This window comes from Diachasma alloeum, unplaced genomic scaffold (assembly GCF_001412515.2).
Source record: "Diachasma alloeum isolate Michigan unplaced genomic scaffold, Dall2.0 Dall_scaffold_00271, whole genome shotgun sequence".
NCBI lineage: Eukaryota > Metazoa > Arthropoda > Insecta > Hymenoptera > Braconidae > Diachasma > Diachasma alloeum.
This window is the reverse complement of record NW_021680410.1, coordinates 1,576,899-1,635,763: the sequence shown is the minus strand read 5'-3', so window position 1 is coordinate 1,635,763 and position 58,865 is coordinate 1,576,899. Positions and strand designations below refer to the sequence as shown.

The window sequence follows — 58,865 nt, the reverse complement described above, 5'->3', positions numbered from 1 at the left end:
CCTGCAAACGGGGAGATGAGGGTGGCTAAAATATATTCTGCAACCCTGTCTCCTCGTTGGCTACAAATTTCAACCCTCCGCATACATGCCTTCCCCTTCACCCGCTCGTAAAATCACGCGTTCTCGGTAGCATCGAGGAGGACTTCTCAGGACCGAAAAGAACTGAGGATTCGAATGGTCTCTGGAAAAGTACGTCGCAGAACTGATTAGGACTTACCAGGTCCATCTAGGTCTGGAGAGATCTTGAAAGACCTGTGTACGTCCAATCAGAACCAAATCCTCGACTCGGGCGGTCATCATGACGATCAACGAATATTTTATCACACGCGTGTTATTGTAAAATCATAATTTCACCTGTCACGATTTCATCATCCCGCCGAGAAACGAAATTTCAAACCCATTATTCGACAAATATCACTGGTATGTTGTGTACCCAGAGTGACTTAATACCCAAGAATACGAAGAATAATATCCTCCACCGGTGGTATTGGAATAAGGCCAGGGTAGGGCATGTGTGTGACACCGATGATAACACGACCAACAATTTATACCGCCAGCACCAGTCATGCGTCTTTGCGCAATTAGGTAAATACCTTTCTATCGGTCTAGCGAAGGAGCCTCCTGCACACGAGGCAGTGAGTTATTGATACAACCTGTGAATAAATCCTCGTTTGTACCATCGTAAAGTCAATTTTTACGCGTATAAAAATTCATCCGCAAATACCCAAGAGAGCGCCTTATCCAATGATTTATTACTGAGAATCGTCAATGCAAAAAACAATTTACACAGGTGTTTTTCATTTTTATTGCTCGTGTGATCCCTTTTTCATTAATTCTGGGTCCGAGGAGAGTCGAGAGTGCGAATGCATGAGAAAACTTTCTATAAGAAATGGGTTCACTGAGGAGGAAAAAAGTTTTTTGAGAAGTGAGTCTTGGCGTGTGTGGAGAAAATGGCCCGAAAGTTGACGAGAAAAAGTATCTTACATTGAGAGAAAACAGCAGAGCTCTCAAACAAGTCTTACTTGTGACGAAAAAATTGTTTGTGAAAAATGATCAAAAAAGGATTTTTTTTGTGCCAAACATGCGAAGTGTGCGTCAGTTTTCAATGAATATCTCGGAATCCACGGGAGATACCAAAATTTTTGTTATAACCTTTTTTGTAGAGCCGATTTAGAGCTACAACAAATGTAATCACGATAATTTCGCTATTTCCCTTAGATTCGGAAGTATTCCTCAAAAACTCAACTGGGAGATGAATCGACTTAAACCGTTTTACCACTTCGCAAAAAATGTAATTTCTAGCACTACTTCTTCGTTATTCGGTGCTCCCATTCGCATTTTGCTGCCGGTGAATGCTCGTTTTACATGAAACGAGGGACAGTAGTTTGTCGTTTCAGTTATTCAATAATCACAGACAAAAAATGAATTCTTAAATGAAAGAATAGTAATGATTTGACAGAAATCTTGTAACTTAGGGATATATTTCTTGATAAACTTCTTTCTGTAAAAGATATTTTTATCCTGAAAAGGCACCGTCTTGTATGGATGATTCGCCTTTTGAGCCACATATTTCATTGTTATTGAAAGCAGAGCAATTCAGTAGTAAAGCGGTAAATCGGGTCAAGTCGGTTTTTACTTGTGGCCAGTTTTTGATTAATATCTCGGAATCTAAGAGAGATAGCGGAATTTTTCTCACAAACTTTTTTATAATCCTCAATTGGCTCTACAAAAAAGGTCATGGCAAAAATTTTGCTATCTCTTTTAAATTCCGAGTTATTCGTCAAAAACTGGCCAATACTCAAAATCGACCCGGTTTACCGCTTCACTACTGAATTATTCATGTTTGAGGCGTTCATATTCGAACCAAACAATTATTTTCTTGATAATTTTCAACTAACAATTTTGTTGGCCTATACAAGACTTGTTTAAGAACTTGTTTATTTTTCTCTCAGTCTATCGAAATATACCATTGCCGTTTCGCTACTGAATTTTGCCCTCAGGGGTTCGAATACGCTATTTTTAGACTTGTCCGAATGCATGAATCTATGTAAGTGTGTATGTGACTGATCGTTTTTCGATAACTGGAAAAATAATAATTTTAATGAATCCAATTGTGATCTGAAGTATTCCTCCCAATCAGGGATGGGCAATAATACTAGATTTTGACAATATTAAAAAGGAATTATCTCCTTATATTGTTCAAAGTTTAACGATATTTAACAAATTCAAAATATTATAAAATTCATCAACTACATTATTCTTATTGATGGTGAATAAAATATTTGATAATATTGAAATGTAATTTTTTAGTTAACAAGCTAATTCTAAATTGAGGTATTTGATTTTCAATTATCCAAATAATCGTCAATCTTCCTACCTAAATTATTGGTTGATAGAATATTTCGAAATTTAAATGTACAAATTGATGGTGAATTTAATATTAAAAATTTTAAGATTTATGTTAAAAATTGACAACACAATTTAACGGTAATTATGATTGATATCCTATTACTGCTCCCAATGCCATCTTCACCGAGTTCGATCATCAGATTGATTGCATCACCTGCTGTTGACAAAAAATTTACTTTGAAAAACCAATATTTAGAGAAAGGCCAAAAATTGTAACGTTGGGGCAAAGTTGAATTCAATGAATCATGACTTCAATTAAAGTAGCTCTACCCTTCGGCCGGGCTACGCTGCAGTTTTGGACATTTTCAGTTTTCGGATTTCTCAACCAAAGTGCATGGGAAATTTTTTTAAAAAATCATACCCAGTCAGTTTTATCTAATTTAAATTTCCCAAAATATTAATATTGTTTCAAAAATTTTCTCCTTGTAAATAAATAGTAGAACTTGTATGCAAAACGGTGCATCATTTTTTACAAGGTGTCAAAGAAATTCTTGATTTTTTCACATCTAATGGAAAAACAAATTCAGATTTTAATCTCTGATTACAATGGAAATGTTGATTTTCGCATAAGACACCGGGTTAAATCCTGATTTTTAAACATTTCTTTTTGAAAAACCAAAACGATAATTAAATTGAGAAAAAAAAATGATTCCGAATCTAATCAAGTTTTCAGGAAGTTTTTTACAGTTTTCAATCATCTTTGAATTTATCGTAAGGGTAGAGCTACTTTAACAACCCATCGTCATAAAAATGCCATTTGTTAGCAAATTGCTAATCTGTTACCAAAAATATATTGACTAAGTTGTGACGAAAGCAATTTCCTCCTTATTCTTCCTTGCTGTACATCATTGCTGACTCGCTGGCGATGTACCGTAATACCAATGATATGATCAGATCCACTATCAGTACAATTCTGCGATTATTTCCGGCACATACACGTGGAAAGGTGAGCTGAGGGAATATATCTGTTGATACAGACAGCATGGCGGCAGGTATCTCACTGAATATATCTCACAACAAGGTTAATTATATCATCATCCCAATTACCTGCACCGCTTCATTGGGTATGCTCTTGCGCTTGCATCATAAATTCGCTTTACCATGTGCACACATTCCTAGATAATTAAAATGGTTTTTTTCCAGATGCTGGACGAGATAGAGGCAGGGAATCATAATCCAGAACATAACCTTGAGCGTGTTATACCGCCCATATGGCTTTCTCATGAATGATTTATCACTTTTTTTTTTCATATACTGGCTGATGTCGGTTTTAGAAATGGCGGAGAACTTCATCAATCAATTTTACTAGGGGAATGAGGGGAGATTAAGTGATGCTATTATTGATGATATATTAGGAGTTCTTGATTTATGTTTGCACAAAAAACTCTAGAAAATTAAACATCATCGGTGGAAATAAATATTTTGTTTGAGAAAGAAATTAAAATTTAGTCGCGCTGGGGTGGGGAGTAAGTTATTCATTTTATTTCGACATTTCAGTTGCCACCAAGCATTTTAGGCCATCCTAAAACTGTTACCGAGGTTTATTATCAATTATTAATTACTAATTCAGTAGCGAAGCGGTAAAACGTTTTATTTGTAAGTCTATTTAGCCCTTAGCTGAGTTTTCCAGGAATATCTCGAAATCTAAGGGAGATAACGAAATTTTCGTAATAACCTTTTTTGTAGCTCTTGATTTGTTCTACAAAAAAGGTATTAACAAAAATTTTGCTACTGGCCTTAGTTTCCGAGATATTCGGTGAGAACTGGCCAATAGGCGAAATCAACGTGAAGCGTTTTACGGCTTCGCTACTGAATTTGTTGAGATTTATCCATTTCCTTTGAAAATACGTGCGGTAAATGTCAGAAGGAAGTGAAGATTGATGTCGTGGTGATTTTCTAAACGTTCTAACACGTGTATCTCATTAGAATAATCGTCAAATCACCTTGTTCTTGTTTTACACGGGGAAAAATTACCGGATAAGTCAAGTAATCGTGGAGCTAACTCGATTTTCACTACTTTTTCACCTTAGACTATTAGAAATTTCCATCACAGCGTCACCTGAATTTTCGATGTTGTGAGTTTGAATTCAATTTAAAATGAAAAAGTTCATAAAATTTCTCATTCATCTTAAAAATTCAAGAAAATTGGGTTTTTATGTTAAACAATCATTGATTTTTCAATGAAATGTTGAATTTCCAAACTCAGTGTGAAAATTGATCACCACATATTATTCATTTTTCAAGGGATTAAGAATTCATAAAAGTTGTTCTCTGAATTTTCAAAATTTTCAATGTTTTTCAGTACCGTGCGGACCTAGAAATCAAAAGGTACTTGAATATTCAAGAAATTAACAGTGAATTTTTCTCCGCTCGTTCGGGAAAACTTACTGAACATGAGAGTAATTTGTGCCAAAACTAAAATGCACCCTGCATACTATTAAAAATTATCCCAATGAACGTGAATGATTGCTCAATATGATATTGCGTACAATTCTTCTGGAACGGAGAATGATTTTTTTAAATATCCTACCGGTGTGGGAAATTTCATTGTACAGGAGGATAATTTTTACATTTATAGATGTTTTTATTATTGTTTAATTGAATCACGTTTCGCTCCACAACTGCTTTTCCTACAGTAAAATTTGCCACAATTTTCCAGGTAATCTTTACCCAACATTTCTCTCCATGCATTGACAATCATTTCGAACAATTCCCTGAAATTTCATCCAAAAAATCACGATAATATATTGCATTTCTCGCGGAACCTCAATTATAATCAGCATCATCGGCTGTACCTACGGTCATTGAAACCCCCTAACTCGTGATAATGCAAGTATAATATTACCAACGACTTGTAGATGTTGGCGCTCGGTATCTAATTGTTGACTATCTAACGGAGCATAAGGTCTCGCCGGGTTAACGTTCGCCCGGTGACTTCCTCGATTCCATTCTGTCCTGAATAATTCTCCACGTGACCCATTCAACTTTCGTTCATACCCTCAAATTCAGCAATTCCTCAGCAATTCTCTCCTTAGCACTGTTACTCTGATACGATATTTCGGAAAACTATGCTCTTTGTTTTGAATTAAAACCCCACCCTCCCAGAGATTGTACGCATTCTACTTGATGATGGCTGTGCTGCATATCCCATTCGATATGGCGACGTGAAAGCGGCTCACAACACTGGCTGTGTATACATTCTAAGTTCTCTCCTTTCCCGCGCGAGTCATAAAAATTAGGCATTGTGTTTGGGTTGCCAGCGGAAAGATGCGCTCCTACCATTCGGCACTTACATATCCCATTGTTCCTAGAAAACTTATCCAGTTTTCGCAGATCGAGCCGTTATACTGACTCTTCGCTGAGAGAAAAACAGCAGAGTTCTCAAACAAGTCTTACTCGTCTCGTGCATGATATGGTGGAGAAAATTTTTGGTTCATAAGTTTTTGAAACATGATTTGTCTGGAATCATTGTACGGCGGGCATTGCCACAGGACGTGATCGATGTTTTCTTCTTCGTAACCACTGTTTGAAAATTACACTTGAAATTTCAAGTGGAAAGGCTTGAAATTTTTAACAACGACAAAGTTACGTGAAATTTCTGTAATCTTCATTGACGAATCAGTTAATTTTTAAAATATTCAAGTAATTCTCGATTTTCAGATCCATATGGCACTGAAAAACCTTGAGAATTTTGAAAATTCAGACGATAACTTCTCTGAATTTTCAATCTATTGAAAATTGAATTGTATGTGATGTTCAGTTTTCAGGATGAATTTGAAGATTCAAACTTTCATTGAAACATCAATGATCGTTTAACATGAAAAACCTAATTTTCTTGAATTTTCAAGATGAATGAGAAATTTAGTAAACGTTTTCAATTGAAATTGAATTCAAAATCACAACATTGAAAATTCAGATGACATTGTGACTGACATTTCAAGAAATTTCTAACAGTGAACCGCATTTGCATAGCGACGATGTGATTATACCTAATTAGACTAGATAAAAACTGTCTTGTTATAATTAACGAGTTTCTTGTCAAATGTTCTATCAAAATTTGTAGAAAAATTTGTATTGTTAATAGTTCTAAGCTACCACATCATCTGTAAACAGTTCACATGGAATCAGAAATGCTTAATAAAAAAAAATCTTACTTGTCCCAAAAAAATCGTTTGTTAAAATTTTTTTTAAAACAGGATTTTTTTTTGTGCCGAACATGCGAAGTGTCCGCCGATTTCAAAAAATTTTCGGTGGACTTGTTGGATTTTTCTATCACATCATTATAGTTCCACTGCAATTTCAAGAAACTTCGTTTTTGGAAACTCCAAATTTACGGAAAATTCAGTGGAAAATGTTAATTTCAGTTCAATTATTCCATGGAAATTAATAGGATTAGGCAAATTCAGGCAGATATACTCTTGAATTGTCAATGAATCGTTAAAGCAATGTTTTATCTTTGAATTGTTTAGCATTAATTTCGGTGGGATAGTACTTTCTGATGCATTTCCTTATCTCCGAAATATTATTAATTTGATTGGAATAGGAATGCCATCAATACATTTAGCTCCAGTTTATCCAAAGAAATGAACTTTTACCGGAATGTATCGATTCCGTCAGCTTAAACTGGTTAAAATTTCCGGTGGAAATAATAGAAAAATTGCAAATGAGAATAACCGGAATGTTAGTAACGCGGAAATTTGAAAAATGACCGAGTAATATCTGAAATAAGGGACAACTGAAAAGAAATAGAAAAATTGCCACTTCAAAAATGTGGGAATATAAAAAAATGATAATCAAAAACATATAATGAAAAAATTGTAAGTGAAATCATTCAAAAAGCGTGAAATAAAAAAAATAATGGAAACTAAAAAAGTTGTAAATTGACTCATTTAAAAAGGAGAAACAAAAAATGGCAATTCAAACTCAAAGAAATATAGAGAAACTGAGAGTCAGGATAACATGGGCCATATTTAAATAATTACAAATAGCCAACGGGAGGAACGAAAGAGCAAAATCGGGAGAGCACGCATAAAATCACCTCGTGTCCCTCCAACTTTTCATTTTCATTCCTCCCCTTAGACACTTGTAATTGTTGGAATATGGTCCATGTTATACTGATTCCCTCCGTTCCCCTACACCTCGTTGAATTTCAATTTCCATCACGAAAAAAAAAACCTGAATTGAGTATAAAATATACTTGAATCAAGTATATTTTATACTCAATTGGGGGATGTGTATTTCAATTCGAAGACGATTGTTTTGTATCAGGCCGGGTTGTAGCAAACCCTCTTAAGTGTAATATAAGGGTCAGGCACTAAGTGTCAGAATATAAGGGTCAAAAAGTGGAGGTTAAAAAATGTCAGAATATTAGGGTCAGAATATAAAAGTAAAAAAAGTGGGTGTCAGGCAATGAGGGTCTAAATAGAAGTTATATATTATGCTTGATCACCGTTTTAACCCTTATATGACCCTCATTGCCTGACGCCCACTCTTTTTACTTTTATATTCTGACCCTAATTTTTCGATCCTAATATTCTGACCCTCTTTGTTTAACCTTAATATTCTGACCCTCATTCCTTCACATTTTCATTCAGGCCCTCAGTTTTTGACGTCCACTTTTGGACCCTTATATTCTCATACTTATAGTGTCTGACCCTTATATTACACTTGAGAGCACTTGGCACAACGCGGGCTGATACGAAATAATCATCCTCGAATTGAAACACCCATCCCCCATTCGCTACCCTGTGCTTTGCTAGGCTGATAATTTTTGGAAATCTTGCAGTGTGTGTGTGCTATTTACAGTATTACTGAATTTTTCTGTTTATTTACTCTGTCAATCGCTGCACGACAAATGTCATTGTGTACTTTGTACAACATAATGTACAGTAATAAAAGTAATCAATCAATCAATCCAGTATAAAATGTACTTGAATCAGGTTTATGCATCTCCCTTTTTTACAAATCAATTGACAACGCTTTCGTCCATAACTTTTAATATTTATTGTTTACCCATTAGAAAGTGAAAAATGTCGACACCCAGAAAACCCACTGTTCGACCAACATCATCACCTCTGTAAATACTTGAAAACCCAGGCTTTTGTTTCCCACGCACAGCCAACGTTCCCAAGACGCAACAAAATCACCTTTTCGTATTTTCATGATTCTCTCATCTCTCTTTCTCTCGTGTATCAATACGAAACACCTTGCTCACTCGAGAAAGTACAGTATAATGCGAAAGGCGGTGTGGGAAATGTCTCGAAAGGGTTCCACGCGTTAATCATAAACGTTTCGTATAGTATTGATTCGTGGGGGACCGTTATCGCTTGAGTGAAAAGTTTGAGGCTACATTTTACAATAAACACGGCTTCAGCAATATCCTGTAGGTTTCGAATGGCCCCCGCAAGGGGATCGTAAAACTTTGGCTTCTGCCAGAAGAGTTTTCCCCCCCTGGAATAATTCGGCATAACCAATTGACCGGGCAATTGATACAGCTCATTACCATTTGAAAGTTTACGCTTTCCTCGGTTTAGTGCAGTACCATTGATTGCCTTGATACATCAACATACGCAAACCCATTAAATCTCATGAAATTCGATTAGACCATTAGTGTAATCAGCTATAATTCCTACGTTTAACTACGCCAGATCGTGAGAGCCATAAATTTTACGATTTTTACCCACCACTGTTTACAATAATAAACATTTATGAAGATGAAAAAGAAAGAAACGATGTAAATGGATTATATGCATTCCTCGGTTTTTCATGGAAGTTTAATTAGTAGGTTAATCGGTCGTTTAGAGACAGGTCACATTAATTAGCCGTTAATATGCGAATATTATACGACGCAAACTCCTACTCGTCGGCTCGTAAATGGCCAACAGTCGTATGCGTGCGGCTGTGGGTCGTGGCGACTTCAGCAATCGGAGGATTATGGCCAGGGGGTTGTCCCGGGGCAAGAGTAAAAACAAAAGTTATGGGAAAAGGGGAAGCGGGGGGGCATTAAGAGAGTGGACCTAGCCGAGTTCATCGGGTCGTAAACAATATTTTTGTCTGAAATATTTCAATCATTGGATTATACACTTCCGATCATTGAAATTAATATGGTGGGCGAGTATTTTATTCAATTTTCCATTGATTTTTCTGGATCAAATATATGAGAACACTTACACGAAGGAAATATAAAATTATTTTTTACTATGGGAATAGAGTGATCGAGCACCATAACTGCTAGACTCAAAGTTTGCCCTGAACAATGACGAAATTGTGAATCGGTGTTGTAGAAAGTGGTAGAATAAAAATAATTTAATTTGGCAGGAGTGAAAAATCGGTTGAAAATGAATCAAATTTTAAATTTGTTTCGGTACACTATTAGGAAAGTACTCCTGAAACTTCAATTAAAAATTGTTGTAATTTTTAAGAATCACTCATTCCCACGAAATTTTCATGTATTTTGTTAGTGAAAAATCAGTTGAATTCTAGAGTATTCAATGGAATTGCAATTTTCCGGTTCACATAATAATGAAAATTATCAACTAATTTGAAAATTCAAGCAACAATTACCCTGAATTTTCAATCCACTGAAGATTCAGTTGGATGCACTGATAGAATGATTCATTTATTCCAAATGAGATTCGTTAACTATTAACAAATGGTAGAGTTGAATATGACCAAATGAATATTCTTTAATAGCTAACGAATGGTTCACTTGAATGGCGAAAGTCAAGTCATCTATATTATCCCTTGGGCTATTTTACTCGGTCAACCTTGGATGTTTTTAAGGCATAAATTCCCACAGAAGATGTGGGATCATACCCCACTTGTGTTCGAGCCCGTGTACCTCCGAATTTTTTAATTTGTGCATTGATAATTATTCAATTATTTCCCTCATATAGAGGTCCGGAAAGTCGATGGATAGCATATAGCATCCCGCTTTCCAAGTAATTTATGCCTTAAAAACATCTAAGGTTGACCGAGTAAAATAGCCCAAGGGATAATATAGATGTTCAATATACCGGTCGAAAAATGTCTTTGAAAGTCAAGTCAAACAAAGCTCCTCAAATATACATTCGTTAACTATTAACGAATGAACATTTGGTGAGACCGAATAGACCCTAACCTCCAACCAAAATCCATTCGTTAACAATAACTAATCCGTTCTATCAGTGTGTGATGTTCGATTTCTTTGGAAGTAGAGTTCAAAACCAGAGTTGTGACAACATTGTCCAGTGGGGTCTAGGAGTCTCCCAGGTTGGAAAATCATCCTTAGAATCATCTGCACTGTATTTCGACACCCGCTCCTGCACTCGGGCCTTAAATGAATTTCTGCGTGACACGCTCCGTGTGGTAGTGCGAATAGCCACGGCGTTAATTTTTACGGAACAAATCGTAGAATTTACATGGAGATTCGTACAATTTCAGTTCCAACTCACATTTTTTTACTGAATTGTACTTCGCTCGCGGATTTCGTTTCGAAACGTTATTTTTACGTTTTTTCCCGGCAATTTTTATTGAATTATTCTCTCCGTGTAGCTCTTCATCAAGATAAAGAGGGATTGCTCCCTCTCCTAACAAAATATGAATCAACGTATCAAGCCAATCCCAGAATATTCCGCATAAAGAGATAATGACAAAAAAATAAATAAATAAAACTGGGACTATGTCGCACCTCGATCGATTTATCTATGCGTCGAGTACAGTGGAATGCACGTAATCTGGTCGATGGTGGAACTGGCAGTGGTTAGTGTGTATGTATGTACCCGCCTTAACGTTCAGCAAAACGAGAAAACCCTATAACGAGCCTTGCCACGGCCATAACTAAATACCGAACCGGGTGAGAGTATATATAGTGGCTTGAATAGCGTCTTACAGTTGGAACGTTCGAGTTTCGAAATTTATGGTCACGAGGATCGATCGTACATACTGGTCGAATGCCGAGAGGAGGGTGTTGTACCTCTGTAAAAATGGCTTTTCAATTTTACCCCACCACCACTTTGCTTAATTAATTCAGCCAATCAACTGTTGACTGCCTGTGTCCCTTTTACCCTCATCACCCCCCCTCCCCCCCTCCCCCTAGAGCGAATGAAAAACGAACAAATGTCGAGATCAAATGATAAGTGTGATGAGAAGGACGACAAGTGCAAGGCAACATGTGGACATTTCTGCGAAATGCTATGAGTTTCTCAATATGGCACAAAAAGATGCCGAGAAATCGAGAATACCGTATACGTGACGGCACGAGAGAGGTGCGTTACATTTAATCCTTTTAATATCACCGTATCTCACTCAGTCTCAATTCTATTGGGATTTTTCCCTTTCTCGTAATAATGAAAAATGATTAAATCTTGAGTCACCTTATTTTTGCTGCCGAATGGAAGCTTTGTAATTGTTCAATTTTAAGTTTTGGATTTTTTGGGTTATATCGACCTAGTATGAACCAAAAGGTCCGAAAAAGTGTGTGTGCGTGTGTATATGTGAACACTGTTAAAAAAAATTTGGTTGAATTTTCCGAAAAAAAAGGGAGATAAAGTCAGTGGAATTTCAAGTTTCTCTGAAATTTTAAGTAAATTTCCAATTTTTTTTGCGATAGCGAGACGGAAATTCTTTAATTTATAAGAATGAAGTGAAAATGGATACTTACTGTCAAATCCCTTGAAATTTTCCGAGAAATCCTTTAAAATTCTTCTAATTCAAGGAATTTTTGAAGGAATTCCCTGAAAATTTAAAGAAATCTGGAATTCAGGGAGAGATTTCTCTGAATTTTGCTGATTTTTCATCAATTTTTCTGGAATACAGTAGACTCTCGTTATAGTCGCATTCGTTGTAGTCGCATTTCCCCTCATATCGATTTTTTCGAGCTCGAGCGCTTCCCCCACTCCGTACCACCTCCGAGGTGTGGATTTAAATGCCCCTGTTTTCTCGGAATGGGCTTTGTTTTGCATTTCTAAGAAATTCGGGAAATAAAATTTAGGAAAAATGAATTTGCGAGAGAGAAATTCAGTTCACTCTTGACTGTCACGAAGAGAGGGTCTTTGCAGTGGTGCATAATCCTGCTTTTTATTTGAATGAAGTGAATAAATTTTGGAGTGTATTGAACAATGCGATGTTATTAATATTTCTATTCATTTCATTAATTTACTAAAAGTGTTCAACGCAATTCATTTTGTTAATTTAATAAAAGTGTTTAATGAAAATGATTTTTATATTTAATAAAAATGTTCAATGCAAATTGAAGAGAAAAATAATTGGAGTAAATCTTATTTTCTTATCGCTCCCGATTCCCGGAATTTAGGCTTACCGTGAGCGCCTGGTGGGGGAAGAGAAATACAGTCCCATTCTCAGAATCGGCTGCCCCTACAGCCCCGTGAGTGCGACTATAACGAGAGTCTACTGTAATAGAACTAAAATTTAAAGTTCCCATGGATGTTTACATGAAATTATGAATTTTCAGTGACAAAATTCCTTGAAATTTCAGTGGACATGTTACGTGTTAAAAATTTCCAAGACCCACACCGGAAATTCCAGTAGATAATTTTTAACAGTGTACGTATCTAACAAAGTTTTTCTTCAATTGTTCACCAATGAATGGATAGAATTAAATCGTTTCTTTTCAAATGCAAGTATTATTGAGCCCTATCAATCGCCATTAATTAAAATTCAATTCATCGATTAGTTTGTTTAATTTTCGAATTTTTTCAAAAATCGGTTGTCCCACGATAACTAAAAAAATGTTCCAATTGATTGAATGATGGCTTAAAAAATTTGTTTGGATGTTCTTTCGACCGAGTTCGAAGATGAAGGCGATAGCAATAATCGTTATTTTGATGTATTTGAAAATTAGCACAAATATTGTATTTTTTGAAAATCAGAATTCCGGTGATATCTTTGAATATCATGCTTCAAATGAATTCAATCATAGCTTAAAATGTTTGTTTTAATGCCATTAAGTCAAAGTTGAAAGATGATTACGATAGCTATAATGGTTGATTTGATTTTTATGATAATTGTTAAAAATTCCGAATTTTTCATGAATTTCCTGAAAGTGAGCTTTCTAATGGTTTCTTCAAATGTGATGTTTCAAATTCATTCAAGTATGTATAAATAAAATTTGTCTATTAACATTAACAAAAATAACGATGATAACATTCAACTAAGTTGAAAATCTGATAAAATTATTTAAAAAGAAATCTCATTTAATTCAATAAAATGAAATCAACCGTTAATTATACGCGATAGAAGGAAATGATTTGCAAACCAACCACTCGTAAGCATATTAATAATTTATTGGCAAAAATAACTATACTGCAATACAAGAGCAATTTCCCACTTGTTTAATTTCACTGGCGAGTGGAATGCAGTCACGATACGAGATATAATGCTATTCGATTAACATCCATTGGGGTGTACATGTGTGCCCAATTGTGAGGCACTAGAGATCGAGTGTAAATAGGGCGTGCGACCTGGCTTCACGTCTCGGCGAGCACGAGCACGTGTGGGTAAACACGAGGTGAAAAACGAAAATTTAGTTGTGTCCGTCCTCGAATAATGGGGATATCGTAATTCACACGGACGTGGTCAGTTACTAAGTTAACTTGCTGATTCAATGAAATTGATGTGGCGATTAATTCATTGGCAAGTTTCTTCATATATTTGTTGGTCTCGAATTAAAAAGAAATCGGATCAACCTTTCCAAGTGCACTGGAAAAGGCTGGAAAGTGTTCAGTCCTGCAGTTTTTTTGCTGGTGATTTCTAGTTAAAAGAGAAACACTAATCAACGGATCTCGTGCGATTAACGGTTTCTAGAATTTCTCATTGGCCTTCGGTGAGGGATTGTTTGTGAGGGAAGATGTGGCTGAATTGATGAATATTATTTTATCAGGAGGAGGAGTCAACCTGGGGTGAAGATTAATGAAGAAACCTTGATCTTATGCATCTGTTGATGAAAAAACAAGATTTTTATCATCTATTTTTGGAAGGAACAGGGTAATTAGCATTTCGTGTGTCACAATATTGAATAAATTGACTGAAAACAGTAAAACAGTGTCAGGTTCTAGGTTTAATCCCGGAAAGAATCGTGTGAATAATTTGTGAAGATATTGGATAATAGGAACGTGCAAATGGCTATGGGTTTGAGTAATTGTGTTCCATCTGCGATTGAATAGAAAACATTTTCCACTAACCATTTTTGACATAAACTGGGTTAATGACTATTTTCAAGCAAGAAGATCTGATGGAAGTAAATTAAAACCTCTAAAAGAGTGTCGAATATTATTTTTTTCAAAGAGAGGTATCAACCTGGGGTGAAGATTAATGAAGAAACCTTGATCTTATGCATCTGTTGATGAAAAAACAAGATTTTTATCATCTATTTTTGGAAGGAACAGGGTAATTAGCATTTCGTGTGTCACAATATTGAATAAATTGACTGAAAACAGTAAAACAGTGTCAGGTTCTAGGTTTAATCCCGGAAAGAAACGTGTGAATAATTTGTGAAGATATTGGATAATAGGAACGTGCAAATGGCTATGGGTTTGAGTAATTGTGTTCCATCTGCGATTGAATAGAAAACATTTTCCACTAACCATTTTCGACATAAAGTGGGTTAATGACTATTTTCAAGCAAGAAGATCTGATGGAAGTAAATTAAAACCTCTAAAAGAGTGTCGAATATTATTTTTTTCAAAGAGAGGTATCAACCTGGGGTGAAGATTAATGAAGAAACCTTGATCTTATGCATCTGTTGATGAAAAAACAAGATTTTTATCATCTATTTTTGGAAGGAACAGGGTAATCAGCATTTCGTGTGTCACAATATTGAATAAATTGACTGAAAACAGTAAAACAGTGTCAGGTTCTAGGTTTAATCCCGGAAAGAATCGTGTGAATAATTTGTGAAGATATTGGATAATAGGAACGTGCAAATGGCTATGAGCTTTGAGTAATTGTTTTCCATCTGCGACTGAATAGAAAATATTTTTCTCTAATCATTTTCAACATTAAGTGGGTTAATGACTATTTACAAACAGGAAGATCTGATGAAAGTAAATTAAAACCTCTAAAAGAGTGTCAACTTCCTGAAGGTTTCATCCCAGAAAAGACAAATGATTCTATTCAGTTTCAAAAATTAAACCGTGTGAAAAACTTGTAAAAATAACGTACAAAAGACTCTTGAAAATGGGGAAGAGTTTCGAAAGGAGGTTTCCATCCAATATCGAACATTTATTCTGAGGAGAAGCTATCGACGTGAACTGCAGATGAATGAATAAACCCTGATCCTATTCATCTCTCACACAGAAAATGGTTTTCATTGCTCAATTCCTGAGTTGAAGTAGGTTAATCACCGTTTATGTACAAAAATATCTGATGAAAATTCCTAAAAACCTTTGAAAGAGTGCCAACTTCCTCAAGGTTCAATTCCAGAAACGAGAAATGAGCCTACACAGTCTCAAAAATGAAACCGTGTGAATAACTTTCCAGAATAATGTACAATGAAATCTTGAAAATAGGAGAGAGCTTTGAGTGAAAGTTTTCATCGGACAGGCAATACGATCAATAATTATTTTATTCCAAGAAAAAGCTGTCTACCTGAGCTGCAGATGAGTGAAAAACCCTGATCCCATTTATCTCTCAATGCACAGAAAATGTTTTCCATTGCCCATTTTTGAGATGAAGTAGGTTAATCACCATTTATGCACAAAAATTTCTGATAAAAATAACTAAAAATCCTTGAAAGACTGTCGACTTCCTCAAGTTTTAATCGTCGAAAAGACAAATGATCGTATACAGCCGAAAAAAATGAAACAACGTGAATAATTTGTACAAATTATGTAAAAAATAGTGTAAAAATAATAATTTAAAAAATATTGTAAGCAACTAAACCGATAATTATTTCATTCCAAGACAGAATTGTCGACCTGAGCTACAGATGAAGGAAAAAACCCTGATCCCGTTTATCTCTCAATGCACAGAAAATGTTTTCCATTGCCCATTTTCGAGATGAAGCAGGTTAATCGCCATTCATGTGCGAAAAAAATTCTGATAAAAATAACTAAAAACTCTTAAAATAACTATAAAGAGTGTCAACTGCTTCAAAGTTCAATCATAGAGAGAACAAAAGATCCTACATAGCGTGAAAAAATAACACTATGTGAATAACTTGTAAAAATAAAATTTTCAAAATAATGTAAGCAACTAAATCAACAATTATTTCATTTCAAGAAGCTGTTGACCTGAGCTACAGGAGAATGAAAACCCCCCTTATCCTAATCATCTCTCAATGCACAAAAAATATTCTTTATTAATTTGTCACTATCCATTTTTGTGATAAAGTAGGTTAATCACCATTTATATACAAAAATATCAGATAAAAACACCTAAAACTCCCTAAGAGTCAACTTCCCCAAGGTTCAATCCCAGAAAGTACAACCGCTCCCATACAGCCTCAAAGAAAGAGCCGTGTGACTAACTCTAAAAAATACCCCAACAATAAGACCTTTAAATCTGGAAAAAGTTTCCCATGAGTATTCTCTCCCCCGAGATTTCCTACAAATCCGTAAAACCGTGCCCCCCCCCCTAAAAAAAATCCATCAACAGTGAATGCACTTGTACTACAATGAGGAAGCGTCTCTCCACATTGAAGTGTCAATGTAATAATAATAATTATTATTATTATTGCGTCCTTATTGTAGAAGCGTCACGATAATAGTCATTTGATTTCCTTGTTTAGTAATTAATTTATATCAAGAAGAAGCTGCCCAAAAAATATTTTTCATCAAATGTTTTTCACTATCCATTTTTTAGATGAAATCACCACACGGAGAGAAATTTTTGATAAAAATTATCCTACCATTCTATAAAAGTGTATCATGAGTCGTTTCCTCATTTCTATCCCAAAATTTAGTAAAAATTTATATATGATGATGAAATTTTATTCTGCGTTAGAGAAATTTTATCATAATAAAAATAAAAATTACCGTGTCGGTAGAGTAAAAATTACTGTACCGATAGGGTCAAATTTACCAACTGTTCTAGAATTTTCGTTGTTATCTACATAAAAATTACTGGACTGGAAGGATAAAATTTCTCCAACGTAGAGTAAAATTTGATAATCATATATTAATTTTTACTAAATTTCGGGATAGAAATGAGGAAACGATGCCTCATGATACACTTTTATAGAACGGTAGGATAATTTTTGTCAAAAATTTCTCTCCGTGAATTTATGTACCAGAATATCAGATAAAAATACTTAAAACCCCCTAAAAGAGTCAACTTCCCCAAGGTTCAATCGGCCAGAAAGGACAAACTTTCCCACGCAGCCTCAAAAAGCACAACAATAAGACCGTTGAATCTTGAAAAACTCTCGTAAGCATTCTCTCCCCCCGAGATTTCCTAAAAATTCGTAAACCCGTGTTCCCCCCGAATAATCCATCACCAGTGAACCCACCTGTACTAAAATGAGGAAGCACCGCTCCACATTGAAGCGCCAGCATATGTCATTATTTCAAGGGGAATGCGCCTAATTTGAAACCAAGTCAGAGAATCGAGGTTTTAAATCGCCATACACATACCTTGCATTATGTACGCACCGGTACAAACACAGAGAGACCGCGTTAATCATCGTCAAACCTTAACGAGCACCACGTAAAATGGCACTTATATCGCCGCACCCCAAGGTAGACCGCTAGTCGTTAGATCCTCTTTCAGGTAAAGAATCTCAGACAGTTGTGGCTACGAGAGCAGAAGCTGCAGGTGAAATACAGGGGGGGAAATTTTCAACATTTGGAAAAGCCGTCCCTCACTCCTGCTGAGCTCAAAATTATTGCACCAATGCCCTCTGTCACGCGGACACGTGCGAGTGATTTCAAAAGCAACTGACAATAACGACCGGCAATACTCTAGTTATTAGTGAAGGTCAGTGACTCGACAATATCCAGATAACTACCAGGCTTCATTTAACGCGCCAATGGAAATCCTATTCAATAATCCGTCACGATAAGAAATAATACACTTTCATCTGTTGTTTTCCCGAACCGAAGGAACTCCGTGAATCATAAATCTTCGATCACTCCGCCAGGATTTGTTTCTCCATCATCCGATGAATCTGATCCGATGAATGATGAATTAGTTTTTGAATGAGAACAAAAAAATCAATTCTATCAAATCAATTCCCACGCCAAAGGTTATTTCCATAATTATTTTATGTTGAGACAGATAAATAAAAAATTCTGATCCTAATCATCTCTCAATGCACAAAAAATGTTTTTCATCAAATGTTTTTCGTTGTCCATTTTTGATATGAAGTAAATTAATCACCATTTATGCACAAAAATATCTGATAAAAATAACTAAAAATCCTAGAAATCGTATTTAATAATTTGTCTAGTAATGCACTTTCATCTGTTGTTTTCCCGAACTGAAGTAACTCTACGAATCATAAATCTTCAATCACTCCTCCATGATTTGTTTCTCTATCTGATGATGAATGATAAATTAGTTTCCAAATGAAAACAAAAACATCAATTCAATCAAATCAGTTCCCACGCCAAAGGATATTTTCATAATAATTTTATGTCAAGATAAAGCTGTCAGCCCGAGCTACTAGATAAATAAAAAAACCGTGATCCTAATCATCTCTCAATGCACAGAGAATCTTTTTCACTACCCATTTCTAAGATAAAGTAGGTTAATCACCATTTATGCACAAAAATTTCGGATAAAAATAAATAAAAATCCTTAGAAGCGTGTCAACTTCTTCAAGATTCAATCTCAGAAAAGACAAATGATCCTACATAGCCGAAAAAAATAAAACCATGTAAATAAATTGTAAAAATGATGAAAAAACCCAAATCAATAATTATTTCATTTCCAGAAGAAGCTGTTGACCTGAGCTACAGAAGAAATCCCCTGATCCTAACCATCTTTCAATGCACAAAAAATATTTTTCATCAAATCAGTAGCGAAGTGGTAAAACGGTTTAAGTCGACTCATCTCCCAATTGAGTTTTTGAAGAATATTTCCGAATCTAAGAGAAATGGCGGAATTTTCATAATTACATTTGTTGTAGCTCTCAATCGGCCCTACAAAAAAGGTCATAACACAAAATTTGCTATCTCCCTTAGATTCCGAGATATTCATTGAAAACTGACCAATAGTCAAAAATAAATGACTTATACCGTTTTACCACTTCGCTACTGAAATGTTTTTCGTTACCCATTTTTAAGACGAAGCAGGTTAATCACTATTTATACACAAAAATGTCTAATAAAAATAAATAGGGGAGTTTTTTTTAAATGTTAATGAGGGGTTGAAATGTTGATAAGATTTAATAATTATTTTTTCCAATACAAAGAACAATTCTTTCCCTTTGTGACGAGCCTAAACTGTCTAAAGAAAAAAATAAAACCATGTAAATAAATTATAAAAATAATGTAAACACCTAAATCAATAATTCTTTCATTTCCATAAGAAGCTGTTGACCTGAGGTACAGAAGGAAATCCCCTGATCCTAATCATCTCTCAATGCACAAAAATTATTTTTCATCAAATCTTGTCGTTATCCATTTCTGAGATGAACTAGGTTAATTAATAATCGCCATTTCACTAAATCACCATTTATGCGCAAAAATCAGATGAAAATAGCTAAAAATCCCAGAAATCGTGTTCAATAATCCGTCACGATAAAAGGTAATGCACTTTCATCTCTTGTTTTCCCAAACCGAAGCAACCCCACGAACCATAAATCTCCGATCGCTCCTCCCCGATTTGTTTCTCCATCACCCGCTGATGAATGATGAATTCATTCCAAATGAAACAAAAAAAAATCAACACTCACCGATTATCGAGCCCCCAACTCCCTTGTTTCCCACGCCGCCCGATATTTCCAATCCAATAGCACAGATTCACGCCAAACACTCCGTGAGAATCGCCCACAACGGCCCCGTTGTCGTCACCACGTGATAGCTGTCTCCACAATTAATCTCTTCCCCCCAATTGTTGAAATCAACACCACCAAGTCGTTAATTCGCCGCAATCACTCACCTCGAAACTCACACTTCCCGTTTTAAAAAAAATACTAAACTAAATACAAACAATTTACACCGAGCAATCTCCGCCCTTTGTTCTCACAATTTCAATAACAAAAAAAGTGAACGCAATCACTGGTGAATTGCGGGGAAAAACATTGCCTGAATACACGTACAGAATTTTGTTTACATTCTCAACGAGAAACACGCGCGTCAGTGAGGCATCCGCGGTGTCTCAGAGGCAAGTGCGGCCACCGCGCGCCTTCTCTCAAACACGGAATCGCAACTGACTGTCATCTCCCCCCTCTCGCTCCCACCTGAGGCTCAAGCCCATTGGCTCGGCCTCTTTCTCTCTTGTGTCCACCGACGTGAGACTTCAGAGCCTTGCCCCCTCTCCCCCCACAGTGCTGCGCCCGTTGGGGGTACATTGTCCTCATCGGTCACTCCATCCGTTTTTTTTTGCCCTCCAGTTTTTTCCCCTGATTTCTGCACCTGAAGCATCTTCATCGCCGACAAAAGCACGTGAAATTTTAATTTTAATAAAATTTCCGAGGCTCTTTTATTTGTGGGTGATTTGCTGCTGGGGGATATGGAGAGAAGAGGTGAGTACAACCCCCCACATCGATAATCCCCCCATCGCCTCGGACTGACATTGAATGGCATGCCTCTGGGTTGTTTTGATTATAGTTGCAGGGCTGGGGAGAGTTATGGGGGAAAAATTCAGTGAGGCTGCGGCAGATGCTCTTTTAATAGTTTCGTCCTCCGAGTAATAATGCTGTAATAAAGCAAGCACTTTGCGAGGAGAATAGAACGACAGCCGGTGGCTGCGCTCGTTGGGAGCACGACCTACTGGTGTGAAGCGCTCGTGGACCGACAAGTATTTATATTTTTGGATAATTAGGGGATTAAGGCGGTGCATGAATTTTTTTTTGGATTGATTGGCTTGTTTGGTGGTCTGCGGCGCGCTGAGGAAAAAATTAGCTCTGCTGGAGAACTATGGGGTCGACGGGGGATACTTGATGGGGTGGAGCAGATTTACTTGAGGGAAGTCAACAGACTTGATAGGAGGAAATTTAATAGAGCGGAGGTTGGGGTAAAACCGACACTTTTGACTTTTCTTAAAATGTTAATGACGGGTTGGAATGTTGATAAAATTTGATAATTTTTTTTTCAATACAAAGAACAATTCTTTCCCTTTGTGACGAGCCTAAACTGAGAATAGAAAATTCTGCATCGGAAAATTGCAGTTTCCAGACAATTCGCGAATATTCCAGAGGATTCTGTGCCGTTCTAGACCTTTCTTGAATCTTCTAGAACCTTCCATGAATTTCTGGGGAAATGGAAAGAGTAAGACTAGCAGATCGGTGGCCCACCTTCAAGTTAACTTACCCGCGGTCCATTTTTTTTCATGTTGAAATTGCCATTTAGACGGTAAATCCTAATCTTATATAAAAAGGAGATGTTACACGTTTGTTTCTAAATGTCTAAAAGAGAACTCGCGTAAATGATGATGATGATACTGATTTTGGTGATAATGTTGGTGTTGATTTTTAACGGAGTATGTAGTGATTCTCAATTGAAGTTTAAACGGATTTCGATGAATTTTTCGAGGTATTTTAGGGGAGGTTGGGGTTAAACGGACACTGTTGACTTTTTTTAAATGTTAATGAGGGGTTGGAATGTTGATAAAATTTGATAATTTTTTTTTCAATACAAAGAACAATTCTTTCCCTTTGTGACGAGCCTAAACTGAGAATAGAAAATTCTGCATCGGAAAATTGCAGTTTCCAGACAATTCGCGAATATTCCAGAGGATTCTGTGCCGTTCTAGACCTTTCTTGAATCTTCTAGAACCTTCCATGAATTTCTGGGGAAATGGAAAGAGTAAGACTAGCAGATCGGTGGCCCACCTTCAAGTTAACTTACCCGCGGTCCATTTTTTTTCATGTTGAAATTGCCATTTAGACGGTAAATCCTAATCTTATATAAAAAGGAGATGTTACACGTTTGTTTCTAAATGTCTAAAAGAGAACTCGCGTAAATGATGATGATGATACTGATTTTGGTGATAATGTTGGTGTTGATTTTTAACGGAGTATGTATTGATTCTCAATTGAAGTTTTCACGGATTTCGATGAATTTTTCGAGGTATTTTAGGGGAGGTTGGGGTTAAACGGACACTGTTGACTTTTTTTAAATGTTAATGAGGCGTTGGAATGTTGATAAAATTTAATAATTTTTCTTCCAATATAAAGAGCAATTCTTTCCCTTTGAGACGAGCCTAAACTGAGCTCAACTGATCAATTTGTTTCTGAGTTATGAATAATTTTAAAAAAGTCTAAAGTGTCCATTTTACCTCACCCTCCCCTAATAGAAGTTCATATATTTATATAATAAGATGGATTTCTATGGAAAATCATTCGCTTTTAATGCAAGTGTTCACAGCTTTCACCGTGTCTCCTATCGATTCTCGATGGAAATTTCCATCCGTTTGCAATAAAGAAAAATCATGGATTTTCAGTAGAATTTTTCATCGTTTCCCTCGAATTTTTCCTTAGTAATACTAGAGAAATTCGTATACGTGGAAGAATATACTGATTCCAATCAACTTAAACAATAGCGTGATGAATCATATCAAATCTATCAATTTGCCAGGCGCGCGAAGCGCGCCTTCGACCTCGCAAAATAAAAAAGCTAAGAAAATTCTAGAATATTCTGAAATATTATCGAACCACGTAGAGCAGAATGAAACGATATCGTAAGTAAACTCTCAAATCAACTGAGATGTTTTTATAAATTTCCACGCTAATATTCCGATGAAATCACGCAAAATTAATGTCAGTAGCGAAGTGGCAAAAGGAAATAAGTCAATTTTGACTATTGACCAGTTTTCAATCAATATCTCGGAATCTAAGGAAGATAGCGAAATTTTCGTAATTACATTTGTTGTAGCACTCAATCGGCTCCACAAAAAAGGTTATAACAAAAATGTCGCTATCGCCCTTAGATTCCGAGATATTGATTGAAAGCTGGTCAATAGTCAAAATTGACTTATCTTCTTTTTAGCATTTCACTACTATATAAGAATTCCCTCGCAGAAAACTGCTGTATCAGTCTGGAATTTTTCCATAACTAAAACTAACTTTTGGAAAATTCCATAACTAAATAACCAACGGCGGTGGTCGTCTGGGTAGAGTGTAGGATTGGCATGCGGGAGACCCGAGATCCGCTTCCCCGCTGGGGCTCCAAAATTTGTAAAACTAAATCTCACGGTTTCATTGTCGAGCGGGAGTCTCGCAAGAGACGACTGTACCTGCGCAGGTTTTTTCCTCAAAAGAGGTTTTCCCTTGTTCTTCGGCGAATGCCCTACACGGAGTTGGGGGTGGGAAGGGAACAAATCGTAAAGACAAGAAAAGGTATACGAGAAAAAAAAATCCGTTACTAAATAACTTTCTAGAACTTTCCACGATTTTCTGAAGCATTAGCTTCAGAATTAATCGCGAAATTCCTAAAGATCTCCAGAGCATTGCAGAATCTTCTGGAACATTCTTCACCGGAAAATTGCAATTTCCAGGGGATTCTGTACCGTTCTGGCCCTTTCTTCAACTTTCTATCTCAAATTATATAGAGTAAGATCATTAAATTCGAGAATTGAGTGATGAATTTTGGATACTTAATTTAGAGTTTATATTGACGTATCATTATTTTTTTTAATAAAAAAAATTCATCTGATATTTTCCAATCAATTTTTATATTTCAACATTTCGCCCAATCACTCGATTATCTTCAACATGAAATTGAGTTTCTTTGATTCTATTTGCATTAATGTCTAGTTTGGGTCATTCTAGACATCAACATCATGACTCATCATTATTTCGTGTATCAATAAGGAAATGTCTTACTTTCGAATTGAAGGGGGTGCAGATAATTGGAGAATTTACTTGCGTAGAAATATTCAAATCGAAATTGTGACTTATGACAGCCCAGAATTCGAAAGTAAAATGATGACCTTTTTCCTTGATATCTTGTCTTGAATAAAAATAGAAAGGTATTGGGGACTTTTAAAGAGAAATTGATGGAAATTCCTGTAAATTCTTCTCTTTTTAAAAATTGAAGACGTATATGAAAGGGAAAAAATTGATTTGCTCGGGATTTGACTCGCGTGGGTCAATAATTTGTAGATTCTTCTAGAATATATTTCAGGTTCATCTATATATGACAAAATTCATAATCCTACTCCAACTAATTCGAATCGTCCATTCAATTTTATCATTTGGTTATTCATATGAATGAATTAAATCATTTTACAGCCACATTTTTAATTTTCGCAAATGGTTTCAACCGGGTAATATACATTATCAGATAAATTACATTGTTTTTGGTCTACAGTACTGGATATAAATTACTTTGTGGGTGGCCAAGTCCACTGGTGCTCTGGGGCCTCGGCAACCAGGGGCTCCCAGGGCTTCCATACTGACATTTTACGGGCTAGGAGTAATTCGTTCTCTGCCTGGACGATGAGCTCTTCCACTTGACCACAACCTATTTTTTCTTCTACGGTTGCGATATCTTCCGTCTATAATTGAGAAAAAATCAGTTGATATTTCTGCTTCCGAAGAGATTTACTGTTGTATTCTATCGAATTTTGAATTAATTTACAATTGGATAAAACTTAATTCCGATTTAGAAGATACTCTTTGTGAAATGAAAATTAAAGATTTTTTTTTTTTTTGACAGGAGAAGGATTGTGAAGAACAGTTGAGTTATCTTTCGATTTTAATTCTGGGAGAACTAAAGTCTTTCAAAATTTGTCCATCTTTTTAAAATAAAAAAGATAATCGGAGAATTAGTGAGAGTTTGTTTTCATGTTCGCAATGACGGAAGTTACTAATATAATTGGGATGATATTATTACTTTTGAGAGAATTTACTGCGGTATTTCATTAAATTTCGAATTGGATAGAATTTTCAATTCGGGTTTAAATGATACCCTTTTCTAAATGGAAATTAAACACATTTTTAATAAATCTGGTTAAACGGAGGGGTGTGATAAGAAAAATCATAGTGAGAATTTTTTCCAGTTGTCTTTCGATTGTAATTCTACGAGAAATAAATCTTTTTAGAATTGTTTATATTTAAAAAAATATTATTGTGATGTCTTCTATCGAATAACCAAAATCAATCAGTTGATCACATTGCTCCATTAAATTATTCCATTAAATTTCGAATCGGATAGAGTTTTTAGTTCAGGTTCAAATGATACGCTTTTTAAAATAGAAATTAAACACATATTTTTGTCATGACGGCCGTCATGACAAAAAATATTGTTCGTCATACGGCCAAAAAAAAATTTTCTGACGAATATGAGGTTTGCAGCACGAGCCGAAGGCGAAAGTTTTTGTCGGCCTAATGACGAAATATACTATTTTAGTACATTCAATTGAAAGGAAGAGAATGATGAGGAAAAGCCATAGCGATATTTTTTTTCCAATTATCTATCGATTTTAATTCTGGGAGAAATAAATTCTTGAAAAATATTTCTTATAATTGATATAATTACGGGGAGTTTATTTACATGTTCACAATGACACGAATTTCTAATATAATTAGGATGATATTATTACTTTTAAAAAGATCAACTGCGGTATGTTATTAAATTTCGAATTGGATAGAGTAAAAACTCTAAAATTAAAGTTCCAACGGTCCCCTTTTTAAAATGGAAATTCAAAACATATTTTTAGTTCATTCGTTTGGAAAAAAAACAATGATCAAGGAAAATCATAAGAATTCTGAGAGAAATAAATCCTTTCGAACTTGTGTATCTTTCTAAAATAAAAATACAGATGCACAATTACTAAGAATTTATTTTTACATTCATAAAGACATTGAAATATTTACTTGTTGATAAAGTACCCTTGATCACTATTTATTTAGCCTTTATTCAGCCCTTAATTATGTACTCACAGAAATCAAAATAGCTGTTCGATCCTTGATAACTTTTTCCGTGTGCATTCTGTAAGGGTACGTAGGTGGCAATTTCTGCATCACCCGTAGAATCTTAGAGTACAAATGATCGAGTGCACGAAAAGGTGCTTGGGCTACTTTCAAACCCGTCAGCATTGTTGTCTAGAATGAAAGTAAAAAAAATAGATCATGAATCATAAATATTAATTAGCATTCATAATTTTCTCTTTTATATGGAGAGGAAAATCCTCACGAATCAAATCCATTATGTAAACAAAATTATCGGAGTGGAATATCTCAGGGAGGTTATGTCCATTTGAAATTTTCCAGTGACATTATCACGAAGACAACCACTCATTAATTTACTCATAAATTCTTCATTACCCCCCAGACAATTATTTATTTATACTGTACCAATTTCGGTGTAGCTGCCATGGCGAACGAATGAAGGGAAAATATTTCTTCCAGATCAAAACGAAGACGATAACCTGTATTCGTTAGATCACTTTGGATCACTTGTGGCAAAGCGTCAGTTTCCTACATTATCACCTCTATTTTACCCAAAAAATGAATTCAACTTTTTTATTCGAATTTTCAGTTCTTCATCCATAACAACTGTCTGAATATATTACAATATTTTCAAGATATCATCATATTATTGAGGCATTTGATAATTAATTAGATAAAAAAAACACTTTCTTATTCAAATGAAACACGAGAAAGTTCGGATGGATAATTTTCCATAAATATCCCGTTAATTAAATCAAATGTAATTACTCCATCGAATTTTCTCTCCATTTATTTTCGTCAGCATTTATAAAATACTGTGAATAATTAATTATTCATGGATATAAATGACGAGAGAATCCTTGAATTTCAATTTTAATTTTATTGTAATGTATTGGAGTTAAATTCTACTGTAATGAAATGGATTTAATAAGTGGAAGGAAGTATCAGCAATGAAAACACAAATTCGTTTAAAGTAAAATGTTTATTTCGAACGTGGACTGTTTATCGGTTAGACTTGGCGACACGCTCAAGCTCATCCTTCTTTTTGATAGCATAAGAGTTTGACGATCCCTTGGCTGCGTTGATGAGCTCATCAGCCAGACATTCGGCGATTGTCTTAATGTTTCTGAAGGCTGCCTCACGTGCACCTGTGCACAGGAGCCAAATCGCTTGGTTAACACGACGCAGGGGCGATACATCAACAGCTTGACGACGTACTGTACCAGCACGACCGATACGTGTTGAGTCCTCACGAGGGCCGGAGTTGATGATGGCCGTTACCAGGACCTTCAAATAAAAATGAAATCAGTTTTTACCGCAAATAACTGCAAACGTAAATACAAACGATCTTCAATCTTCAATAGCTCGAGAACCGCAGAGTGAAATTGGCCAATTTTTTTTTCATTTTCAAGATATTTTTTTCGTCTTCAAAATGAGCTCTAATTTGTCCAAATCGCATCGTTTAAAATTGATGAATTTAATTAATGAAATGGCAAAATCAATTCAAGTCGATTTAGCACTTAGCTGAGTTTTTGCGGAATATCTCCGAATCTAAGGGAGATAACGAAATTTTTGTGAGAACCTTTTTTGTAGAGCGAATTAAGGGCTACAAAAAAGCTTCTCACAAAAATTCTGCTAACTTTCTTAGTTTTCGAGATATTCATTGACAACTGGCCGACAATCACAATGGACTTGACTTAATTTATTGTTTCATTACTAAAGTCAATTGTCGTCTCATAAAAATCATCAGAAGTGGAGCGATATTCACCTGCAGAGGATTTTCGCCAGTGAGCAGATGAATGATCTCAAAGGCATGCTTGACTATCCTCACAGCCATCAGCTTCTTTCCATTGTTACGGCCGTGCATCATCAAAGAGTTTGTCAAACGTTCGACAATGGGGCACTGGGCCTTGCGAAAACGTTTGGCAGCATAACGACCTGCCGAGTGTGGCAGATACTTGGCGTTCTTCTCCTTGACTGCGATGTAGTCCTGGAGGGACATGTCATTCACCTGAACATCGTCGCAATTCCAACGGCCGAACAATTTAATTTCTGGGAGATCAGCAGACAGGGCCATCGACACCATCTCCGCGCCTGCTGTCGAGAGTACTACATCTTCGTAACTGTCTAGGTCCGCCATGGTTCACCTGAAATACGACAATTATATTGAGAGATTGAGTGAAAAACGAACAAGCTCTCAGACAAGTCTTGTTTGAGCCAACGAAATCGTTAGTTGAAAATTACAAACAAATGGTAAAAATTCAGTAGCGAAATGGTAAAACAGTTTAAGTCGACTTATCTCTTATTTGAATTTTTGAAGGATATCTCCGAATCTAACGCGGATAATGGAATTTTCGTAATAATCTTTTCTCTAGTGCAAATTGAGTGCTGTAAAAAAGGTTTTAATAGAAATTTAGCTATCTTCCTTAGATTCGGAGATATTCATTGAATACTGGGCAATAGTCAAAACTGACTTGTACCGTTTTACCACTTCGCTACTGAATTGATTGCTTTGAATTTTAAAGTCTCGAATATGAATAATCACTCTGCTTTCAACAACAACGAAATATTTGGCTCAGGAGGCGGATCATTCGTACAAAACGGTCACTTTTCAGAATAGAAATATCTTTTATAGAGGGAAGTTTGTCAGGAAATATTCTGTCTCCAAGTTAGAAGATTGCTGTCCTGTGATTATTATTATTTCATTTAAGAATTCATATTTTGTCTGTGATTATTGAAACGAGCATTTGCCGGGAGCATCGAATAACGAAGAAGTAGTGCTAGAAATAACATTTCTTGCTTGCAAAGAGAATTAAATTTTTTTGCAAAAACAATCTATTTTTGCAATAAAAATTTTCAATCTCGTTTTGCATGTTTGGCACATTAAAATCCTTCAATTTTAATTGTTTCATTCAATAATCTCGAGGAATTGAGCACAATTCAAAGATTTAAACAATAATTTAACACAAAGATTAATAAAAATTAATTGATAAAAAAAACAAAATTGGAAACAAAAATGATGGATAATTTTTGCATCATTTGACAATCCACTCTCAACAACAACAAAATATTTAGCTGAAGAAGCGTATCATTCATATAAGACGGTGCTTTTTTCAGGATAAAAATATCTGTTGTAGAGGAAAGTTTATCAAGAAATATTTTGTCTCCAAGTTACAAAATTGCTGTCATAAAAAAATCCTTTTTTCTTATTTTTTAACAAACCATTTTTTTGGTACAAGTGAGACTTTTTTGAGAAATCTGCTGTGTTTTCTCTCAGTGTACAGGATTTGTCTGACAGAACGTGAAGGAAGTTAACCTCAAATTTTTTTCTTTCATTAAAACCCACTAACTTCCTTCAATTTTAATTCTTTCACTCAAGAAATTCAACGAATTGATCACAATCCAAAGATTTAACCGACAATTCAACCCAAATATTCGTAAAAATGAATTGATATTCGTGAAAATTAATTTAAAAAAAAACAAAATTCAAAAAAAAATGATAGATAATTTTTCAACCAAAGGATCAACTGGGGATCCTCATCGTTGTTAAGACTACAGAAGGAAACAATTGTTGATTTTTTGTTGTTAATATTCTTGTGCCTCGGATAATGATAAAGTACTGTGGGACAACAACTAGACCATCATGTGGCCATGCGGTCACATGGACCTCAAGTCTGTGCGTTTCCCATCGAAAAGTAGCCACATACGTGTCACAAATGATTTTAAATAATTATCAGCAAGTCCTGGAGGGTTTATATCACTGCAACTTGACACACTGACGTAAATTATTGACCGCACAATTTAATTTTCTTACCTTATAATGGATGCTCACGTCCTCATCAGAGTAAGCGTGAACAGGAAAAGGCCATGACAGTCATGGCGCTCGTTGCCCTGAGATCGCCGGAATTCAAAAAACCTAGTCAAAAGGGGAACTAAATGTCGTTTGAAACGAAACTTCTGCGATTGTAATGTTCGAATCGATAATTGAAGGGCGATAAAAAGATTTATCTTTCGTTATTACTAAATAACGAAAGATACATATAACTGATAATTAATATTTTGAATAGAAGAGATTTGGTTTTAATGGGAGTTTTTGGGTAATTGCGAACGTAAATGCATTCAGTGAAGCCCCATGAGTGAAACATTAATTGGTTGTTTTAACTCTCAACTGGAAATTGGTTTAAAAAAAATTAATTCACGTTTTATTGTGAGAAAACATGATTTTTTTAATGAAATTGTTCGAAAATGAAAGCCCATTGAACGTTTCATTTACCGACTGCATTATTTGTGCGAGTATTGAGTATTCGGCATCACCCACAGATGGCATTCTTCATCGATATCAATGATTATAAAATAGAGAGCCATGAAAAGTGTTTTCCCCTTTTTTCTGGTTTTTTAAAATTAATAATTGAAAAAATTATCAGTCGTGGTTTTTTCTGCAATTTCCACGTATTTGAAATGATCTCATGAAATTTCATTTAATCGTGAATTTACTCTATCCGAAAAACAATATATCAATAATTAATTTTACTTCCGAATGGAAGCATTGTATTCGTCGAATCCGAAATTTCCAATTTTTCGTGTCAGGATAACTCATTTTGTCCTCACGCGTTCCAATATACTATTTTTAGACCAGAATGACGACAATTGAAAAGATAATTGTTTAAATGAATCCAATTGTGATTTAAAATATTCTTCCCAATGCCATCTTGTCCGCGTTCGATCGTGAGATTGATTGCATTATCTGTTGTTAAAAGAGTTTATTTTAAAATCAATGTTCAGGAAAAGATAAAAAATTTTAACTTTAGGGCAATGTTGTTAAAAAAGTTGTTGTTGTTGAAAAAGTTGGTTTTAAAATCAATATTCAGGGAGAGGTAAACAAATTTAACGTTGAGGCAATGTTAGCTACCAATGTTGGGGTAATATTGGCTGTCAACGTTGGGACAAAGTTGAATTCAATGAATCATTAAATTTAATTAAAAATACATTGAGTCGAAAAAATTTACTGAATATGTTGTAAGCAATTTCTACATGTTTTATTAATAATTGAAAAAATTATCAGCGGCGATTCATTCTTCGATTTTCACATACTCGAAATTATCTCATGAAATTTAGTTTAATTACTAATTTAATAATGCAAGATACAAAACGATTACAAGCGATTGAAAGACAACTCTATCCAAAACCCATGATATCAATAACTTATGTTTTTTTTAAATTAATTTTTCTTTGTTTACAATTCGTCGTTGCTGCCTCCGATTTATAACAGCTCAAGCAGAAATTATTCCTCAAGAATTCCCAACAAATTTATCACAACTTAATTACTCAGAAATTCCACAGGCAATTAAAATCCCAAGACCCAATAGTCAATCACTATAATATTCCCTGCTTAAATGCCGAGAACCGTAATCCTTGTTATTTGAAGAGAGTTTCCGGAGTCGACAGTTTGGAGATACCTCAAAAAGGGGGTTTGTCCGAGAGGATTGAAGTGAGTGAATGGGGTAGTCTGGGCTCGGAGAATCGGGAATAGTGTGGTTGGGTGGGGCGAGGGCAGTGGAAGGGTGAGTACAGGGAATTTACGACCCCTGGCTTGGAATCGTCGAGCCTTCTCGGATTCCACTTTATTACTTTGAGTAAGATTAAGCTCAACCCAACGGGTCTACCGCACAGTCGTTAACACTTTCTCGTATACAAACCCTACCTATTACATTCCCTTTTCAGTCCTGATGTTCCTATTTTCATATCTTTGCTTCCGAACGGAAGCATGGAAGCTTTGTAATTGTTCAAATTTAGGTTTCGAATTTTTTATATTATATGGACCCAGTATGTTCGACTGTTTGCTAATGAATCAATGGAATTGAATCCTTCTTGTTTAAAATGTAAGGATTGTTGAGCCCTACCAATCGCCATTAATTAAAATTTCATTCATCGATTACTTTTTTAATTTTCGATTTTTTTCAAAAATCGGTTGTCCCACGATAACTAAAAAAAATGTTCTCAATTGATTGAATGATGACTTGAAAATTTGTTTGGATGTCCTTTCGACCGAGTTCGAAGATGAAGGCGATAGCAATAATCGTTATTTTGATTGATTTGAAAATTTGCAAAAAATTTGTATTTTTTGAAAATCAGAATTCCGGGGATATCTTTGAATATGATGCTTCAAATGAATTCAATCATAGCTTAAAATGTTTGTTTCAATGCCATTAAGTCGAATTTGAAAGATGATTACGATACACGTAGAGAAATGTTCAGTAAAAATTACGGAATTCACAATTCGCTCAACGATTACGGAATCGACTCAGAAAATTTAAGAGACAATATCGTAATTTTTCATACGAGATTCAGATAAAAATTACGGAACGCTCTGGAAAAATTCCGTGACAGTTCCATAAACTTTCCTACAACCACATTTCGCTCCGGAATTACGGAAAAGATACGTAATTTTTATTGAATATTCCTCTCCGTGTAGCTATATTGATTGATTTGATTTTTATTACGATTGTTGAAAATTTTGAATTTTCCATGAATTTCCCTGAAAATGAGCTTTCGGATGGTTTCTTCAAATGTGATGTTTCAAATTCATTCAAGTATGTGTAAATAAAATTGTTCTATTGACATTTTATCGAAGGGCTGAGGGGAGCGATAGAAGGGTAAAAAAGACAATCGGTTGTATAGAAGAGAGGGATAATAAGAATAATGATGATGATAACATTCAGCTAAGTTGAAAATCTGACGAAATTAGTACAAAAGAAATCTTTCTTAATTTAATAAAACGAAATAAACAATGAATTATGCATGATGGAAGGAATTTATGGGCAAAACAACCATTCGGAAAAATAAGTATCCTGTGTCCAATACAAGAGCAATTTCCCACTTGTTTTTATTGATTTCAGGAATCACTTGTGTCATTCCCCCAAATAGAACAGATTGCGCTGGAATTTCATCATTGAAACGTGAGATCGAGGAAGGATGAAGAAATTTCTTGAGCAGTCTTTCATTCGGGCTACTTGATCCTCAAGGAATTTTTCCCTCCTCTCCATCTTTTTCCCTTCCCTGCGGGTGCGGTTCCCTCTTATTCGCTTTTTTTTTATTCCGTTTTATTCGTTTATACCAAGGTAAACCACCTCGTTCGCTCAGCGTCCTCTTCTTGCTCCTCCGTCACTTCATTCCTCCTTTGCACTGTATTTATTCTCCCTTTTTGCCTCTCGCCCTGTAGCTTGACGGTTGTGTTCCCTAACCGTAGGATGCTAAAGGCAAAAGGTGTTCGTACTCCCTCTCTGCCGCTCTCACCAAGTGTATTCAGCCCACCCAGCTGGCTATCGTGCGTATGTGCCCCCTTGAATCCCGAAGCAAATGAGGCGGAAGAGGCTGAACGACTGTATAATTCCATTGTCGGTCAATAATGCATCACATATGGCATTTAATTGCTATTTTTATCTCGCGTGTACATGCTGATAGGGTTTTCCTGGGAATTTGTTGGAGATTGATGAATTAGTTGATGGGTTGTGATGACAGGAAATACAGGTAATGTAGAGTGTAGCGTTCCCAATTCAAATTGATGGTTTTTGGTCGTACATTTTTAAATTATCGGGGTTTTTGGAACGTCCGCGTCGTCGATTCGGGGTAATGCTAGGAGCTGGGAGGGCTCGAATTTCGATGCCATATCATACTCGAAAATTTATGGGAAAACATGGGTTTTTACAGACTACAAGATAGATTCAACCACTTTCAATCATCAAATTTGGCAATTAAATTGAATACACATTTCTCGAAAAGACAGTTTTGATTTTCAGGGAGTTATCCCCAATTATTGGTTGCTATTCCCAATTCTTTGTTGAAAAATTCTGAAATTCACTGATTTTGTCACCAATTTTTAGTGACACTATCACTAATTTTCAGTGAGATTGCCACTAATTTTTTTTTCATACATAAAGTATATAATTGACGACATGTATATTTTTCCGTGTGGGTAGTGACACTAATTTTCAGGAAAGTGCCACCAACTTTCAGAAAAAACAAATTTCAATTTGAGACTTCAAAGTCTCAATTTCAGACGTGAAAATCTCAATTTAAACTCTCTGAACTTCTGAAATTGGAACTGTTGAATGTCTCAAGTTGAGACTTTCGTTAAAATTAAGATTTTTAAATCTCAAGTTGAGACTTTCAAGCTTGAAATTAAGACTTTCATAAAAATTCATATTTGATCCTTTCGAAAGTCTGAAATTTAGACTTCCTAAAGTCTCAATTTAAGATCTTTAAAATCTTAAAACAAGGATTTCTGGTCTGTGTGAATCTATCACCACAAGGAGGGAAATATTCAGTAAAAATTACGGAACAATTCACGTAATTCGCAATGGGGAATCGTTTTCCGGCAATTTTTATAGGAATGGAAGAGAAGAAATCTGCAACGTGCAGTGAATTTTCAGGTTCATCACCGAACAAAGTATGAAATTGTCGCGTAATTCTTCCCGAAGAAGTCAAATCTTACAGAAACTTGCCGACTTATTATGCCTCCAAAATCCAAAATTCTTGAACGTTCAACAATTTTTATGAAGCTGGTGAGTTATTTCTACGTTCCGTTCCGTAAAATTTCTCAATCGTTGGGGAAAAATTACGGAACGACTTGTTGTCCCCACAGCGGTGAGTCATCAGACGGGTGGTTAATTTTTACGAAACAAATCGTAGAATTTACGTGACGATTCGTACGATTTCAGGTCCGACTCACATTTTTTATTGAATTTTACTTCGCTCGCGGATTACGTTTCAAAACGTAATTTTTACGTTTTTTTCTGGTAATTTCTATTGAATTTTTCTCTCCGTTCACATATAAATCATAAAGATCGGATGATCAAGGTTATTCTCCTCCAGTATCGCCAATAATTGACGATCGATTCCTAAAAATCATTATTGAAAATGAACAAATTTGTGCCTCTGATGGACACAAGCAATCAAGTGATTAACTTAATGGACTTCCCGCGCTATTTCAATGCCAACAACTCAGTTACACGGATTCAACTGTCAGTCTCGCCTAACGGTATCGATTGTACTGAAGTACTAAAGTTTAAGTTTCTTGGAAGTAATCTGGTCAGTTATTTTCATTGTTATGGAGAGAAAATTTCCCGCAAAAACCGCAACTTTTACGAGCACGTAACAACGTGAACATTGAAAATATACTGGAGAAACGGAGCCCTCAACGTCTCTTTAGCCCCACTTCAGGAATATAAAACTGATAAACGCGCTGTGATGGATCGAAATGATGGATTTACAGCCGTTAATGTGCAGATGTAGCTGTATCAATTAGTCGAACATGTCGAAACGATCCGCCAGAAAAGGGATGAAAAATCCTGAGGGGAAGAGAAAACTTCAGAGAGCGGAAAGTGATGAAGAGCGGAAATATACGGAAGATTAGAGACACCGGCATGGGCGCTATATATACATCTATATTCTTCGGTGAAGCCCCACAAGTTTGAGAGTTTGACCGTGGGGTGTATCCTAGCAACCCGAACGAAATGCTCAGAAGGAGGCAGGGGTCCAGTGACGTAACGAGACACTTCATGCTCAGTATCCTGGGATGGAAGAAACCCCGAGTGGAGGCTTTGGTTGGATTTGAAAGGAAATTTATATGTGATGATACTTGACAATTGAACTCGCCGTAACGAGCACACTGAAAAAATCCTGATTTTGAAATTTTAAGGGTCTGGAATTGAGGCTTTCGGAAGTCTCAACTCAAGACTTTTTTGGGTGAGATGACGCACTGTTAGAAATTTACTCTTGAAATTTCAAGTTTCAACAACCGATTTTCGAAAAAATTCGACAATTAAAAAACTAATCGATGAATTAAATTGTAATTGATGACGGTTGATGGGGCTCAACAATATCTACATTTGAAAAACAAAAGGATTCAATTCCCTCCATTAATTAGCAAACATGAAGCAATGTCACCTTTTTTCTGCGCAATTTGATTAAATCATCCACGACTAAGATTTCGAATTGATTTCGTGCTGAATCATTGTTTAAATACCTCCCAGCATGTTTGTGGAAATGTATTCTCGATCATTGAGGTTTATGGAGATTGTTCACTCGTGTGGAACTGACTGGCACGGACTTCCACTCGCTGTTCTCTGCCCAGTTGTTTGATAACAGGTTAATAGAATCCATTATTGAATGGGGAAAACTTTTTGTCAACGCGATTACTTGATTTCAACGCTTAATCGACGTTGAAGTTCTCATGAAAGGCGTGAGGAATGTCTTCGGGATCACCGGGTGAACCTTATGAAATCGCGAATGGCCTTCCAAAACATTAATCATGTAATATTACTGCGATTAGAATGTTCGCCTCGTCCCGTCAATTAATGTGATTGAGTTTATTTGTAAAGAGACAACATTCTCGGAATTTCTGAATGATCAGTGAATGTAGGTAATGGAAAGGGGATGGAAAATTCGCTTCAATCACCTGCGAATGGGTTTAAATACCTTTCAACGTGTTTGAGGAAATTTATCCACAATAATTGAAGTTTATACGGATTGTTCACTAGAGTGGAACTGACTTACGTTCCCTTTTCTCTGTCTAGTTGTCTGATAACAGCTCGATAAATTCCACTATTGAGTCCATAAAAACGACTTGTCAAGATTTGAATTCTAAATCTCTTCAAAATGACACAAACAAAAACATTAAATGCTCAGGTGACCCTCAGTGATGCAATTACTTCTTCCAAAACATTAACAATATTCAGTGAGGTGGATGATGAACTAAATCATGATTTCTAGAGAATTTCCCCAGTATTTTGTTCCAACATTTCGTTGAAATTACCTGGCCAATTAAATTGATTGAGTTTATTCTAAAGACAGCATACACTCAATATCTGACGATTTGAAGAAGTCTTGGTATTTTATCCATTCGCATTCCATAGTTCTTTGGAAAAAAACTGAGTAATAAAGAATTATCTAAATAATGCAAGTCGATAGATTGAATAACCATCGATCAGTCGTCTAGAAGGTTTTTGAAGTCACAGGATTCACTAATGATATTAATTAAAAAACTATTAAATGATATTCTCAGACACTCATCTCTCAATTTTGATACTCTGAAACCGTAGGTTTTGCAGTACTTCCGTGCTTCTCACGTCGATCGTATTCAGTATTCTTACTCTAATCCTTTCGCAACATACACCTTACTAGGAATACTCAATTTTTTTCATCCTGTGACAATGAAATTGTAGATGTTTTATAAAACACTCAGAAAAACAAAAAGAAATAAAAGCAGAAAGCAACGAAGCACGAAGAAGAAAGTCCCTTACCGATTCCACAAAAACTTCTTGTCAACATTTGAAAGTAAAATCTCCTCAAGTCAACACAAACCCGAGCATCAAATGCTCAGGTGACCCTCGATGACGTAATTATCCCTTCCAAAACATTAACAATATCACATTACTCCATTCATTGCGTTCCCTCCACTCCGCCAATTAAATTGATTGAGTTTATTCTAGAGACAGCATACACTGACTATCTGAGTGATTAGAAGAAGTTTTGGTATTTTATCCATTCACACTATTCAACTTTTATAGTTCTTTGGGAAAAACTGAGTAATAAAGAATTATGTAAATAATGCAAGTCGATAGGTTGAATAAACATCGATCAGTCATCCAGAAAGTCTTTGAATTTACAGGATTCACTAATTATATTAATTAAAATACTATTAAATGATATTCTCAGACACTCATCCCTCAATTTTGATACTCTGAAGCCGTAGGTTTTGCAGTACTTCCGTGCTTCTCACGTCGATCGTATTCAGTATTCTTACTCTAATCCTTTCGCAACATACACCTTACTAGGAATACTCAATTTTTTTCATCCTGTGACAATGAAATTGTAGATGTTTTATAAAACACTCAGAAAAACAAAAAGAAATAAAAGCATAAAGCAACGAAGCACGAAGAAGAAATTCCCTTACCGATTCCACAAAAACTTCTTGTCAACATTTAAAAGTAAAATCTCCTCAAGTCAACACAAACCCGAGCATCAAATGCTCAGGTGACCCTCGATGACGTAATTATCCCTTCCAAAACATTAACAATATCACATTACTCCATTCATTGCGTTCCCTCCACTCCGCCAATTAAATTGATTGAGTTTATTCTAGAGACAGCATACACTGACTATCTGAGTGATTAGAAGAAGTTTTGGTATTTTATCCATTCACACTATTCAACTTTTATAGTTCTTTGGGAAAAACTGAGTAATAAAGAATTATGTAAATAATGCAAGTCGATAGGTTGAATAAACATCGATCAGTCATCCAGAAAGTCTTTGAATTTACAGGATTCACTAATTATATTAATTAAAATACTATTAAATGATATTCTCAGACACTCATCCCTCAATTTTGATACTCTGAAGCCGTAGGTTTTGCAGTACTTCCGTGCTTCTCACGTCGATCGTATTCAGTATTCTTACTCTAATCCTTTCGCAACATACACCTTACTAGGAATACTCAATTTTTTTCATCCTTTGACAATGAAATCGTAGATGTTTTATAAAACACTCAGAAAAACAAAAAGAAATAAAAGCAGAAAGCAACGAAGCACGAAGAAGAAATTCCCTTACCGATTCCACAAAAACTTCTTGTCAACATTTGAAAGTAAAATCTCCTCAAGTCAACACAAACCCAAGCATCAAATGCTCAGGTGACCCTCGATGACGTAATTATCCCTTCCAAAACATTAACAATATCACATTACTCCATTCATTGCGTTCCCTCCACTCCGCCAATTAAATTGATTGAGTTTCTTCCAAAGAGACAGCATACACTGAATATCTGAGTGATTAGCGAATGTAGATGATGAAAAAGGGATCATGCAGCGGCCGGAGGGGAAAGGGGGCCGGGCACGTGTTACTGAAAACGTTAAACACATTTCTGTCGTTTGTATAGAGCAATTAGTATTTATAACAAGCGTGGATCTAAGAAGAAGTTGGGGAACGATGGGGGCTTTGTGCGAATGCATCGGGGTTGGACGAACGGGGGGAACATTTTATCCGATACATGGAGGCGAGGGAGATAAAAGTGACATCCCGGGGATCGGAGAGAGATGAACGAAGTGGTGAGGGGAAATGCCGAGTTGGGGATGGTGCGACCACATGTCGTGAACAGGCTGTCTCGCTCCCCACTGTTAGCCATGGCTCGATGCGGCGTTGAAACGTGACGAGACTCTCCAACAGAGTCTTGAACTTTTTTTTCACTCAACTTTTTTCACTCCGTATCCCAGCGTATCTTTTCCTTTTTCACCTAGAGCAATCGAGTGGAGTCAACTGTTGAGTACATATAGGGAAATTCCAGGGTGAGGTCGGGAGGAGAATAAGGCGATGCAGCGTTTGGACGGAGACGGACTAATCGAAACGAATCAGAGGCAGGTGTAAGGGGCGAAGTATTAGGCGAGGCGTTTGAATTCACGCTGCAAGATGGCAAGTAGGCACAAAGGGGGGATTTGTGCATGAATTGCGAGTCATTTTCCGGTCGATCGGCTCAGCCGTGAATGAGACTGCGTTCGTTGCGATGTTTCGGGGTAATTCCGGGCGGAGGGTAGGAGAGGAAAATATGAGAAGTAATGGTTCCGTACACTGGGAGACAAACGAACAAGTTGTTAAAGAAATCTTATTTGGGCTAACAAAATCGTTAGTTGAAAATTACCAAAAATAATTACTTCTTCCCAATGCAGATTCAACCATTTTTAATCGCTAAATTTGTTAATTTAATTGCATAAGAGTTTGAAAAAAATCATGAATATTCAGTGTTATTCCGAGTACATTTTGCCCATGATTATTTTTTTAAATATTCGTTGTTTATAAATAAATAACCTTTTCTTGGCATGAAGTTCATTTTTAGGAAAATTCTAAATATGAATAAATTTGTTACGATTCTCGCAATAAATTTATTCATTTATTCAATTTATTCAAAATGCTCGTAATTTTCAAAAATTGCAAGTTTTTTATTATTTTGTCAATCTTCTTCCAAAAGTAAACTTTCGATTTTTTCCGATTTTTTTAATGTTTTCCAACGGTTCAATATCAAGATTCAAATTCAGACCTGCAAAGTTTAAGAAACAAAATCGTTGTAAAATGTCCGGAAACTTAGGGTCAAATGAGGCTCAAATGAAAGCTCTGATGTTCAACTACAAAAGTAGAGAAAATAAATTAAAATAAATTATTATAAATAAAAAAAGAATAAAAAATAATTCATTTATTTATTATAAATAAATTTTTGTATTTCGCTGGAGAAAAAATAGCGAAAGTACTTGGACATCCTTAAGGTAAAATTTGCGGGGATTTCTGCGCAAATTTCATCTAAGAATGGGAAATATTCAGGTGCTACCCAATAAAATTTCCAGTGCCGGCACTAGAATTTTTCTAGAGAATTTCTTTCCGGGAATGCGTGTGTGTACGTAATACACTGGTAGAAAATTACTCCCAACATTTCAAGTAAAAAATCTTGAAATTTTTAACAATCAGTCAATCACACGAAATATTCACGCATTTTGTTATTGAAAAATCAGTTGAATTGTGGAGGATTCAATGTAATTGCAATTGTCAAGTCCACATGATAATGAAAATTATTAAAGATTAATAATTAATCATGATTAATTATTAATCTCTTTCAAGAGATTATTAGACGAAAAAATTTAACTTTAGGGCAATGTTGAATTCAAAAAATCATTGAATCCAATTTAAAACACATCGGCCATTCGGCAGCAAATTGTTAATTTATTCGCACAAATACATAAACTACGTCGCAATTTCCCTTGTTTTTCCGTGTCTTCTAAAGGGGATATAGGAATGCTCTCCGTCATTACTCGCAATTCATCTCCCCGTATGATTCCGTGAAAACATGATGAACACCTGTGCAATTTGTATTTTCATCATCACTCGAGATAAATATAATAGTACACGTCAATTCATTGTTCATAGTTGGCGTGATTTTAGTGGATTCCAGGGGTGGCGCTGTGGTGCGCACAATTCTCCCCTGGAGGAGCGACGACGCCGGCTACACAGAAGGCGGAGTCAACTGCCGGTCGATATGAAACACCCTTCAATGAAACAACCCCGAGCTCTATCGTGTTCTCTTGCACCCCTTCTCAGTTTCATCTCTCCTTCTCCCTCCCTTGATATGCGCCGTCTCTCTCGCTCTCTCCTTCACGCAGATAGGGCTTCCATCCATACATATTTCCGTGTTCCGCCCTCGTATATACTGCGAACTTATACAACGTAATCTCTCAAAACAGCGTTAGGCCACGGGGGCGTGGATGCTGAGAACATGAACGGTCGCAGTTCCATTTCCACTTTAAATCCCGATAACGATTTCGGAGGTACTTCGCACTTATTCCAAGTATATTCAGTTGTACTCGTCTTTTTGGGGTTCATGGTGATTCGGCGTCTGCGAGGTGGTCCAAATCGAAGGGAAAAAATCATGTTTCATATGTCCAAAAAAATAGAGTCTGAAATTAGAGCACTTTTGTCTCATTTCTTAAGACATTACGACATGCACGGAGATTCAGATAAAATTTTTTTTTTCACAGGAGATTCAGATAAAAATTACGGAACGCTCTGGGAAATTCCGTTACAGTTCCGTAAAATTTCCTACAACCACATTTCGCTTCGGAATTACGGAAAAGATACGTAATTTTTATTGAATATTTCTCCCCGTGTGACTGCCTGGGTGACTCAGTCGAGAATCTTTTTTCTAAATTGAATCTATGATGCCTGAATTTATGTCTCATTTGTGAATCTATGAAAGTCTCAACTTGAGACCTTATTTTCGAGCATTTTGTGAAAGTGTGCAAATACACGGAGCCAACATCGACGAAAACATCTCAGATACAAAGACAATTATTAGTTCCGGCGATGCATTGAAACCTGTCGCTTCATTAAAATCATACCCCCATCCCCTACACTTCCACCGCTAGTTAGCTTCCTGTACCATACCGCGTATCGTTGATTAAGTTCAGCATCATTATCGAGGCTCCACTGTTTATGCGCAAATGTCATTGTGCATGAACTCCCGAGGCTAATTGTCCTCTAGGCAATCGTTATAATTCTAAATAATTGGCGATTACAATGTTTAACGAGTTCTGGGATTCGTCAGTGGAGGGGCGGAGGAGGAGGAGGGAGGGAAAAAGAGAGAAGGGTCATGAGATGAAATTTAGGAAACAAAGGGGATGAATAATACTTTATGACGATGCAACAGCATTCCTGCAGCACAGTAGCCAAGTTTATACAGCGTATGAACATGTGCAGAATGTAAGCTACAGTGTTCGATGGAGGAGAGATAGCATACGCCTACAACACATGTAACAGCAGCAGCCCACGGTTGAATTTGCTCGTTTCACTGACCAACGAGTGGAGTCGTCATAGTGGCTTAAACATCGGTCGCCTAAATATAGGTGAATTCACCGCGAGTGAATACTGTATAGATATACCCGATGAAATCGCCCCTGCGTACAACTATTTCCGCTGGATTGGCTCATTAAGTTTACAGATACACTTGCGGTTGTGTTACATTTTCATTTTCCGAGTGAGTGGTTTTGCCCTGTCATACCGATATTTGCTGTTTGTTTTGTTATAAAACAAAGCGAGGAATAGGGCATGAATTTCAGGTTTTTCGAGATTTAAAAATTCGAATGGGTCGTTGGTCGCTCGCTTCGCTCGCTCCCACTGCGCGGGATGGGTTGGAATTTGATTGGGTTGTTATTGTAAATGAGTATAGTAATTGTTAGTAATAAATTAGCAATTTGCTTCCGAATAGGTTCTCTTTATTGAAATTCTTATTTCACAAGATCTAGGCGCGCGCTGAGCTATTCATTTGTTGAAATGAAGAAATGGAATTCATTAAATTTTATTTTCTCATGAATACCTTATAAATATTGATAATGAATCAAAGAGAATTCGACTAATGATTGAAGTGAATAGCGAAGTAGAGTAAAAGAATCTATCAAGAATTTTTCATTTTCAATTAATTATCTTCAATTTTTTTAAATAATCGGTCTCCATAAAAGGACAGAATTTGTTAATTTCACCGATGATATATATACATGTGAAATATATATATTATATATATGACGTGAAAAAAAAATTTACCACTGAAGAATTTGAAATTAGGTCACTGAAGAATTTGAAAATGCCGCGTGTTTTTTTTTTGTGAATAACTTCGTGTCATATATTGACCAATCAGAATTAAGGATTAGCGGTCAGGCAGTTTCGAGATATTTCGATATAAAACAACTTCACGCTTCTTTCAACTTTAGTAAAATAGGACTATACGTCTGTAACACATCTCACACAATCAAGAATGAGCATGTGTAGCCGTGCACATAGACGCCACTCAGCGCCACCCATTTGGGTTTGAGGGCGAAACCGAGGTGATGAGGTCGTGTATGTACATTACACATTCAAAGCAATAACCTATACATAGAGAGATGCGCCACAGGCCCACTCTTTTCTTCTATTATTTCATGTCGTAGCACTATCATCAATTCTGTAGCGAAGTGGTAAACTAGGATAAGCGCAAAAATGGAACTTTTTCAGGAGGGTTCAAAAATTTGACCACGTTTGAGAGAACTTTCGACTCAAGCAATAGAAAATTTTTCAAAAAAATCGCACTTACCCTAGTTTACTTCATTACAGAATTGAAATGTCATTAAAATTTTGTGTATTATTTCGTTCTGTCAAATAATTCTACATTCAGAGCCTTTCAAGTCTCGAATTCGTTTTCAGTCCGGGTTGAATCTAGGTTCAATCAAGGTTTAATCAGTGTATAGCCGGGATTTAATCAGGGTTTATTCAGGATTTAGCCAGAGTTTAATCCAGGTTCTGTCAGAAGTTAGTCGGGACCATAAATCAATATGAATGAACATAAAATATTCAGTAAAAATTACGGAACTCGCAGTTCGCTCACCGATTACGGAATTGGCAGAAAATTTAAGTGACGGTATCTTAATTTTTTACTGGCGATTCAGGTAAAAATTGCGGAACGCTCTGGAAAAATTCCGTGATTTTAGTTAAAAATTACGAAAGTTCTGTAAAATTTCCTACAACCACATTTCGCTCCGGAATTACGGACAAGATACGTAATTTCTATCGAATATTTCTCTCCGGACAATAATAGTGTTCTCACCATTTTTCAACTTCATTAAGAAGGCATTGAAACATACTTTTCCTCACAAGGGAGAAAAAATTCAAATTGCACCGTTCGTTCAAGAGAAATCGTGTTCCAAAATTTTTCGTCTCAAATACATTCGCACCCAGACAGACTTCTGTTAAAAAACATCATAAAACATTAGAGTAGTCATAAAACGTGGAAATATCATCAAATTTCCACTCTTAATTTTCGGGATCATTACAATAACTTCCACCCTTCGCGTCCACAATTTAAAAATCAATTTTCTTCTAATGAAAAATACGAGACCCCTCGGAGCACTTGATGATTGCTCCACGAAACCTCACCTACACGTGAACGATAGTTCTGATAAAATGCGAATCACGCAGAACTCTCAGGCTGTATTACTATCGCTACCAATCTGCTAAATTCTCTCCTCTGTATCTCTGACTGCCCCAAGCATTTTGCCGTTCGTTTCATTCCCGTGAGCGAACAGCTATTACGTGTCTTCGTCTTACCTGTCAGTACCGCTCGTTCTCCCCTGTACTCGGCCGTCTCACTTCCACTCTTTGTGTCTGTTTCACTCGAAAATCCTCTCCTATAGCAATCGTGAGTGGCTTTCTCTCTCCCTTTATGCCGTCGTCTCTTTTTCTCACATCAACTATTCGCATGGGAGGGTCTCTCGCACTCTCGTGGAGCCATTCGCTCGCTCTCTCTGTCGCACTCACCGTGCCGTACCCTGTTATTCGGTCTACACTGCCACAGTTTCATTCGCATCCAAGGTTTTGCCGAAAGCACCTCCTGGGAGTCTCGAGTGGCTTGTATACAGATACATATCCGTGAATTCCCTACACATTTATGGAGCTCTCTTCATTTTTCTCCGCTTACCTGTTTGGCTTCGTCGTCGGGTGGAAATATACTGGTGCCCGAAATTATGTGGATGTATGGACTTCTCGTTCGATCATTTCCTCGTTGGTGATTGCACGGATAAAATAATGTTGTAATGATTGGATCTTCATCTTCTTCGGCTGCTTTGTTAGAAAAAGTTGATTCAATTTTATAAAAACAGACCTTGAATTCGATTCAAGGGGAAACAGTGAATGAATTTTTTTTTTTTTAAGTTTAAGTAAAGCTCCTTTTTGCGACAAGAATAAGGAAATTCCGTAATTTACGGGCATTTTCAAGCGACAATGAATTTCCAGGGAATGATTGTTTTTATAATTATTATGTAGATTTATTTGACAGAACGAAATGATGAGAGAAATTTTGATGACATCTCACTTGATGATATACAGTTCTATGACATGAATAAAACGAAACAAGTGGCTGAGGCTAAATTAGGTATCCTGGTATAAAAAATTGGGAATTTCGAATTTGACGAATACAATGGTTGCAGTTGCAAACACAAATAATACACACAAAAAATTAAACATGCTCGGCTGAATTTTCCGTGTCAAATTCTGGAAATTTTTATCGTGTTCAAGTTCCACTGAAATTTCAGTAAAATTCCAGAATTTTAAGCGACATAAAGACGAGAATTGCTTAATTTATTTGAATTTTCAATCTAATATGAATATTTAGTGTTAAATTGCATTGAATTTTTAGTGAAATCTGAAATTTCATGATTTTTCCCCCTAAATTGCCTACAGTGTCGCTGTCCTGAAAATTCAAGAATATATTTACCAGAATTTTCTGCTTTTCTATTCATTTTCAGGAAGAAATGGAACGGAAATGTCCAGTTCTGTTTGATTTTTCCACGAAATTCTGAATTTTCAATGACAAGATTTCCTGAAATTTCAGTGGAACTTGAACACGATAGGAAATTGCTGGAATTCGGCACATACACACATGCATCCGGGCATGATCTAAAAATAGCACATTCTAACTTCGGCCAAAATTACTTATCCTGGCAAAAAAAAATCAAAATTTCGGATTTGACAACTAGAATGCTTCCATTCGCAAACAAAAATGATACATCGAATGAGGAGTATTCAGTCCACGGAATTGAATGGAGTCGGTAAATACATCAAATCCATAACTCCTCCAACATTTACACGTCTGCTATAAATATTAGTTTTGACGGAAGACTGGTAAAAAAACAAGGATCCATAAAGCTGTTATTGATATTACGAAGAATATTTTAAGTCACAATTGGACTCATTTAACCAATTATTTTTTCACACTGATAGAGCGGATTAGTTATTGTTAACGAATGGGTTTTGGTTGGAGGTTAAGGTCTATTCGGTCTCACCAAAAGTTCATTCGTTAATAGTTAACGAATGTATATTTGAGGAGCCTTGTTTGACTTGACTTTCGCCATTCAAGTGAACCATTCGTTAACCATTAACGAATATTCATTTGGTCATATTAAACTCTACCATTCGTTAATAGTCAACGAATCTCGTGTGGAATAAATGAATCATTCTATCAGTGCACTTATCGTCGAAGCACGATCAGTCAAATACGCACACACATCCGGGCATGATCTAAAAATAGCACATTCTAACTCCTGAGGCCAAAATTAGTTATCCTGACACAAAAAAATCGAAATTTCGGATTTGACGACTACAATACTTTCATTCGCAAACAAAAATGATACATCAAATGAGGAGTATTCAGTCCACGGGATTGAATGGAGTCGATAAATACATCAAATCCATAACTCCTCCAACATTTACACGTCTGCTATAAATATTAGTTTTGACGGAAGACTGGTAAAAAAGCAAGGATCCATAAAGCTGTTATTAATAGGAGGGGTAGAATCGGAGTGGGTAGCCACTGTGAATGTTTGCCCTCGGCACGAGACTCTCACCGGGTACGATGTATAGGACAGTTCATTGTGGGCTTTGTGGGTATGTTGAGAGACAGAGACAGCCGGGGATGTAACCCCAAGTGGAAGAGGAAAGGCTACAGTAAAAGGGGTTGATAGCAAGGGTGCATGACTATCGGGGAGATACAAAGCCGGTGGGAGAGAACGATGAGAGCTATGGGCTATGAGCAGAGGGAGAGAATTGTACGGTTTTTTCCTATCCATCTACGTTATTTTTTTCCCCATTCAACATTCGGATTGTGCATACATCGAGATTCATCCATAATTTAATGGCTAGTCGTCCAATATTATGAAATAATCCCTCAATCGGGAGAGGAAGTTTTCGCGCTACAGCTGTTCACGATAGTTGGAACTACTGTTCCACGGGTTACGAAAAAAGTTGAGCCATCTTATTCAACATTTTTCGCTCGGCGGCTGATAATATCTCAACTTTTCAGGTATTCTTTGAAATACGTGGGAAACTACGAGATTGCACGGGTTGTACAAAATGGTCGCTAAGAATACTGTTGAGAGATACTGAAGATGGAGGAAAAATTAGTGATTACTGCACTACGAAAACCAGGTGTTTGACAACTATCTGAATTTAAGATGTCAGGTGATAAAAAACGTCTCAATCTTCAAAAGTGTCTGAAAATCTGACTAATGTCTGAAAATTTCAACCACCATTTCTGTCTGAAAATGATGGTAGACATTTTTTGTGTCTGAAAAATTTCAGGTATTTATGAGCGATTCAAACATTTCACTATTAATATATCTCACCTGATTGAGACAGCAAAGTCCCTTCAAACATTAATTTTTAAGATATTTCTCATGTCTGAAAAGTTGACTCATCCACTGCAAAAACTAGGTGTCTGACGACCATCTGAATTTAAGATGGCAGATGGCAAAAAACGTCTGAATCTTTAAAAGTGTCTGAAAATCTAACTGATGTCTGAAAATTTCAAACACCGCTTCCGTCTGACTCTGATGTCTGTATCTTAATTTCAGACATCTTGGTGTCTGAAATTGAAATACCTCCATTGATTCAGACACATTTTAATGTCTCAAAAGTGTCTACAAAATCGTCCCAAAAGTGTTTGAAAAGTGTCTGGAAAAGTGTCTGAAATTCAGACATTAGTTTTCGCAGTGATGCGAGTGACATTTGAATTGACGGTAGTTCTATGACATGAAAGAATAGAAAAAGAGAATATTGAAATACGAATTAAAAAAAAAGGGAATCCAGTCGGAAGCACATGGCTAATTTATTAGCAACAATAACTGCACTCATTTATGAAAAAACTGCAATTGTCCACTTGTTTTAAATTGAATGAAAAAATTCACACTTTAACGAATTTCGTACATTTTATAATTCCAACGAAATTAATGAACGAAATAGAAATGTTTGTCGAGTCCCCCAGCTCAATAATAAAATAAGAGAGAGCCAATTGTCAGTTCATTGTGTTATTTGTCACCAGAGATCTCGTCAGGTTTTGCCGGTTGAGTGCATTGTTTTTTTCCTTCCCTTGTTTGTTTGAAAAGACCGTAGTAAGGGCGAAAGATATAATACAGCCAGCCAAGTAAAGGCGCCTTTGTCTCAGAGAGTGGAGGTACCCGCAGGAGAAGGAGAGGAGAAACAAGAGGAAAAAAAACGTATACACGTTAACGTGAGCTCGGAAGGGGCTTGCCCCTTTAGGATTTTTATGATTTTTTTTATTAAAGTCTCTCGGGGCACTACCATGTCTCCTAATCTGTACTGGTGGATGTTTAAGACGCCTCTCACTTTAATTTCATATTTATATGGGAAGAACATCGTTGTGCACATTTTTTTGGAGAAACATCGGGATTCTTTTATGGTTTTTCCGCAATTTGCAAGTGTTCGAGTGTTTTAGCTGTTCTTGGTGCTCGTCAAACAATTAATAAGCATTTATTAAGACTATGTGCTTAGCTAGATAATTTCTCGAGAACAAAAAGTAAAAATGTTTCCATATTAACTTTTAAGGCCCGGTTGCACCAAACCCTGTTATCCAAATAAACTCCAGAGTAAAATTTATCCTAGGGGTCAATTATATCGTAGGGGTCATAATTTCTCAATATTTGACCCGAAGAATAATTTTTTATTTACCCTGTAGCCTCATTTGAATTAAGGGGAGACTACTATGAGTTTTAAAAGTCGTGGGTTATTGGAGTGAGACTTTTCATACGTTGAAGATCGATTATATAGATCTGGAAATGAATAATTAGTGCAAAAAATTTTTTTTCATTGTTCGTTTCCTCGAAAACGCTTAACATGCTAAAAACAGTCCAGGGCCTCCAATTTTTGAGCTGAAAAAGATTTTTTTTTTTCAAAATTTTCGGAAAAATGTGTGGAACAACAATTGCGAGCCAGTTTTTTGGAATTCGATTCCTACACAACTGATTTCGGTTTTTTCATGTAAAAAAATTCAAAAAAAGCAAATTTAGCCATGTAAGAGGCGAATTAAAAAAAATAGCTCGTAATTGTTATTCCACATATTTTTCCGAAAATTTTGAAAAAAAAACTCCTTCGTAGCTGAAAAATTGGAGGTCCTGGACTGTTTTTGGGATTTTAAGCGTTTCCGGGCAAACGAACAATAAAAAAAAAATTTTTTGCACTAATTATTCGTCTTCAGATCTATGTAATCGATCTTCAACGTATATAAAAAGTCTCACTGCAATAACCCACGACTTTTAAACCTCATAGTAGTCTCCCCTTAATACGACTATGTCCTTAACTATGTAAATTATGCGTCGAAAAAACGTCTTCTTTAAGAGAAGACATAAACTTTGAAAATATTTCCACATCAACTTTTCTTTGTTCCAAACGAGCAGTTGCTCAAACCTCCCAAGGCGATGGAAAAAGCCTTAAACCTGAAGTAGACGATAAAATTCGCCAGATTTCATAGATTCATTAAATAGAATAAGTTCAATAAGACGAAGGTACCCTCACAATCATTTATACCCAAAAGAAGTTGGCCCCGACGGGGGGCGCGGGGCGAAGGGGCGTTAATGGTCGCTATAAAGCGTCAATGAAGTGCCGGGCTTTGGATTCAAGCGAGAATGTCAAAGAATAAAGGGAAGAAGGGAAGAGCCGGAAAGGATCCAGGCTCTTTTGTTTCTCCGCTGGGTTAGGCGGTGCAATACCACCCTAGGGAGTGAGGGAATGAGACGAATATACAGAGAACAAAGAACTTAAACAAGAAGAGTGATTAAGGAAAAAGTTGAATTATTGGAGTAAATAACTCGTGGTACGTGACTCGAATGTGGAAACAATTATTTTTGAAAGGGATTGTCAATTTGGATTGTGAATGCATCGATATGACGAACATTTTGCACAGACATAAACAATTCAACAATACCATGTATGAATTTTTTTGTGATGCACATTTTCTCAGGCTTTTATTTGTCATTCTTATGACGATATGTGAGATCCAATGCATCACTATTGTCTGAGATTTGTGGGGGGGGGGGGGAGATTCATGAAATTTCAGATTTCCCTAAAAATTCAATTAATTTAATTAATTCAATTAATTAAATTTTGAATTTCATTGAATTTACTTTATTATTATTTATATTATTATTATTTTATTATATTCACTTGAAGTTTCCGGTTTTCTTTCAATTTTGGCGGAATAATTGAACTGAAATTTACAGTTTCCACTGATTTTGATAGTAAAATTTTGAATTTTCAATGACGAAATTTCTTAAAATTTTAGTTAAACTATAATGGGTTAAAAGTTGACGGAAATTTCAGACAAAAAATTTCAAAAGTGTAAAACACGTCCTGTTGCAATTTAGTTCAATGATAATCAGGTCATTAAAATTGTTCCCAATATTTCAGCATCAACGAAGAATTCAGTAGCGAAGTGGTAAAATTGTTTAAGTCGATTTTGACGATTGGTAATTTTTCAGCGAATATCTCGGAATCTAAGGGAGATAGCTAAATTTTTGTCAAAACCTTTTTTATAGCACTCAATTTGCTCTAGAAAAAAGGTTATTACGAAAATTTCGTTATCCCCTTTAGATTCGGAGATATTCTCCAAAAACTCAACTAAGAGGTAAATCGACTTAAACCGTTTTACCACTTCACTACTGAATTATATTCTCAACCGTTGAAGATGACACAATATCAAATAAGGGGTATTCAACCCTAGGATGGGAGAAAGGGGATTGAATTGTGAATGCATCGATGTCAAGAATAAAATATACTTGATTCAAGTATGTTTTATACTCGAATGGGGGATGGGTGTTTCAATTCGAGAATGATTATTTCGTATCAGCCCGGGTTGTACCAAGCGCTCTCAAGTGTAATAAAAGGGTCAGACACTAAGTGAAGAATATAAGGGTCAAAAAATGGAGGCTAAAAAATGAGGGTCGGAATATTAGGATCAAAAAATTAGGGTCAGAATATAAAAGTAAAAAAAATGGGTGTCAGGCAATGAGGGTTATATAAGGGCTAAAAACAGTGATCAAGCATAATATATGACTTATATTTAGACCCCCATTGCCTGGCACCCACTTTTTTTACTTTTATATTCTGACCCCAATGTTTTGACCCTAATATTCTGACCCTCATTTTTTAACCTCCACTTTTTGACCCTTATATTCTGATACTTAGTGCCTGACCCTTATATTACACTTAAGAGGTCTTGCTATAACCCGGCCGGATACAAAACAAAACTGTTAAAAAAATTCAACTGAATTTTCCAGAAAATGGCACTGAATTCAATTTAACGGAAAAAAGTCGATGAAATTTCAAGTTTCCCTGAAAATTCAAGGAAATTCCTGATTTTTCAGTGGAAGAACCATGAAGATTTTGAAATTTCCATGAATTTTGTATGTAAACATGATAATTCAATAAGAAATTGCTCTGAAATTTCAAAAAATTTAAAATTCAAGGACATTTTTGCTTGAATTTTCCTAATTTCCATTAATTTTCATGGAATAATTTAACTGAAATTTAAAATTTCCATGAATTTTCCACGAAAACCACGAATTTTCAATTGTAAAAGTCCCTGAAATTTCAATGAAACTGTCACTTGTTTCATATTTCAAGACTAAAGCCTGGAAACTTGAGTGAAAATTTTTAAACAGTGAATTATCTTCGAATTGAAATACCCGTCCCCCAGTTGAGTATAAAACTTGAATCAAGTATATTATACTCAATTCAGGTATATTTTCTCCGTGTGGAATCGCGAATGCATTGATATGACAAAAATTTTGTGCGCACATAAAACATTCACCATATGAATATCTTGTTCGATTTTTATTTGCCATTCTAATGCCGATTTACGCGATCCAATCCATCCGTATTATCTCAGAAATCAACAAAAATCCGCGCAAGTCGCTTCCGTAGAGCACATCGGGAATAATAAAGCAACACTGCACGGTAAAATGCACATATACATATATTCTCGTTGGAGCCCACCCACGCACTTATATCTGTGCGTGGTGAGACACGGGAGACGATTTATGCCATGGGCTACCGGCCAACAGCGACTCGTTAGAGGCACAACTTGGTGGAGATTAGGTGGTAGATATACGGATGAAAATTCAACATTCCCCCTCGTAAATATCGCTTATGACATTCCATTGACATAACACACGTCAGAGGGGAAAAATTATCGAGGAAAAAACAAAGCGAGGGAAACAAAGAAAACGAGAGAGCTGTTTAATTATAAATAAATGCCTAACCCTCCGCTCCTCACCCTGGAAAAACTGGTTTTCGGGTTTATTACGGCGCTTGTACATTTGACTCGTCAATATGGTCATGTCATAACGATGAATTGGTACTCGGAGAGGGAGAATACAAATAATCGACTATGGGTGGGAAAGCGCTGAGCGGGGAATGAAAACAGACGGAACGAGTATGAGAGCGCTCAATCGATCCGCGCGAATATGGAAATCGGCATTGGAATTGCCAATGCCCTCCCCCACCCGATACCAATGAGAGTGAACGAGATTTTCGGGAAATTATTCTTTCCCTTTTATCACTTCCATTACCACATTGTCTTTTTTGGCACATTATTTGGTGTTTTTTTATTATGTCGTTTATGAAATTATTGGCGAAGCGGTAAAACGGTTGATGCCGACTTAGTTCTCAGCTGAGTTTTTGAGGAATATCTCGGAATATGAGGGAGAGCGAAATTTTTGTAATCACCTTTTTCGGAGCTCTTAATTTGATTTACAAAAAAGGTTACAACAAAAATTTTGCTGTCTGCCTTAGATTGCGAGGTATTCGTTGAAAACTAACCAATTGCAAAAATTTACTTGAAATGTTAGCCCACTGCATAACACGGGAAAATATTCTTTCCCTTTTATCATTTCCATTACCACATTGTCTTTTTTGGCACATTATTTGGTATTTTTTTATTCTGTCGTTTATGAAATTATTGGCGAAGCGATAAAACGGTCCAAGCCGACTTAGCTCTCATCTCAGTGTTCGAGAAATATCTCCGAATCCAAATGAGATATCAAAACTTTTGTAATAACCTTTTTCGCAGCTCTCAATTCCCTCTCAAAAAAAGGTTCTAACAAAAATTTCGCTATCAGTCCTTGATTCCCAGATATCTCCCGAAAACTGACCAACCGCAAAAATCGCCTGAAACCCGAACGACTCCCAGCTAAATCAGTCCTGAAAACTTTCATTTTGCATTGAAATCTCGCAGTCCTCGCCTTTCTGCAACCGCCTCTCAGCCCGAGGATTCTCAAAATTTTTGCGTGCCACGAATCAATTAATCAACTCCGGAACTACTCCATATCAATATTTCCCCGAAACTGGCTTCAGCCGCGTCTTTGTCTACTGCACCTACATAATTGTCGATTATCCAAGTGCGGTGAGACATTCGCGCAATTAACTACAAGGCACACCGTGCACTCTAGCTGCATCCAGCCGTGATGAAGCGGAAGCTAATGTCTCTCATCGCGACTTCAGGTTCTAACATCACCTCCACAAATCAGCGAATTAAAAACGGCGCTTCAATTCCAGTCTAAAGTAGCTCTACCCTTCGGACGGGCTATGCTGTACTTTTGGATATTTTCAGTTTTTAAATTTTTCAACTAAATTGCATGGAAAAAATTTGAAAACATTCATAGGGTAAACTGCCCAGTAGATTGACGCCTAAGAAAACCGCCCAGTAGATGGACTTTTGTTTTTTAGCAATTGAAAAAAAAATTGATCGAAAAAAAATCGCCACTCAGGGGTTAAGAATCACATCAGTTAGTGAAAATTCAAAGCAACAATTCACATTTCAGTATTTTTTTACGTAATTTCCTATCCAAAAGTAGCTCGTCCATCAATAGGGCAGTGTTCATCTACTGGGTAGCTTACCCTACCCAGTCCGTATTATCTAAATTAAATTTCGCAAAATATTGATATTTTTTCAAACATTTCCCTCTTATAAATAAATAATAAAACTTATTTGCAAAACGGTGGATAATTTTTTATGAGGTGTCAAAAAAAATCTTGATTTGTTCACATCTAATGAAAAAAAAATCAGATTTTAATCTTTGATTACAATGGAAATGTTGATTTTCACATAAGCCACTAGGTTAAATCCTGATTCTTAAACATTTCTTCTTTGAAAAACCAAAACAATAATTAAATTGAGAAAAAAATTAGAATTCCAAATCAAATCGAGTTTTCTGCAATTTTTTTTCAGTTTTCAATAATCTTTGAATTTACCGTAAGGGTAGAGCTACTTTAAAAAAAAAATCCGCAGAAGCGACGTAGAAATACTGAAGCAGTCGCGCCGCTGAAGAGATAGAAAAACCCGAAATGTCGAAGTGCCCGACGGAGCTTCGCCCCTGGCACCGCCGGCCCTGGCCGAGGTCAGCCGAGCGCCGGCGAGGCCCCCCGATCTTGCCGTAGACTTTAGCCATGTGTTGTGTTGCCGTACCGAGTGCTTTGTGACGCGGGAGGTGCAGTGTTTGATTTTTTTTCCCCGCTCTCCCAAAGGCCCACCGAAAATTGCAACTCCCAATTGACACCGATCGAAGCAACAATTAACCCGGCCGCCTATCGCCGAAAAAAAAAGAACACCCACCCCAGAAAAAAAGACAACGAGGTTGTTTTTCAGGGTGTGCCCAAAGCGACACCCGGCGTCGTCAAGGTACTTATCGTTGCGTTGGTAGAGCGGCACAAGATAACGAATGATGTGTGAGCGAGTGGGAAGGAGGATCCAAGTGTAGAGGAAAAGAGCGACAGGCGCTCCGCGCGAGTTATTGACAGAGACGGAAATCGGAGGAGAAAAAAAAAATACACAAAGAGTGAGATGGTCTGTGGGCTTTGCTCGTTGGATTGGATGAGGACGCATTGAGTGTTGTTCCGAGTCGTGAGAGCTGCTTTTACCTCCAGGACTCGTACCTCAAACCGAGCCACTGACACTCGTGCATCGCCACACGTACATCACACGCGCGACTGTATTCGTTTGGCAAAATTATTGAATAGGCGAACGTGTAATCGCACCCGACTAATGCATGTCGTGCGCATTTTGACATAATCTCTTACCGTTTTTCTCTCTCTCTTTTTTTTTCAATTCCTTTTCGTTCGCACTCCTGTTCAGGTGAACGTGCATTTGTGTTTAACCATGCGCCGGGTGTAAAGGATAAGTGTGCGCGCACAGAGAGCGATAGGAGAGAAGAGTGCGCGGTGGACGCGCCCGCTGTCGGTGAAAAAAGGGTGTGCGTGTAATAATCGAGAGGTAAAAAATAAAATGTGGGTGTAGTGGTGTGCTTGAGCCCTCGATAAATATCAATCAATTGGATTTTAATCTTCACGTACACTTGATGTGAGTGCATTTGTGTTAAACCGTTGGGGAGTACAGGGGGCTGCAGGACTAAATGTGAATGAAGTCATTGGGATATTTCTCGGAGGTGATTTTACCTTTTTTTTATTCTTACGTTGTGGAAAGTAAATAACCGTGGCGGAGAGAAACGGCATTGGGGAGGAACGAGAAAAGGAGAAAAAGGAGCAGGTGTCTCGGTGCCGGCGTTCGTCCGACTGTCCGTCGTCGGGAGGTCTGAACACGATTGAATACAATGGTAGGTGCATTCATGTTTACGATGATTTGTCTTTCGATGGCGGTTTTAGGGGGGCTGGGAAATTGGCTGGATTATGGCGACGATTTTCAGGGGTTTTGGAGCATTGATAAGGGACTTTTAATGATGACTTGAGGAGTAATCGTAACTTCTCGGCATTGTCAATGATTTAAATGTTTAGTTAGCATGAATTGTTCTTTAATTCCTTTTTGGCAGATTCGGCAGATACAGTAACAATCACAAAGATAGGGCATTCCTCCGCTATTATTTACAATTGAAGTATTTAAATCATTTGTCAGTGGGGAAAGTATTTTTAATGTCGTTTTTGAGGGGTTTGGGAAATTGACTGGGTGATGGCGACGATTTTCTGGGGTTTTGGAGCATCGGCGGGGGATTTTTATTGACGACTTGAGGAGTAATCGTAACTTCTCGGCATTGTTAATGATTTAAATGTTTAGTTAGCATGAATTGTTCTTTAATTCCTTTTTGGCAGATTTGGGCGATTCCAGTATTGCTCCGATTTTTAGTTATTTCGGAGCATTTGTGAATCGTTTTTAATATCATATACAGTAACAATCACAAAGATAGGGAATTCCTCCATGATTGTTCACAATTGAAATGTTTAAATCATTTGTCAGTGGGGAAAGTATTTTTAATGTCGTTTTTGAGGGGTTTGGGAAATTGACTGGGTGATGGCGACGATTTTCTGGGGTTTTGGAGCATCGGCGGGGGATTTTTATTGACGACTTGAGGAGTCATTGGAACTTCTCGGCATTGTTAATGATTTAAATGTTTAGTTAGCATGAATTGTTCTTTAATTCCTTTTTGGCAGATTTGGGCGATTCCAGTGATTGCTCCGATTTTTAGTTATTTCGGAGCATTTGTGAATCGTTTTTAAGATCATATACAGTAACAATCATAAAGATAGGGAATTCCTCCATGATTGTTCACAATTGAAATGTTTAAATCATTTGTCAGTGGGGAAAGTATTTTTAATGTCGTTTTCGAGGGATTTGGGAAATTGATTGGGTGATGGCGACGATTTTCAGACATTTCGGAGCATTGACAAACCATTTTTATTGTCACCTTGCGTAATAATCATAACTTCTCTGCATTACTCTTAACGATTTAAATCTTTAAATGTTTGTTTAGATTAATTAATAGTTAGCATAAATTGTTTTTTAATGCTGTTTTCTCTGATTCGAGTAATTTGAGTCATTGCTCCGATTTTTAGTCATTTCGCTGCATTTACAAATTGTTTTTACGATCAATGACAGTAACAATCATAAAGATAGGGCGTTCCCCTCTACTGTTCACGATTCAAATGTTTAAATCATTGGATAGTGGCGGTGGTATCTAAATAAAGTTGTTTACACAGGCAAATGAAGAAAACTGAGAGAAAACATCAGCTGTGCCGAAAAAGTATAGGTTCCATGTGAGAAAATTTTGTGGAATGGAACAGATTTACCCGAGGGAAATTAACCAACTTGATAGATGGAAATTTGATATCTTTCACAAAAATTAAACTTTTGTCGTAATCATCAGAAATATTCCTAGAAGAATTCGAACTGTTGGCAGGAAAAAATATATCTCTTGTACGACAATCATTTAATCTGAGAGAGCTCCACAGATTTATACCATAACAAGAATACATTGACGAGGAAGGAAAATTTTGTCCCAAAAAAATTGTCCCCTCGAAATTATTTAGTTTTCCCAATAAGACAGTTTTCAGCAAGAAAATTGTAGTTTCCTCTCGAAATTATCGTTTGTTCCATGCAAATTATAAGTGTTTATTGGACAAAGCAATACACTACTCAATAACATTCACTAGATAAAACCGTAGCCTCATATAGTTCTCTGTAGAACGAATGTATTTACCCGAAAGGCATAAATGTCTCACGAGAACAATTACTACTCGGAAAATTATCACGTTCTGGTGGAAACTTTTTTGTTTGTCCACAAGTAAATTGATTCAGTACGACGAAAGATCTCTTCAAGGCAACATATACTTTTTCAGCAGAACTAATTTTTTCTCTCAGCGTAATGTCTCAGAATTTTTTAATTTTTCCTTCGTTTCGTTAATTTATCTTCGCAAAAGACGAAAAAAATAGATTAAATCATTTGAATTGTTGTCAACTTGAGGAAAACATGTCCTTGAATTTTTCAGCAGAACTAATTCAGTAGTGAAGTGGTCAATCGGTTCAAGTCGACTTAGCTCCCAGTTGATTTTTTGTTAAATAACTCGAAATTTAAAAAAGATAGCGAAATTTTTGTAAAATCTTTTTCGATAGTATTCCCTTTTCTTTACAAAAAAGATTTTTAGGAAAATTTTGTCAACTCCTTTAGAATTTGAGATATTTATCGAGAACTGGCGCTAGAATGAAATTGACTTAAACCGTTTGACCACTTCACTACTGAATTTTTTCTCTCAGTGAACCCCCCATTATACATAT

The 58,865-nt window shown here is 36.3% G+C and overlaps 4 protein-coding genes across 4 annotated transcripts in view; 1 reads left to right on the top strand and 3 right to left on the bottom strand.

The window, feature by feature from the left end:
- The window catches only part of LOC107037805, a 150,512-nt gene extending 129,846 nt beyond the window's left edge, over positions 1-20,666 (bottom strand). The window contains exon 1 of the mRNA XM_015256558.2: positions 20,243-20,666. The gene's annotated coding sequence lies outside the window, so the exon portion shown is untranslated. The remainder of the gene's footprint in view (positions 1-20,242) is intronic.
- A 3,937-nt stretch (positions 20,667-24,603) lies between these two features.
- LOC107037852 (NADH dehydrogenase [ubiquinone] 1 alpha subcomplex subunit 5) lies at positions 24,604-26,910 on the bottom strand. Its single transcript, XM_015256626.1, has 3 exons — positions 26,810-26,910; positions 26,396-26,557; positions 24,604-25,008 (listed from the first exon to the last, which is right to left on the bottom strand). The coding sequence occupies exons 1-3, from the start codon at positions 26,828-26,830 to the stop codon at positions 24,835-24,837; spliced, it is 357 nt and encodes a 118-aa protein (XP_015112112.1). The 5' UTR covers positions 26,831-26,910; the 3' UTR covers positions 24,604-24,834.
- A 457-nt stretch (positions 26,911-27,367) lies between these two features.
- On the bottom strand, positions 27,368-30,301 carry LOC107037835 (40S ribosomal protein S5). Its single transcript, XM_015256604.1, has 3 exons — positions 30,219-30,301; positions 28,173-28,551; positions 27,368-27,691 (listed from the first exon to the last, which is right to left on the bottom strand). The coding sequence occupies exons 2-3, from the start codon at positions 28,542-28,544 to the stop codon at positions 27,407-27,409; spliced, it is 657 nt and encodes a 218-aa protein (XP_015112090.1). The 5' UTR covers positions 28,545-28,551; positions 30,219-30,301; the 3' UTR covers positions 27,368-27,406.
- A 25,629-nt stretch (positions 30,302-55,930) lies between these two features.
- The window catches only part of LOC107037804 (zinc finger protein 608), a 112,382-nt gene continuing 109,447 nt past the window's right edge, over positions 55,931-58,865 (top strand). Inside the window, exon 1 of the mRNA XM_029126086.1 lies at positions 55,931-56,415. The gene's annotated coding sequence lies outside the window, so the exon portion shown is untranslated. The remainder of the gene's footprint in view (positions 56,416-58,865) is intronic.

Excerpts from the sequence above, each read along its gene's own strand:
- LOC107037852 (XM_015256626.1), bottom strand. The coding sequence starts at position 26,830 with ATGGCAGCTACACCGAAATTG. Across the intron at positions 26,558-26,809 it reads TGGCAGCTACACCGAAATTG|ACAACAATGCTGACGGGTTT; the intron begins GTACAGTATAAA and ends CTTTCATTCTAG. Across the intron at positions 25,009-26,395 it reads GAACAGCTATTTTGATTTCT|ACGGAAGATATCGCAACCGT; the intron begins GTGAGTACATAA and ends TCTCAATTATAG.
- LOC107037835 (XM_015256604.1), bottom strand. The coding sequence starts at position 28,544 with ATGGCGGACCTAGACAGTTACGAAGATGTAGTACTCTCGACAGCAGGC. Across the intron at positions 27,692-28,172 it reads CTGGCGAAAATCCTCTGCAG|GTCCTGGTAACGGCCATCAT; the intron begins GTGAATATCGCT and ends TTTTATTTGAAG.